At 43.8% G+C, this 72,089-nt stretch overlaps 2 protein-coding genes across 2 annotated transcripts; one reads left to right on the top strand and one right to left on the bottom strand.

The window, feature by feature from the left end:
• Positions 1 to 37,107: 37,107 nt before the first annotated feature.
• Positions 37,108 to 41,244, bottom strand: LOC138370766 (mucin-19-like). Its single transcript, XM_069335366.1, has 3 exons — positions 41,186 to 41,244; positions 39,153 to 40,996; positions 37,108 to 39,032 (listed from the first exon to the last, which is right to left on the bottom strand). Exons 1-3 carry the CDS (start codon positions 41,242 to 41,244, stop codon positions 37,108 to 37,110), a joined length of 3,828 nt encoding a protein of 1,275 aa, XP_069191467.1.
• Positions 41,245 to 41,399: 155 nt separating this feature from the next.
• On the top strand, positions 41,400 to 46,563 carry LOC138370765 (uncharacterized). Its single transcript, XM_069335365.1, has 3 exons — positions 41,400 to 41,421; positions 43,436 to 44,196; positions 45,553 to 46,563. The coding sequence occupies exons 1-3, from the start codon at positions 41,400 to 41,402 to the stop codon at positions 46,561 to 46,563; spliced, it is 1,794 nt and encodes a 597-aa protein (XP_069191466.1).
• The last annotated feature ends 25,526 nt before the right edge of the window (positions 46,564 to 72,089 follow it).

The raw sequence follows: 72,089 nt of genomic DNA, 5'->3' as shown, positions 1-72,089 counted from the left end.
GTTGGTTGACCGCCCACCCAACAGGTTGGTTGACCGCCCACCCAACAGGTTGGTTGGCCGCCCACCCAACAGGTTGGTTGACCGCCCACCCAACAGGTTGGTTGACCACCCACCCAACAGGTTGGTTGACCGCCCACCCAACAGGCTGGTTGACCGCCCACCCAACAGGTTGGTTGACCGCCCACCTAACATGGGCAGCCAACCACTTTAGCAACTTGAAAACCTTGTAAATGCAAAACTAGAGAAACACAATGCTATTCAACAATAATAATAAGATTAATAAAACAATAAAAATAATAATAATAATAATTAATATCAACATGCCATAATAACAGATCAGTATAGGCGATCCTCTCACCAACTGGGAACCTAAAGTGACCCTTAATTGAAAATTATTGCAAGCCTCTTCTGCTTTCTAATGGGAAAAATGTCTTTTCTAGTTCCTTAATTTAAACTGAGCGGGAGGGAGGGAGAGTTGGAGGGAAGGAGAGAGAGAGAGGGAGAGAGAGAGAGAGAGAGAGAGAGAGAGAGAGAGAGAGAGAGAGAGAGAGAGAGAGAGAGAGAGAGAGAGAGAGAGAGAGAGAGAGAGAGAGAGAGAGAGAGAGAGAGAGAGAGAGAGAGAGAGAGAGAGAGAGAGAGAGAGAGAGAGAGAGAGAGAGAGAGAGAGAGAGGGAGAGAGAGAGAGAGAGAGAGAGAGAGAGAGAGAGAGGGAGAGAGAGAGATGGATAAGGAAGGAAAGGCAAAGAGGAATAAACAAGAGGGTCTAGAGGTATATGAATACAAGAGGAAAGGAAGCTAAACAACCCGCCCCTGTCAATTGCACATCGCATTTTGACGTATAATTTACCTGAGAGCAAAAACTGCTGTCAAAAGATGGCAGCGGCTCAGGAAATTGAGGTGATGTCCCGTTTTCTGATCGCGTGTCCTCGGGTTGGTTAGGTTCGGGTACTTTTAGTACATCTGTTTAGTGACGTTGTGAGCGATCAGGCGGACGGGCTGAATAAAGAGGACAGAAAGGGTGGAGAACTGGTAATTATTGGGAAAGAGAAAGAGAGAAGGAATAGATAAAGAAAAACTGGAAAAGAGACGAAGGAAAAGATAAAGAAAGACAAAAAGGGGGGGGGACTGAAGAGAGATGAGGAAGCATTCAACGTTAACCTATATATATATATATATATATATATATATATATATATATATATATATATATATATATATATATATATATATATATATATATATATATATATATATATTTTCTTAGCATCAGGGCTTAATTGAAATAGGAGTTCTCCAAAACTCATTTTCGTACTTTTAAGGTGAAGAAAAGAAGTGATTTACTATAGAGTGTATTACACTTATTTGTATAATTTGCACGACGTTTCGAACCTCCATGGTTCACCTGACCTAATCACCTGACCTAATGCGGGTATAAAATCAACTAGTATTGTAAGATCTGTTCACTTGAGAATGAACCATGGAGGTTCGAAACGTCGTGCAAATTGTACAAATAAGTGTAATACACTCTATAGTAAATCACTTCTTTTCTTCACCTTAAAAGTACGAAAATGAGTTTTGGAGAACTCCTATTTCAATTAAGCCCTGATGCTAAGAAAATAGTTAGAGGGATAGAAGCCCTAAACCAGAAAATAATAAATACAGAATATGCGGTCATATTCAATGAAACATGTTTGAAAGAAAACCTGCTTGCAGTATACACCAATATATATATATATATATATATATATATATATATATATATATATATATATATATATATATATATATATGTCTATATAGTTTGTATTGCAGGCCTATATAGTCTGTACTAAGACCTATACAGTGTGCACAAATCTACTAATTATTATTTTAATGTACATGGATTTCGAGCGGGAAGATCGTGCCTCTCACAGCTACTTGATCACTACGACAAAGTCACTGAGGCATTAGAAGAATAACAGAATGCTGATGTGATATACACGGACTTCGCAAAGGCTTTCGATAAATGTGACCATGGCGTGATAGAACACAAAAGGAGGTCAATGGGAATAACCGGTAAAGTAGGACGCTGGATACTCAGATTTCTGTCAAACAGGACTCAGTGAGTAACAGTCAATCATAAAAAATCGAGTCCAAGCGCAGTTGAAAGCTCTGTACCTCAGGGTATAGTCCTTGCACCGCTGCTTTTCCTTATTCTCATATCAGATATAGACAAAAATACAAGTCATAGCTTCGTATCATCCTTTGCAGATGACACAAAAATCAGCATGAAAATTACCTCGGCTGAAGACATTGAAAAACTTCAAGCAGATATTAATAAAGTTTTCGACTAGGCAACAGAAAATAACACGATGTTTAACAGTGATAAATTTCAGGTATTCAGGTACGGTAAAAATGAGGACCTTAAACATAATACAGGGTACAAAACACAATCAAATGTGCCCATAGTAAGTAAGCAACATATAAAGGATTTGGGAATAATGATGTCTGACGACTTAACATTTAGGGAGCATAACCAAGCAAATATTGAGTCAGCCAGAAAAATGATTGTATAGATTACGAGAACTTTAAAATCCAGGGATCCCATCACAATAGTTGTACTATACATATCACTTGTACTGTCTCGTCTTGAGTACTGCTCAGTACTCACTTCCCCCTTCAGAGCAGAAATAGATTGCTGAAATAGAGGGAATACAGAGAACATATACGGCATACATAGACGCAATAAAGTACCTAAATTATTGGGATCGTCTCAAAGCCCTCCAAATGTACTCACTGGAAAGAAGACGATAGAAGTAAAATAATATACACGTGGAAGATACTGGAGGGCCAAGTACCGAATCTACACAGTAAAATAACAACATACTGGAGTGAACGATAGGGAAGAAAATGCAGAATTGAAACAGTGAAGAGCAGGGGTGCCATAGGCACAATCAGAGAACAATGTATAAACATCAGAGGTCCGCGGTTGTTCAACGTCCTACCAGCGAGCATAAGAAATATTGCTGGAACAACCGTAGACATCTTCTCTTGAGGTTATCTTGAGATGATTTCGGGGCTTTTTTTAGTGTCCCCGCGGCCCGGTCCTCGACCAGACCTCCACCCCCAGGAAGCAGCCCGTGACAGCTGACTAACACCCAGGTACCTATTTACTGCTAGGTAACAGGTGCATCAGGGTGAAAGAAACTCTGCCCATCGTTTCTCGCCAGCGCCCGGGATCGAACCCGGGACCACAGGATCACGCGTCCAGTGTTCTGTCCGCTCAGCCACCGGCTCCCTCTAGGTGTACATAATTATCATTATCTTCAAGAGAAAACTAGATCATTTTCTCCAAGGAGTGCCGGACCAACCGGGCTGTGGTGGGTATGTGGGCCTGCGGGCCGCTCCAAGCAACAGCCTGGTGGACCAAACTCTCACAAGTCAAGCCTGGCCTCGGGCCGGACTTGGGGAGTAGAAGAACTCCCAGAACCCCATCAACCAGGTATCAACCAGGTATCAACCAGGTATCAACCAGGTATCAACCAGGTATCAACCAGGTATCAACCAGGTATCAACCAGGTATCAACCAGGTATCAACCAGGTATCAACCAGGTATCAACCAGGTATCAACCAGGTATCAACCAGGTATCAACCAGGTATCAACCAGGTATCAAGCAACCAGGCATTATTATCATTGAAATTGAAATTAAATGTTTGTCGCAAAATACTTTTCTTAAAGTGTATTATTTATCACGTCAGTGTATCTGTTCAACGGACCCTTAGTTGTTATCACGTCAGTGTATCTGTTCAACGGACCCTTAGTTGTTATCACGTCAGTGTATCTGTTCAACGGACCCTTAGTTGTTATCACGTCAGTGTATCTGTTCAACGGACCCTTAGTTGTTATCACGTCAGTGTATCTGTTCAACGGACCCTTAGTTGTTATCACGTCAGTGTATCTGTTCAACGGACCCTTAGTTGTTATCACGTCAGTGTATCTGTTCAACGGACCCTTAGTTGTTATCACGTCAGTGTATCTGTTCAACGGACCCTTAGTTGTTATCACGTCAGTGTATCTGTTCAACGGACCCTTAGTTGTTATCACGTCAGTGTATCTGTTCAACGGAACCTTAGTTGTTATCACGTCAGTGTATCTGTTCAACGGACCCTTAGTTGTTATCACGTCAGTGTATCTGTTCAACGGAACCTTAGTTGTTATCACGTCAGTGTATCTGTTCAACGGAACCTTAGTTGTTATCACGTCAGTGTATCTGTTCAACGGACCCTTAGTTGTTATCACGTCAGTGTATCTGTTCAACGGAACCTTAGTTGTTATCACGTCAGTGTATCTGTTCAACGGAACCTTAGTTGTTATCACGTCAGTGTATCTGTTCAACGGAACCTTAGTTGTTATCACGTCAGTGTATCTGTTCAACGGAACCTTAGTTGTTATCACGTCAGTGTATCTGTTCAACGGAACCTTAGTTGTTATCACGTCAGTGTATCTGTTCAACGGAACCTTAGTTGTTATCACGTCAGTGTATCTGTTCAACGGACCCTTAGTTGTTATCACGTCAGTGTATCTGTTCAACGGACCCTTAGTTGTTATCACGTCAGTGTATCAGTTCAACGGACCCTTAGTTGTTATCACGTCAGTGTATCTGTTCAACGGACCCTTAGTTGTTATCACGTCAGTGTATCTGTTCAACGGACCCTTAGTTGTTATCACGTCAGTGTATCTGTTCAACGGACCCTTAGTTGTTATCACGTCAGTGTATCAGTTCAACGGACCCTTAGTTGTTATCACGTCAGTGTATCTGTTCAACGGAACCTTAGTTGTTATCACGTCAGTGTATCTGTTCAACGGAACCTTAGTTGTTATCACGTCAGTGTATCTGTTCAACGGACCCTTAGTTGTTATCACGTCAGTGTATCTGTTCAACGGAACCTTAGTTGTTATCACGTCAGTGTATCTGTTCAACGGAACCTTAGTTGTTATCACGTCAGTGTATCTGTTCAACGGACCCTTAGTTGTTATCACGTCAGTGTATCAGTTCAACGGAACCTTAGTTGTTATCACGTCAGTGTATCTGTTCAACGGACCCTTAGTTGTTATCACGTCAGTGTATCTGTTCAACGGAACCTTAGTTGTTATCACGTCAGTGTATCTGTTCAACGGACCCTTAGTTGTTATCACGTCAGTGTATCTGTTCAACGGAACCTTAGTTGTTATCACGTCAGTGTATCTGTTCAACGGACCCTTAGTTGTTATCACGTCAGTGTATCTGTTCAACGGAACCTTAGTTGTTATCACGTCAGTGTATCTGTTCAACGGAACCTTAGTTGTTATCACGTCAGTGTATCTGTTCAACGGAACCTTAGTTGTTATCACGTCAGTGTATCTGTTCAACGGACCCTTAGTTGTTATCACGTCAGTGTATCTGTTCAACGGACCCTTAGTTGTTATCACGTCAGTGTATCTGTTCAACGGACCCTTAGTTGTTATCACGTCAGTGTATCTGTTCAACGGACCCTTAGTTGTTATCACGTCAGTGTATCTGTTCAACGGAACCTTAGTTGTTATCACGTCAGTGTATCTGTTCAACGGAACCTTAGTTGTTATCACGTCAGTGTATCTGTTCAACGGACCCTTAGTTGTTATCACGTCAGTGTATCTGTTCAACGGAACCTTAGTTGTTATCACGTCAGTGTATCTGTTCAACGGAACCTTAGTTGTTATCACGTCAGTGTATCTGTTCAACGGAACCTTAGTTGTTATCACGTCAGTGTATCTGGTCAACGGAACCTTAGTTGTTATCACGTCAGTGTATCTGTTCAACGGACCCTTAGTTGTTATCACGTCAGTGTATCTGTTCAACGGAACCTTAGTTGTTATCACGTCAGTGTATCTGTTCAACGGAACCTTAGTTGTTATCACGTCAGTGTATCTGTTCAACGGACCCTTAGTTGTTATCACGTCAGTGTATCTGTTCAACGGACCCTTAGTTGTTATCACGTCAGTGTATCTGTTCAACGGACCCTTAGTTGTTATCACGTCAGTGTATCTGTTCAACGGAACCTTAGTTGTTATCACGTCAGTGTATCTGTTCAACGGACTCTTAGTTGTTATCACGTCAGTGTATCTGTTCAACGGACCCTTAGTTGTTATCACGTCAGTGTATCTGTTCAACGGAACCTTAGTTGTTATCACGTCAGTGTATCTGTTCAACGGAACCTTAGTTGTTATCACGTCAGTGTATCTGTTCAACGGAACCTTAGTTGTTATCACGTCAGTGTATCAGTTCAACGGACCCTTAGTTGTTATCACGTCAGTGTATCTGTTCAACGGAACCTTAGTTGTTATCACGTCAGTGTATCTGTTCAACGGAACCTTAGTTGTTATCACGTCAGTGTATCTGTTCAACGCAACCTTAGTTGTTATCACGTCAGTGTATCTGTTCAACGGAACCTTAGTTGTTATCACGTCAGTGTATCTGTTCAACGGAACCTTAGTTGTTATCACGTCAGTGTATCTGTTCAACGGAACCTTAGTTGTTATCACGTCAGTGTATCAGTTCAACGGAACCTTAGTTGTTATCACGTCAGTGTATCAGTTCAACGGAACCTTAGTTGTTATCACGTCAGTGTATCTGTTCAACGGACCCTTAGTTGTTATCACGTCAGTGTATCTGTTCAACGGACCCTTAGTTGTTATCACGTCAGTGTATCTGTTCTACGGAACCTTAGTTGTTATCACGTCAGTGTATCTGTTCAACGGACCCTTAGTTGTTATCACGTCAGTGTATCTGTTCTACGGAACCTTAGTTGTTATCACGTCAGTGTATCTGTTTATGAACCAAATAATCATCATTACAGAGCTGTTATTCATCATTCATCACATTCACTTTTCTTATATTTTTTTTTTTAATTTTCACTCATCTTTGTCCAGGTTTACTTAATTATCATTAATTTGCAGAATTAAGTTCTTCTAAACTTTTCTTATATTTTTATATAATTTGGTAACTGCCTGTTATTCTGAATTGTGTTATAATGATTATTGAAAATAATAATATATTCATTGAATCCTCCCAATTCCAGAACAAACCAAGGACGTCGTATTGTGGCCGTAGATCTTACAGCAGCCTAAAGTGATAAAAAAATGCTCTCAACTGAACATAACTTAAATGTAGTCTACCTGCCATAATGAAATCTACCTGTGAAGAATATCCATCTTTCTTTCTTTCTATATATATATATATTATTCAGTTATATATATATATATATATATATATATTATTCAGTTATATATATATATATATATATATATATATATATAACTGAAAACTCACACCCCAGAAGTGACTCGAACCCATACTCCCAGAAGCAACGCAACTGGTATGTACAAGACGCCTTAATCCACTTGACCATCACGACCGGACATAATGAGGTGATAGCCGAGGCTATTTGAACCACCCCACCGCCGGCACTCGGATAGTAATCTTGGGCATAGCATTTTACCAAATCACCTCATTCTTTGGGGCACACGTGAGGAACACAAATGCGAACAAGCCTGAATGGTCCCCAGGACAATATGCAACTGAAAACTCACACCCCAGAAGTGACTCGACCATTCAGGCTTGTTCGCATATATATATATATATATATATATATATATATATATATATATATATATATATATATATATATATATTTATATATATATATATATATATATATATATATATATATATATATATAGATCGATCCCTCATCATATATATATATATATATATATATATATATTGTGACGATAATCTCCTTCAAGAGATTGAGCCTGCTCTTCCCTCCAAAATTACGTCTTCACAACTATATAAAAGACTATGGAAGAAATGTCCAACAACGACAACAAACACCAGCAAGGCTTGCCAGGGTGAGCAGAAACGTATGCAACCAGCCACCTGTTCGAACTCCAACCACCAAACTACCCGTTGATCGCTACGGCTCCGCTGATTGGTCGCCGGTCTGGCTGCACCTGCACTCGCCCCCAATACTACCTGATGTCTGGGGTCACCCCAACATCAGTCCTCAGAATGTTCCGTGCTTTCGTAGCCAGCACTCCTCCCAGCTAGACGTTAGCGTGTACTGAGAGAGGTGGTGGCTTTAAGCCAATATTCCAGCACCTCCCACTTACCTTTTGTGTTGCACTTCTTGTTATTTTGACTTAACGTAACTTTTCATTGTGTCATTTAAGTATTCTTATTATTTTGATTCATTGATTTTATTATAAGAATTTGTTTGTGCATTATTTTCATGTTTTGATTTATTTAACGTAATTAAAATTTCATTGTTAAAGTTTACTTGTGTTTTGTGTGTCTTCTCCTTACCTTACCACAGACGAAGTTCCAGTTTTTTCTATTTTTTTTTATAACTATGTGACGAGGCCATACCCCTAGCCTTAAACAGCCGAACACCAACGCGTTACCGTCACAAGTTATATGGGGGCCTGTCCGGGATCTTGACTCAGGTACTGGTGCTAAGTGGTAATTTATGGTAAGCGTATTTAACTTTGTTAACGTAGCTTTACTATTTTTTCATTCAATTTCATTTTTTATAAGGTGCGGTGTATTGTGCATTACGAGAGTAACATATAGTGAAGGTGAGACAACTTTGGATTACGTGGTGACTGTAGGCCTCAGTCATACTCTTAATTGGTCATCTCTCCCTCCTTGTTATTACTCGTATTTACCATCTATGTCCCTTGAATATTTCTCATTCTGACAGATCATCATATTGGTACCCTGGTACTGTGGTCTGCCCCGGGTCAAGAGTACCCAATCTTCTGCAATCTGACTGTAGGAGGACAAAGAGGGCCATAGTTCCTCTAGCTCGAACTTTAGTTGCTGAATTGGGACCTCAGCAGCAGTTCTCGTCACCAGTTGACACCTCGCACCCCTACACGTCAGTCAGAGATGATGATACATACAACGGTAGGGAATTAGCTTATTTTTTCAGAGCACAAAAGTTCGCTAATTCTGTAAGTATCATATTAAATTCAGTAGGAAAAACTTGCTTTATGTCCTATAGAGACTTGGCAAGGTATGCCTACATCCTTGGACTACCAATTTTACTTTTGAAGCATTTAACTGTTTCATTTGTTTTCGAAACTTTGTTTCATTTGTTAGTAGGATTTTCTTGCCCTTATTCTCTTACATGAGTACCGGGTACAAGATTTCCTGCGCCCTTGATTTAATTTAATCATTTAATATCTTTCACTTAACGTTAATTGTTAAAGATCACACAGGATAGGTACCAGTTGCCACGTTGTCCTGTTTCTGACATTTCATTATTGAACATTCGTGTACCTTTATTTGCTAATTTCACCATGTTTCGTCTCCAAACTTTCCGTGCAAATCCAGCAGGTGAAATAGGAACTTTAAGTCGTGCCAAGAGGACTGAACTACAAACTCTTGCACATGAGTATCAACTAGAAGTTCCCTATCAAGCCAACAAAAATGACCTACACAACCTGTTGCTGGATTACTATTTAGAGCAAGGTAAGATAGACTCTGAAACTCATGAAACTTACTATATTGCAGATAAAACTGACTTGGCAACGATGAAACTTAAACTAGAGCTGGCTAAGATTGAACGTGAGCAGCAAAAGGAAGCCCGCGAACAGCAAAGGGAAGCCCTCGAACAACAAGAACGAGCTGCTGCCATACGAAGAGAAGAACAAGAACGCGAAGCTGCTTTGAGGAGAGAAGAACACGAACGAGGACTCGCCCTCCAAGAACGTGAGGTTGCACTACTCCAGGAGCGGGAACGAGTACAGCTTGAAACCAAACGACGCGAGTTGGAGATGCAACGCGAACATGACAAGCAACAAGCGACTCTGGCTCTAGAGTGTCGTCAACGTGAAATCGCCTTGGAAACTTCACACTTCACTCAACGCCAACAAGCTACTGCCAATCTTCCCGTCAGTTTTAATATATCACATGCAAGTAAGTTAATGCCATCCTTTGTAGAAGCAGAAGTTGATGTGTTCTTTACCACCTTTGAAACCCTTGCTAATCAACTCAGTTGGCCTGTCGACCAATGGGCCACACTTCTCAGAGTCCATCTTACAGGTAGAGCTGCAGTCACACTCAGTACTTTGGCGTCTGAGAATGACTACTACACTCTGAAACAAGCAGTGTTGGACGCCTACCTCCTCTCTACTGAAAGTTATAGAAGGAAATTCCGTGACCACCTGAAGGCAAGTACCACTACCTTCCTCGAGTTTGCTAACACGAAACGGAGGTATTTCATGAAATGGCTGGAAGCAGCACATGTCTCTACTTTTGCAGAACTCGTCAACCTGATGCTTGTTGAAGAATTCTTGAGACGTGTGCCGCCTCCTGTCCGCCTCTACTTAGCAGATAAAGAAGAAACCGACTACCTGAAGTGTGCTAAGTCGGCTGACACTTACAGCCTCATCCACCGGCTGACACCTGAACCATCCTCCAGTAAGAAGTCGTGGTACAGTTACGAGAAGGTGAGCCCCGATCAAGCTGGTTCACAACTGTACTGCAAGTATTGTAGACTCTATGGACATACCATAGACAAGTGTGGTAAGTCTCAATACAAGGGAACCACTGACCAACAACGACCCAAACCAACTCCTCCTAAGTCCGGTAAGCCTGTGATGAATGTTGGTGTTGATGTTAATGATCTTTCTCTTTTCAGTAACCACCTGTATACTGGAACTGTCTCTGCCAACGGTTCAAATCCGGAGGGACGTTTCAAATTGAAGATCTTGAGGGACACAGCGGCTCTACAATCGATCATCTTGAAGTCGGCTGTGCCCAACATAGTCTACACCGGGGAAACGGTCTTCATCACTGACCTCACTGCTACTACTCCATACCCTCTCGCCAGAGTCCACCTGGATTGTCCCTACGTGAACGGGGAAGTCCAAGTCGCCGTCAGGGAAAAGCCTTTTCCCATGCCTGGAGTGCAACTTCTCCTAGGCAACGACTTGGCAGAAGACCTGCAACCGACCAACCTGATCGTCATGGACAAACCCCAGGTGTGTAACTCTGTGCCAATAAATCCTATTCTAGAGTATGTTCCAGCAGAGGTTCAAGAGAGTGATGAAGTTTCTCCTCCGGTTCTCGTGACCACCCGTGCACAAGCCGCACGTCCACAGCCAGCTGACTCTACTGCCACCGCTGTCCCTCAAGACCCTCAGAAACTACCCCCGCATCTGACCAAGTTGGAGTTCCGTAAGTTGCAGAGGGAAGATCTTACTTTAACACCATTGTTTTTCCAGGCTGAGACTCAACCCGACAGTATTCCTGGGTTCTTCCTAGAGAACGACTTGCTCTACCGCAGATATAGACCCAGTAAACTGAAGGAGGACGACGATTGGGCCAACATCGAACAACTTGTGATTCCCACCAGCCTGCGGCCCACTATTCTACACCTGGCCCACGGAGCATTCTCCCACTACGGCTTCAACAAGACTTACCATGGGATTCGTCAAGACTACTACTGGCCAGGTATGGTAAACAACGTCAAACAGTACGTAAAACAGTGTCATACATGTCAGATGGCAGGCAAACCGAACGTCTCCATTCCCAGAGCACCACTGATTCCCATACAGGTGCCTGCGGAACCTTTCCACAGACTCATAATAGACTGTGTCGGTCCTTTACCTCGGACCAGTTCAGGTAACGCCTACATCCTAACCATCCTGTGTCCTACCACCAGATTTCCCATAGCAGTTCCAGTGAAGAACATCACGGCTGCTACGGTTATCAAACATCTATTGAAGATCTTCACTCAATACGGATTTCCCAGGGAGATTCAAAGTGACTGTGGCACCAACTTCACCAGTGATCTCTTCAAAAGGACACTGGAGGAGTTCAACATCAAACAGGTATTGTCCAGCCCCTATCATCCTGCTTCACAGGGTTCTCTTGAACGTAGTCATCAGACCATCAAAGCACTCTTGAAAAAGTTTTGTAGTGAAACCTCAAAGGATTGGGATAAGCAGATTGACCTAATAATGTGTATTTTCAGAAGTCTCCCCAATGAGTCCCTAGGAGTATCTCCTTATGAGATGCTCTACGGCCGTAAGTGCCGTACTCCCCTTAAGGCTTTCAAAGACTCTCTCAGAGATGCCACCTTCAGTGAGCATCAGAATGTGCCCCAGTTTCTTCAAAACCTTCAACACATTCTAGAGAGAGTCCACCGCTTTGCTCATGATAATCTATTGAAAGCCCAGGTGAGAATGAAGACTCATTACGACCAGACCAGCAAAGTAAGAAAATTCAAGCCGGGAGACTTCGTCCTTGCTTATTTCCCTATCCCAGGTTCACCTTTACAAAACAGATTTTCAGGACCCTACTGCGTCAAAGAGTGCAGGAATAATAATAATTATGTGATAGAGACTCCTGATAGGCGGCGGAAGACCCAGCTGTGCCACGTCAACCTCCTGAAGCAATATAATGGTACTCCTCCCACTGTCTTGACTAATTATTCCACATTCACAGAACCCTACATCCACAGTGAGACCTTCCCAGCTTCTCCTCCCGAAAGCACTGACAAGGAGTCGGCGCTTTCTAATTCCAAAATCCTTAATGATCTTCCCAAATGCTTTCAGGATAATACTCGTGCTCCTATGCCCTCTTCTAATTCCACTCTCACCTCGTCAGATAAGCCCTACATCCTCCATGTCGACGCCAATGGTACCGACGATGGTGGTGTCGTGATGCAGCAACGAGGCGAGAAGAATACACCTGTCAGCGACTACTGCTACAAGGAACGACGGAACAATTGGCAAGGAGCTACTCTTCCTCATCCTGAAGCTTCAGCACTTCACTCCACACCTGAAAAGTGCTCGGTCCACCATCAATACGGACCACACCACCCTACACCTCCTGCAGCACGCCCACTTCTCATCTCAACGTCTTCTACTATGGGCTTGCTACCTGCAGAAATTCAACCTGGAGACACGCTATACCAAGAGTCTGACAACATCTTAGCCCATGATCTCTCCAGAGTTTATGAAGTAGAAGCGACTCCATCCATTACTCCACCACATAACGACGTACTTCTTCCAGAACCGCAGGCTTCGGGGGAGAGTTGTGACGATAATCTCCTTCAAGAGATTGAGCCTGCTCTTCCCTCCAAAATTACGTCTTCACAACTATATAAAAGACTATGGAAGAAATGTCCAACAACGACAACAAACACCAGCAAGGCTTGCCAGGGTGAGCAGAAACGTATGCAACCAGCCACCTGTTCGAACTCCAACCACCAAACTACCCGTTGATCGCTACGGCTCCGCTGATTGGTCGCCGGTCTGGCTGCACCTGCACTCGCCCCCAATACTACCTGATGTCTGGGGTCACCCCAACATCAGTCCTCAGAATGTTCCGTGCTTTCGTAGCCAGCACTCCTCCCAGCTAGACGTTAGCGTGTACTGAGAGAGGTGGTGGCTTTAAGCCAATATTCCAGCACCTCCCACTTACCTTTTGTGTTGCACTTCTTGTTATTTTGACTTAACGTAACTTTTCATTGTGTCATTTAAGTATTCTTATTATTTTGATTCATTGATTTTATTATAAGAATTTGTTTGTGCATTATTTTCATGTTTTGATTTATTTAACGTAATTAAAATTTCATTGTTAAAGTTTACTTGTGTTTTGTGTGTCTTCTCCTTACCTTACCACAGACGAAGTTCCAGTTTTTTCTATTTTTTTTTATAACTATGTGACGAGGCCATACCCCTAGCCTTAAACAGCCGAACACCAACGCGTTACCGTCACAATATATATATATATATATATATATATATATATATATATATATATATATATATATATATATATATATATCGATCCCTCATCATATATATATATATATACATATATATATATATATATATATATATATATATATATATATATATATATATATATATATATATATATATATATATATACACACACACTCAAGTACCATGCACACTATCACCAAGAGAGCTAACGAGAATCTTGTTCTTCAAGATTCCAGGATTACAATCGTCATTACAATCGTCATTACAATCGTCTACAGAACAAACTGCAGCAGCCTGAAAGGTTAATAGAAATAATACACACAATCACAGTCAGGTTAATTAAACAACTTGTTGACTTCTACATAAGCAGAACTTGCTGCGCTACAACTAGCTACCAGTTAAAAAAAAAATTAACTAGGGGGAATTGTTTTCTGTGTTTCAAAGTCTACTCCTCAAGCACTTGCAAACTTCTCCTGGAATATCGACAGCAAGAACCTCATAATGTCAGTAATAAATAACATGCTCGGTGAACAGAACAAAGGGTTTAGAATATCTTTTCTATGGTTACCATCTCACATAAATATAAACCACCATAATGACAGACATTACAACATAATTAGTGTAACAAGGATGGAGATGAATTTGACCTAGGTATCCCACATCTCTTACGTCAAGACTATATAGTTCCAAACACTCAGGTACAATAGGAGAGAAATTACTGACTCTCATAGGCCTGAAAGCACCAGTATAAAAATTTATGATTTGTTCAGATTGGAAACCTATGTATATTGGCAGCACAAAACGTCTACCAGACTGTGCGACAGTGTGGTTGCCAGGATCAGGTTGGGTTACCGTTACCTGTGGCAGGTGGCTACAGGTGACGGACCTCCCAATCCTGAGCACCCCAGATGCAAACTCTGTGAGCAGGAACTGGGGCATGTGCTTGCTCACTACATCACCGAATGCCCAGTTATCAGACCATTCAGACCCGTTGGCATGAGGTACCTGGCGCTTTGCAATTGCTTTATTAACGCTCGTGTTCTTGATGATATCCTCATAATGCACCCAGAGTTTGCCAGTGCAGGCTACTGAACATATGGCCCTGTATGACTAACCATCCTGTGTGATGGGGACTTTTTAGCCTCACGTAAGCTAGTTCTTGACACACACACTGTATAACCCTATGTCTTGGCAGCTGCACAAATGTGTACGTACTTATATATGTTAATAAAAACACAAACATTTGGCATTTTTAAATGTTGGTTCACATGACGTCGGTATGTTGATGATGTTAAAAATAAAATAATCTATAATGATAACGTTGACCAGACCACACACTAGAAGTTGAAGGGACGATGACGTTTCGGTCCGTCCTGGACCATTCTCAAGTCAATTGTGAGAATGGTCCAGGACGAACCGAAACGTCGTCGTCCCTTCTACTTCTAGTGTGTGGTCTGGTCAACATACTTCAGCCACGTTATTGTGACTCATCGCCTGTATAATGATAACGTAAAAAATCAGGTGTGACGACACATACTACCAACAGTTTCAGACTTCTAAAGCTACTACATACCTTAACCTTTGCACCATATATGTCAGGTGTGATCGGCCAGCACCAGTGAGTGACACTATTGCTGGTGGATCATTATAACACTACACCAGCCCGGGTGACACCACCAAAACAGAAAAGGTAATATGTTGGTGAGATCTCTCAGGAAGGCTAATATGTCCACCATAAATTTATAACTCAATGTCAGTCATCACATGGGCGGTGGTGTTGGTCCCATCCATAATGCTGTCAAGGGATCACTTCTCTACACCAATTACTGATCATTTTACCATCCTCGGGAAAATAATCAATCTCTCTGAAAATTGACACGTGCACTTCAGACACGATTTCTACATGGTGTAACATTTTTATATTAAAGTTAATGCATTATGTAAGGATCTTATGACTGGAGTAACACCTTACCATGACGTGGAGTCCAGAAGACACAGAGCAGGGAGTAAAAGACCGAGATGGTTCTGTGTCTCCCACCTTAAGGCCAAACACCTGGTTCTGTGACTCCCACCTTAAGGCCAAACACCTGGTTCTGTGACTCCCACCTTAAGGCCAAACACCTGGTTCTGTGACTCCCACCTTAAGGCCAAACACCTGGTTCTGTGACTCCCACCTTAAGGCCAAACACCTGGTTCTGTGACTCCCACCTTAAGGCCAAACACCTGGTTCTGTGACTCCCACCTTAAGGCCACACACCTGGTTCTGTGACTCCCACCTTAAGGCCACACACCTGGTTCTGTGACTCCCACCTTAAGGCCACACATGACACACACTTCTTCCTTTACATGATCGATACAACACAAAGCAGCCAAAGCTTAACAATGTTCTAAGCGACGCTGTGGGTACAGAGAACCACAGCCAGCAGCTGTGTAACAAGCACTCGGAACAGCTTTTTGAAAGGCATCAATAAGCCAACATCCTCAGCCCAAATGGGGACCAGAGTTAATGATATTTCGAAGCTTAATACTCCACAACTGACCCACCACTCACTCAGACAAGGCCGACATGTTGCTGAATAATGTTGCCAGTATATAGAACCTTCCACTCAATATTCAACGCCCACCAGTATTAATTGCAATTTCAAGATAAATTGATTTCTATTGAAATGGGTCCAAATGATAAAATAATCTTGGTATCCCTATACAAATACAAAATAGATTCACGAAAGCTAAGTCTGTCTATCTGTCTGTCTGTCTGTCTGTCTGTCTGTCTGTCTGTCTGTCTGTCTGTCTCTCTCTCTCTCTCTCTCTCTCTCTCTCTCTCTCTCTCTCTCTCTCTCTCTCTATCTATCTCTCTCTCTCTCTCTCTCTCTCTCTCTCTCTCTCTTACGCCTTCTACCTTGCTCGTTAACCTTCACTTTTCCCTTTCTCTTCCTCTCCCTAATTCTTTGCATCCCCCTCCCTCCATCCCCTCCCGCGTCCCTCCCCCGCTCCCCTCCCACGGTCCATCCCCCGCTCCCCTCCCACGGTCCCTCCCATCCCCGCTCGCGCCCTCCCGTCGTCCCTTGGAAGTTTAACTGGGTGAGAAATCTGGAAAATTTGTTTACACCTTCAGGTGTCAATACAATTTGCAGTTTGGGACGCCGCGTACTGCTTAGCGGCCCGAGGGCGTGGGTAGGAACTCCCGCACGCCAGCCACGGTGCAAGACACACGCCCCCCCATACCCGACACACGCCCACATACCCATACACACGCTCACATACCCGCCCATGCGAATATAAACATCCACAGGCCCGTACACACGCCCCCATGCCCTGTACATGGGCTTGGGAGGCGTGTGTACGTACCACGCCTTGCACGAGCTCGCAGGTCAGCCAGTGTAATTCTACCTGCACGCCCGCACACCTCGGCACCCCACGTACCCCATGAGCACGCCCACAAACCCACGCCCGCCCGAACCCTCACCCCATCCGTCCGCCCACGTGGCGCCCATGATTGATGCGTCAGGCTTTTAAGATTTGCAGATTTTATTAGGTTTGAATTTTCTTCTTCCCTACAGCTTTAATTTGTTTTATTGTTTGTTTTTTATTGTTTTAATATGCTATTTCCTGCTTCTATTAAACATTTGTGTTGCTATGAAGTTTATGTATTTATACCTGATCGAGGATTGGGGTAAGACGCTTAATTGGGACTAGTTTCATACAATTTTTCCCAGTAAATGCTGTTGGGGATGTGCTAAAAAATGAGCAGATCGGGACAGCATAAATGAATAGAGTGCAACATAACCCAGTGGCAAAGTGACCCCCCACAAAAAAATCTCACTGTACTAGTAAGATTACACTAAATAATTTTTATTATATATCTAACCATATTGGACACGTACCCAACAGCAATTTCAGTTGAAAATTGAGTGAGGCTTGCCCCAGCGACTGGCATCCAAACTGGGATAACAGAAATTATATATATATATATATATATATATATATATATATATATATATATATATATATATATATATATATATATATATATATATATATATATATATCTTCTCAATGTTTCTTACGTTTTTCTTCACTGTCGAGGGTAATTGAAAAATTAACTCTCCAAAATTCATTTTTTACATTTTTATTTTTGGTCATGACTTTTAGGCGTCAGACCAAAAATAAAATTGTAAAAATGAATTTTGGAGAGATAATTTTTCAATTACCCTCGACAGTGAAGAAAAACATAAGAAATATTGAGAAGATTGCAGACGAGGAGTCACAATAACGTGGCTGAAATATGTTGACCAAACCACAGACTAGAAAGTGAAGCGACGCGACGACGTTTCGGTCCGTCCTGGACCATTCTCACAAGCGACTTGAGAATGGTCCAGGACGGACCGAAACGTCATCGTCCCTTCACTTTCTAGTGTGTGGTCTGGTCAACATTGAGAAGATTCGTGTTAGAATTATTAATCTTACCCTTTCGGTCATATTCAACAACATATGTTTACAAGAAAGACTGCTACCAATATATATATATATATATATATATATATATATATATATATATATATATATATATATATATATATATATATATATGTCGTACCTAGTAGCCAGAACTCACTTCTCAGCCTACTATGCATGGCCCGATTTGCCTAATAAGCCAAGTTTTCATGAATTAATGTTTTTTCGACTACCTAACCTACCTAACCTAACCTAACCTAACTTTTTCGGCTACCTTACCTAACCTAACCTATAAAGATAGGTTAGGTTAGGTTAGGTAGGGTTGGTTAGGTTTGGTCATATATCTACGTTAATTTTAACTCCAATACAAATAAATTGACGTCATACATAATGAAATGGGAAGCTTTATCATTTCATAAGAAAAAAATTAGAGAAAATATATTAATTCATGAAAACTAGGCTTATTAGGCAAATCGGGCCTTGCATAGTAGGCTGAAAAGTACGTTCTGGCTACTAGGTACGACATATATATATATATATATATAACTGAAAACTCACACCCCAGAAGTGACTCGAACCCATACTCCCAGAAGCAACGCAACTGGTATGTACAAGACGCCTTAATCCACTTGACCATCACGACCGGACATAATGAGGTGATAGATATTGTATTGCTTCTGGGAGTATGGGTTCGAGTCACTTCTGGGGTGTGAGTTTTCAGTTGCATATTGTCCTGGGGACCATTCAGGCTTGTTCGCATTTGTGTTCCTCACGTGTGCCCCAAAGAATGAGGTGATTTGGTAAAATGCTATGCCCAAGATTACTATCCGAGTGCCGGCGGTGGGGTGGTTCAAATAGCCTCGGCTATCACCTCATTATGTCCGGTCGTGATGGTCAAGTGGATTAAGGCGTCTTGTACATACCAGTTGCGTTGCTTCTGGGAGTATGGGTTCGAGTCACTTCTGGGGTGTGAGTTTTCAGTTGCATATTGTCCTGGGGACCATTCAGGCTTGTTCGCATATATATATATATATATATATATATATATATATATATATATATATATATATATATATATATATATATATATATATATATATATATATATATGCGGAAAATCCACATATATATTATGTGTATCCACATATTTGTGCTTATGGCCGTGCGACAAAGACCAGATAGTTTTTCTTAATGAACTCAATTCTTTGGTACCTTCAATAAAATTCACTTGTATAATGGTACTCTTCCGTTTTTGGACATTATGATTCATAGAGTCACTAGAAAGTTCAAATTTAATGTGTATAGGAAACCTACCAACGTGGGGTCGTATGTTCATTTTTATTCGAATCATCATAGTTAAGTTAAACAGGCAGTATTTTCAGGAATGTTTCTACGAGCTTTGAGGGTATGCAGCCCTGAGTTTTTTGATGAAGAGATTGCTAAAATATATGAAATTGGGAAGAGTTTACAATATCCTAAGAGGTTTTTGGATTTCTCGTTTGAACAAGCCAAGCGTACGTTTTATAATCACGTCCCCAAGGCGAAACCAGAAATTATTAACTCATTGGTGGTACCTTATGCGAGTGGACATGAAAAATTGTCTCTGATTTTTAAGAAACTTAATATAAATTTGGTGTTCACTTATAGTACGAACAAATCCAATTTAATAAAAAACTCCCCTGATACAGCAGGTTGTGTGTATTCGATTCCCTGCAATGATTGTGATTCTGTGTACCTTGGACAAACAGGAAAGTCCTTACAATTGCGGCTGTCACAACATGCTTATAGTATTAGAACTGCCCAAACGTCTAATGCATTGTATCTACATACGAGTTTATGCGATCACAATATTAACTGGAATGGGGCAAAAAGCATTACCAATTGTGGTGATTTCGTGGAACGGAATTTAATTGAGTCTGCTATAATCAGTCAGTGTCCAAATCTTCTTAATGTTAGTACTGGAATGTACAAACTTGATCCATTTTTAAGTTATAATATTGCACAACAGTTTAAGAAAAAACTCTAGAGAGGCTTACAATGTCTCATTGTAATTTTATATTCATATATTGCGTGTTCATGAGGCTTTTCTTTAATCTTTAATCCTTATTCTCTGACCGCTTAATCCTCTTTGACCATTCTAAGCTAAGTTATACCTGTTTCTGGTTAATTCTTTCCCTAGAGATGGGTTGGTCAGGTGTCGGCCTATATATCCTCCCCTTCTCCCTTCTCCTTTAGTCAGTCTGGTGTTGACAAAGGCTTTAACAAGCCGAAACGTTCACCTCATTTCATATTTCTCTGTGGATTTTCCGCATAAAATGATCAGTGTTTTGTGATCGTCAATTGCATATATATATATATATATATATATATATATATATATATATATATATATATATATATATATATATATATATATTATTAAATATGACCGAAAAAGTAAGATTAATAATTCTAACACGAATTTTCTCAATCTTTCGTACATTACGCTTCACTGTTGGAGGTAAATCAAAAATCACTTCTCCAAAATTCAGAAATAGAAATAAAAATGTTGGAGAATTTTGGAGAAGTGATTTTTTATTTACCTCCAACAGTGAAGCGTAATGTACGAAAGATTGAGAAAATTCGTGTTAGAATTATTAATCTTACTTTTTCGGTCATATTTAATAATATATATATATATATATATATATATATATATATATAAATATATATTAGTATATTTTGGTAGCAGTCTTTCCTGTAGACATATATTATTAAATATGACCGAAAAAGTAAGATTAATAATTCTAACACGAATTTTCTCAATCTTTCGTACATTACGCTTCACTGTTGGAGGTAAATCAAAAATCACTTCTCCAAAATTCATTTTTATTTCTAGTCTGACGCGACACGGGCGCGTTTCGTAAAACTTATTACATTTTCAAAGACTTCACAAATACACAACTGATTAGAACGTATCTCTGATTTTATATCTACATTTGAGTGACGTGGGAAGGGTGATGTGGCATTAACACAAGACAGAACAGGAGGGGATATTAATAGGGTATTAAAAGTATCAACACAAGACAGAACAGAAACAATGGGTATTGAATAGAAGTGTTTGTAGAAAGCCTATTGGTCCATATTTCTTGATGCTTCTATATTGGAGCGGAGTCTTGAGGTGGGTAGAATATAGTTGTGCAATAATTGGCTGTTGATTGCTGGTGTTGACTTCTTGATGTGTAGTGCCTCGCAAACGTCAAGCCGCCTGCTATCGCTGTATCTATCGATGATTTCTGTGTTGTTTACTAGGATTTCTCTGGCGATGGTTTGGTTATGGGAAGAGATTATATGTTCCTTAATGGAGCCCTGTTGCTTATGCATCGTTAAACGCCTAGAAAGAGATGTTGTTGTCTTGCCTATATACTGGGTTTTTTGGAGCTTACAGTCCCCAAGTGGGCATTTGAAGGCATAGACGACATTAGTCTCTTTTAAAGCGTTCTGTTTTGTGTCTGGAGAGTTTCTCATGAGTAGGCTGGCCGTTTTTCTGGTTTTATAGTAAATCGTCAGTTGTATCCTCTGATTTTTGTCTGTAGGGATAACGTTTCTATTAACAATATCTTTCAGGACCCTTTCCTCCGTTTTATGAGCTGTGGAAAAGAAGTTCCTGTAAAATAGTCTAATAGGGGGTATAGGTGTTGTGTTAGTTGTCTCTTCAGAGGTTGCATGGCTTTTCACTTTCCTTCTTATGATGTCTTCGATGAAACCATTGGAGAAGCCGTTATTGACTAGGACCTGCCTTACCCTACAGAGTTCTTCGTCGACTTGCTTCCATTCTGAGCTGTGGCTGAGAGCACGGTCGACGTATGCGTTAACAACACTCCTCTTGTACCTGTCAGGGCAGTCGCTGTTGGCATTTAGGCACATTCCTATGTTTGTTTCCTTAGTGTAGACTGCAGTGTGGAAACCTCCGCCCTTTTCCATGACTGTTACATCTAGAAAAGGCAGCTTCCCATCCTTTTCCGTCTCGTAAGTGAAACGCAGCACGGAACTCTGCTCAAATGCCTCCTTCAGCTTCTGCAGATGTCTGACATCAGGTACCTGTGTAAAAATGTCGTCAACATACCTGCAGTATATGGCCGGTTTCAAGTTCATGTCGACTAAGACTTTTTGCTCGATGGTACCCATGTAGAAGTTTGCAAACAGGACACCTAGGGGAGAACCCATGGCGACCCCATCTACTTGCTTATACATGTGCCCATCCGGGCTCAAGAAGGGTGCCTCTTTAGTACAAGCTTGGAGTAGTTTCCAAGCAAAGCAAAGGTCAACAAACTGATCGAAACTGTAAACGCCAAGAAATCCGGACTCCACCTGCCAAAGATCATTGGGGAATATAAACCTGGATATGCGTATGGAAATGTCAAGACGCACAAGCCTGGAAACCCACTTCGGCCAATCATTAGCCAGATACCCACACCCACGTACAGACTGGCAAAGCGACTCAACGGCCTGCTGACTCCTTATGTTCCTTGCGCCTTCAGCCTGAAGTCTCCAAAGGAATTTGTGGACTTACTGCGGGGCACACGGGCCACAGGGATAAGAGCCTCGTTGGACGTAGAATCGCTGTTTACCAACGTACCTGTGGACGAGACAATCGGAATGATAGCCGACAGAGTGTATCGTGATCCAGCCTGTACTCCTCTTGACATGCCAGAAAGTATTCTGAGGAAACTACTCCAAGCTTGTACTAAAGAGGCACCCTTCTTGAGCCCGGATGGGCACATGTATAAGCAAGTAGATGGGGTCGCCATGGGTTCTCCCCTAGGTGTCCTGTTTGCAAACTTCTACATGGGTACCATCGAGCAAAAAGTCTTAGTCGACATGAACTTGAAACCGGCCATATACTGCAGGTATGTTGACGACATTTTTACACAGGTACCTGATGTCAGACATCTGCAGAAGCTGAAGGAGGCAGAGTTCCGTGCTGCGTTTCACTTACGAGACGGAAAAGGATGGGAAGCTGCCTTTTCTAGATGTAACAGTCATGGAAAAGGGCGGAGGTTTCCACACTGCAGTCTACACTAAGGAAACAAACATAGGAATGTGCCTAAATGCCAACAGCGACTGCCCTGACAGGTACAAGAGGAGTGTTGTTAACGCATACGTCGACCGTGCTCTCAGCCACAGCTCAGAATGGAAGCAAGTCGACGAAGAACTCTGTAAGGTAAGGCAGGTCCTAGTCAATAACGGCTTCTCCAATGGTTTCATCGAAGACATCATAAGAAGGAAAGTGAAAAGCCATGCAACCTCTGAAGAGACAACTAACACAACACCTATACCCCCTATTAGACTATTTTACAGGAACTTCTTTTCCACAGCTCATAAAACGGAGGAAAGGGTCCTGAAAGATATTGTTAATAGAAACGTTATCCCTACAGACAAAAATCAGAGGATACAACTGACGATTTACTATAAAACCAGAAAAACGGCCAGCCTACTCATGAGAAACTCTCCAGACACAAAACAGAACGCTTTAAAAGAGACTAATGTCGTCTATGCCTTCAAATGCCCACTTGGGGACTGTAAGCTCCAAAAAACCCAGTATATAGGCAAGACAACAACATCTCTTTCTAGGCGTTTAACGATGCATAAGCAACAGGGCTCCATTAAGGAACATATAATCTCTTCCCATAACCAAACCATCGCCAGAGAAATCCTAGTAAACAACACAGAAATCATCGATAGATACAGCGATAGCAGGCGGCTTGACGTTTGCGAGGCACTACACATCAAGAAGTCAACACCAGCAATCAACAGCCAATTATTGCACAACTATATTCTACCCACCTCAAGACTCCGCTCCAATATAGAAGCATCAAGAAATATGGACCAATAGGCTTTCTACAAACACTTCTATTCAATACCCATTGTTTCTGTTCTGTCTTGTGTTGATACTTTTAATACCCTATTAATATCCCCTCCTGTTCTGTCTTGTGTTAATGCCACATCACCCTTCCCACCTCACTCAAATGTAGATATAAAATCAGAGATACGTTCTAATCAGTTGTGTATTTGTGAAGTCTTTGAAAATGTAATAAGTTTTACGAAACGCGCCCGTGTCGCGTCAGACTAGAAATAAAAATGAATTTTGGAGAAGTGATTTTTGATTTACCTCCAACAGTGAAGCGTAATGTACGAAAGATTGAGAAAATTTGTGTTAGAATTATTAATCTTACTTTTTCGGTCATATTTAATAATAAATATATATATATATATATATATATATATATATATATATATATATATATATATATATATATATATATATATGTATATATATATATATATATATATATATATATATATATATATATATATATATGTATATATATATATATATATATATATATATATATATATATATAAATTATAGTCAACACTTGTCATTTTTAATGTAATAGTCCTAGTTGAGGTGTGATATAGACCTTTAACGTCCTCTGTAACTATTTTTTTTTGCGCTACCGCTCACAGGATGAGTATGGGGAGCGGGGGACAATCAAACACACTGGGTTGTAAATTGCTTCGCTTCTCCAGCAAAGATGTGGTGTCTCGCAGTTAATTTCTGGAGGGTCCCAGTGAGATTCTTAAGATCTTACAAGGGGGACCCCCTCAACACCCCCACTCACCACTCACCACCACACCTCTCGTCTGTCTTCGTAAAAGGATGTGTGTATATATGTATTCTGAAGTTAAGAGACAGTGGAAACAAGTGACTGCAAAAGAGAATTGATTTGTTTTAAGACTTTGAAGATATTAAATATTACAGACGCTTCAGCCTGTGTACATAGCGTGTGGTGTATGTACTTGACTTACACATATGATTGTCAGTCAATCATTTATATTACATAGGTCTAAAATAGAACATACATATGACGTTGAATATACGCAACACATAAGAAAACATATGTTGTTTGCAACACATATTTGTGATGAATTCGATTCATCATAAATATTTGTGATGAATCATTACTGTTCAGCTTTCATGAATCGTTCAATCATTATATTTTTGTAAATCATACATGTGATGGAATTGAAACATACATGTGCTGTATGCGAGACACACAAATGAAATATGCGAACCTAATTCACTGAAAGTTTGTCAGAGCATGTTGGTCAGACTCATCCCTCATCCACTGACTCATCCAAGCTGAAGTACTTCCCTGGAAACACAAACCGTATCTGTCTCTATTTTCCACTTGTTACAACTTGCAATAAAGTTGTTACATCTTGGCTTAACGTGTTTATGACGTATTAGAACGTTGTTACAACTTGTTATATTGGTTGTTATAACTGGTTAGGTGTTAAAATTTGTTCGAACGTTGTACCAACGTCGTAGTTTCGGTGTGTGTTTGGCGGGTTATCATATCAGTGGATAAATATATCATATTTATCCACTGACTCATCCATGCTGAAATACGTTATATTCACCCACCGACTCATCCATGCTGAAGAAGAGGCTACACAAACTGACTGAAAGCCATATTCAGGGTAAAATTTCAGCTTTGAATACATGAAAGCTTCGCTAAATACAACATAGATGAAGGAAGGGAGGGAAGGAGGGATAGGGGTAGGTAGGGGAGGGAGGGAGGGAGAAAGAGGGGGGGGGGAGGGATGGTAGAACAATCACGTGGCTTCACATTGAAACAATCATAACAGAAAATATCTAATCGACGACTAAATGTATATACACACATTAGAAGTATGTGTAGAATAATAAACCCCACATTGTTTGAATTAGGGAAACACTATTTGTCAAATATTGATACTGTTCTTAAAAGATTTCCCAATTTTGCACCCGCAAGATAACGTAAGCTTTTAAGGGTTGATAGATGTTAATCTTCTTGTTTGAGGAGCTGTTCACTTGAGACAGTTAAGCAAGTCCCAGCTGTGTCTGGGTACAAGTGACAGGATGAACAACCCAGCGGGTTTTCTTCCTATTGGGGAGTGTTGTACATGCTGCTATGGCGGTGTGTCCACTCACAAGATGAGTGGCGCTGCCCAATAAACTCGCCCCCTCGGGGCAAAATTTAAATTTAAAAATGTATTTACACACTAATAAGCATGCAAATTAAGTCAAGTAAATGGGTGTAATAGGTGAAAACGGTATATTGAAATACGAGATATGGTTCTGTGAATCAATACTGTCTACTCATCACACACAGAGATCACACTAACGTGATCACGATGAACAATTTGATGTTCATCATTGATGAACAATTTTAACCCTGTCGTAGCTCAGTCGATTAAGGCAGTGTCTGGGATGCTCCCAGACGCAGGTTCGAATCCTCGTCACTGCCCTTGTGGATTTGTTCAATACTGTCCACTCTTGCTTATGAAGCACACATTCTGCTTTCGGTAATGTGGTGGGAGGTAGAGCCGGGTGGGTGGCCGGGCGGAGGAGTGGCCAGCCGGCTGGAGGGGTGCCGGGCCGGCCGGCTGGAGGAGTGGCGGGCCGGCCGGCTGGAGGGGTGACCGGCCAGAGGGAGGGGGGCGGTCGGGCAGACAGAGGTGTGGAGGCAGCCGACCACACGCCGTGGGGACAGGAGACCCCGTGACATTTGTTCCAAGTTTCCAGCTTCTCACCTTAAATTCGAGCGTCAAGAACGCTCTTAAAGTTGGCGCTGGGGGAAGGAGGGGGACTATTTTGGACCACGGTATAAAAGTTCTTTTTTTCCCTCATAATAGTTCTTTCAGGGCATGGTGAATGTTGCGGCTCGGTCTCTCTGTTTGCCACGCCGTAAAAAAATGGGAATGTGTTGCCTCAGAAACGCACGAACCCAAGCAACCTACCTAACCTATTAAGGTTAGTTAGGTTGCTACGTATGCATACAAAACGCCTAATTTAGGGTGTTTTAATTCTTGGCTAATACGTCACAATTTTACCCAACTGTTGAATTAATACAGACGTAGATATGACCTAAATTTGGACATTTAAAGAGTGACTATACTACACCAATCCGAATAATTATCCTAAACTGTACTAAACTTCTCAGAACAAGAATGAGAAATGAGAAATAATTCGAAGACGATAAGTCACAAAAACCTTTCTGAAGAAATGGTGACCAAACCACAGTTCAAAAGACGGAGAGACGACGACGTTTCGGTCCTTCTTAGACAATTATCAAGACTCGATAATGATCCAAGACGGAGAGAAACGTCGTCGTTTCCCACATCTTCTAATGTGTGGTTCGGTCATCAAGGAAATCATTTCCGACCATAATAATAGTTATGAGAGTACAACGCGAGCCAATAATAATTTGATTTGTGGAATAAACTCATAATATTACCGAAGTGAAGTCGGCGAATCGCTCAGATCATCATAGTTTTATTTTGGTTATAAGAGGCGAGTTTTTCCTTGGAGAAGTGGGTTTATTTACCTTACATATTCATTGCTAATATTATAGTAGGAAATTATTTGTAATTTCGTCATTATTTACGCAATTCTAAGAAGTTCTGCGTAATTCTGCAGACCCTTATGGCGTAACTCCAGGAGCAACATAGTCAACACTGGCATGTCTGTCTGTCTCTGTTTCTTTCTGTCTGTCTAGCTGTCTCTTTCTGTCTGTGTCTTTCTCTCTCGCTGGGCGGTATTATAGCAAGTACAGCGAAAACCCGTGTTTAGCTATCCTTATGGCGCAGAGGTAACACACTCGCCCCACGCTTCGCTACCGATTTGGCCTGGGTTCGTAGCCTGGCTGAGGAGGATTGAAGACGCTAATCTTTAACTGTACGCCTCTGTTCGCCCAGCAGAGAATGGATACCTGGTTGTTAAACGATTTGGTGTGTCATATTTCAGGGAAAACTGATATTAAGGACCTGCCCAATATGCTATGCGAGCTATTGGTTATACAAGAATGTAAGAGCTCTTGTATATATAAATAAAAAAGTCCGAACAAAAACTGCTCCACAGCCACATCAGGAGAAAAACAGCAGTGAAAAAACAGGTGCTGGAACTGAGAACGGGTGAGGACAAGTACATAGAGAATGACAAAGAAGTGTATGAAGAACCCAAAAAGAGATTCCAGGAGGTCTTTATAATAGAACGAGGAGAAGTAACTAAACTAGGAGAGGTGGCAGTAAAACAGCCAGCTCTGGAAGATTTCGAAATTAACAGAAATGAGGTTAGGCGGAATCTGTTGGATCTGGACGTGAGAAAGGCTGTTGGACCAGACGGAATCTCACCATGGGTGCAGAAAGAGTGTGCAGAAGCACTTTGCTTGCCACTCTCCATAGTGTATAGTAGGTCAATGGAGATAGGAGACTTACCAGAAATATCGAAGACATAATGTAGTCCCAAAATACAAAAAGGGCAACAGGCAAGAGGCACTGAACTACAGGTCAATTTCCCTAACTTGTATACCATGCAAGGTGATGGAGAAGATCGTAAGAAAAAACCTAGTAGCACATCTGGAGAGAATGGACTTCATGACACACCACCAACATGGGTTCAGGGATGACAAATCTTGCCTCAAAACATTAATAGAGTTCTACGATCATGTGACAAAGATTCAGCAAGACAGAGAAGGGTCGGCAGACTGCATTTTCTTGGACTGTCAGAAAGCCTTTCACACAGTACCCTATAAGAGGCTGGTGCATAAGTTGGAGAAACAGGCAGGAATTGTCGGAAGGGTGCTCCAGTGGATAAGGGAGTACCTAAACAACAGGAAGCAGAGAGTTACTGTGAGGGGTAAGGCCTCAGACTGGCGTGATGTCACCAGCGAAGTCCCGCAGGGTTCTGTACTCGGACCTATCTCGTTTCTGATATATGTAAATGATCCCTCTTCCAGAGGGTATACTCATTCCTCTCAATGTTTGCAGATCATGTTAAAATTATGAGAAGGATTAAGACAGAGGAGGACAGCATGAGGCTATAGGATGACCAGAACAGATTGCAGGAATGATTCAACAAATAGTTATTAGAGTTTAACTCAAGCAAGTGTAAAGTTCTGATACTAAAGATAGGTGTAGGGAGCAGGTGGTTTGATACAATGTACCATCTGGGAAATGAAATCCTTAAAAATTTGGAGAGAGAAAGATCTAGAGGTGGATATTACGCCAGACCTGTCCCCTGAAGTCCACATCAAGAGGATATCATCAGCTGCATATTTTAGGTTGGCCAACATAAAAAATACCTTTAGGAACTTGTAATAGGAATCTTCAGAACTTTGTATACCACATATGTGAGACTAATCCTAGAGTATGAATCTCCAGCATGGAATCCGTATGAGATCAAACACTAGACTAAAATTGGAGAAGGTTCAGATGTATGCCACCAGACTAGTACCAGAGTTGAGGGGTATGAGCTACGAGGAGAGATTACGGGAACTAAACCTCACGTCGCTGGAAGAGAGAAGAGTCAGGAGAAGACGTGATCACCACATACAAGATTTTTAGAGGAATTTCTAAAGTAGAGAAAGACTTTATTTAACTCATAGAGTACTCGCACAAGGTGACACTGGTGGAAACTGAGTTCTGAAATGAGCCATAGAGACATTTGAAAAAAACTTTTTCAGTGTCAGATTAGATAGTAAATGGAATGCACTAGGAAGTGATGTGGTGGAGGCTGACTCCATACACAGTTTCAAATGTAGATATGATAGAGCCCAGTAGGCTCAGGAACCTGTACACCAGTTGATTGATGGTTGTGAGGCGGGACCAAAGAGCCGAAGCTCAAAACCCCGCAAGCACATCTAGGTGAATACACACACACACACACACACACACACACACACACACACACACACACACACACACACACACAGACACCACACACACACACACACACACACACACACACACACAGACACCACACACACACACACACACACACAGACACCACACACACACACACACACCCACACACCCCCACACACACACACACACACGGCGCGAGTGCCGACACTCACCTTGACACCATTAAGGTAGGCCAGCACACATGACTCACACAATGACTGATGGGATACTAGACCAGACTGCAGCAGCTGGCTGCCACGGTGAGGGGGAACCTGTCTGTGACTCACCTCGGAATTCCACCAGGTACAACACCTAGGTTCTCAGGAACAGCAGGTGCATTCAGCTGAGAGAGAGAGAGAGAGAGAGAGAGAGAGAGAGAGAGAGAGAGAGAGAGAGAGAGAGAGAGAGAGAGAGAGAGAGAGAGAGAGGGGGGGGGGGGGGGGTTGGCGACGCTGCGGGTCAGGGCTCAGGTAGGCTGGTATGGAATAAGGTAGTTACAATGATAGTTCGAGCCCCTCCACCATCAGATGGAGGCGCCTGACAGCTGGGTGGAAAGCGCTTCGGATTCGTAGTCCTGAGATGCCGGGTTCGATTCCCGGTGGAGGCGGAGACAAATGGGCGAAATGTTTCTTTGCACCCTGATGCCCCTGTTACCTAGCAGTAAATAGGTACCTGGGAGTTAGACAGCTGCTACGGGCTGCTTCCCGTGGGGGGGGGGGGGGGGAAGGGGTTGTAACAAAAAGAAGGCCTAGTCGAGGACCGGGCCGCGGGAACGCTAAGCCCCGAAATCATCTCATGATAACCTCAAGATAAGATAACCATCAATTTTCAAATCAGTTTAACATTAAAAAATAGGCAATGAATCTTGACGTTCACATAAATAAACTACGAACCCTAAATGAGTCACCCGAATTAAGTGGTAAATAGATAACGTCCCGAAGTATAAGATAAATAGATAACGTCCCGAAGTATAAGGTAAATAGATAACGTCCCGAAGTATAAGATAAATAGATAACGTCCCGAAGTATAAGATAAATAGATAACGTCCCGAAGTATAAGATAAATAGATAACGTCCCGAAGTATAAGGTAAATAGATAACGTCCCGAAGTATAAGGTAAATAGATAACGTCCCGAAGTATAAGGTAAATAGATAACGTCACGAAGTATAAGGTAAATAGATAACGTCACGAAGTATAAGGTAAATAGATAACGTCCCGAAGTATAAGGTAAATAGATAACGTCCCGAAGTATAAGGTAAATAGATAACGTCACGAAGTATAAGGTAAATAGATAACGTCACGAAGTATAAGGTAAATAGATAACGTCCCGAAGTATAAGGTAAATAGATAACGTCACGAAGTATAAGGTAAATAGATAACGTCACGAAGTATAAGGTAAATAGATAACGTCCCGAAGTATAAGGTAAAGAGATGAGTATCCCCGGAGTCAGGAGATGAGTCGCTAGGAGTATAAGGAAGACCAAGAGGCAAATCATGGGCTTCAATGTTGACAAGTTCTTATTAAACCTCCGTTTGGGAGATAAAACGCTGCCTCTTGGAAGATCACAGACAACACAAGGTTCAGTATTATGTCTCGATATGTCTTTTAAGGCATTTGGTGCCGTCTGCAGCTGCCCGTCTGGGAGGGACAGTGTCTGGAGCCGTCTGTCTCGGTGGGACAGTGTCTGGAGCCGTCTGTTTCGGTGGGACAGTGTCTGGAGCCGTCTGTTTCGGTGGGACAGTGTCTGGAGCCGTCTGTTTCGGTGGGACAGTGTCTGGAGCCGTCTGTTTCGGTGGGACAGTGTCTGGAGCCGTCTGTTTCGGTGGGACAGTGTCTGGAGCCGTCTGTTTCGGTGGGACAGTGTCTGGAGGCGTCTGTCTCGGCGGGACAGTGTCTGGAGGTGTCCGTCTGGGTGGGACAGTGTCTGGAGGTGTCCGTCTGGGTGGGACAGTGTCTGGAGGTGTCCGTCTGGGTGGGACAGTGTCTGGAGCTGTCTGTCTCGGTGGGACAGTGTCTGGAGGTGTCCGTCTGGGTGGGACAGTGTCTGGAGCTGTCTGTCTCGGTGGGACAGTGTCTGGAGGTGTCCGTCTGGGTGGGACAGTGTCTGGAGGTGTCCGTCTGGGTGGGACAGTGTCTGGAGCTGTCTGTCTCGGTGGGACAGTGTCTGGAGGTGTCCGTCTGGGTGGGACAGCGTCTGGAGGTGTCCGTCTGGGTGGGACAATGTCTGGAGGCGTCTGTCTCGGTGGGACAGTGTCTGGAGGCGTCCGTCTGGGTGGGACAGTGTCTGGAGGTGTCCGTCTGGGTGGGACAGTGTCTGGAGGTGTCCGTCTGGGTGGGACAGTGTCTGGAGGCGTCTGTCTCGGTGGGACAGTGTCTGGAGCCGTCTGTCTCGGTGGGACAGTGTCTGGAGCCGTCTGTCTCGGTGGGACAGTGTCTGGAGGCGTCTGTCTCGGTGGGACAGTGTCTGGAGGTGTCCGTCTGGGTGGGACAGTGTCTGGAGGTGTCCGTCTGGGTGGGACAGTGTCTGGAGGTGTCCGTCTGGGAGGGACAGTGTCTGGAGGTGTCCGTCTGGGTGGGACAGTGTCTGGAGGTGTCCGTCTGGGTGGGACAGTGTCTGGAGGCGTCTGTCTCGGTGGGACAGTGTCTGGAGGTGTCCGTCTGGGTGGGACAGTGTCTGGAGGTGTCCGTCTGGGTGGGACAGTGTCTGGAGGTGTCCGTCTGGGTGGGACAGTGTCTGGAGGTGTCCGTCTGGGAGGGACAGTGTCTGGAGGTGTCCGTCTGGGTGGGACAGTGTCTGAAGGCGTCTGTCTCGGTGGGACAGTGTCTGGAGGTGTCCGTCTGGGTGGGACAGTGTCTGGAGGCGTCTGCCTCGGTGGGACAGTGTCTGGAGGTGTCCGTCTGGGTGGGACAGTGTCTGGAGGTGTCCGTCTGGGTGGGACAGTGTCTGGAGGTGTCCGTCTGGGTGGGACAGTGTCTGGAGGTGTCCGTCTGGGAGGGACAGTGTCTGGAGGTGTCCGTCTGGGTGGGACAGTGTCTGGAGGCGTCTGTCTCGGTGGGACAGTGTCTGGAGGTGTCCGTCTGGGTGGGACAGTGTCTGGAGGTGTCCGTCTGGGTGGGACAGTGTCTGGAGGTGTCTGTCTCGGTGGGACAGTGTCTGGAGCCGTCTGTCTCGGTGGGACTGTCTGGAGGCGTCCGTCTCGTTAGGTTGGATTATATTACCAGGTGGTTCAATATTAACAGATGGTACAAAATTAACAGGTGGTACAGTAGGAACAGGTGGTTCAGTACTGTTGCGGCCTCCTTGAGCCAGTAACCGGTTCTTTCTGCTCAATGAACCACAGAGCCTTTTCTTCTATGATCTTACCCAAGTCAATGGTAAGTTATCAAGAAAAGGTGGTAACAAGTAATTGTATCAGGAATAAAAGGGGATAAACTTGAAGAAATAACACCTTCACCAATATATTATCTATCGAAGTGTAACTAGACTTATGTGCACAGTGTCTCTTTCACCCGGGACACTTAATATATCTGCAGTGTTCTTCAAATCCCGGTGAGTCCATTATCTTGAAGGTGAGTCCATTATCTTGAAGAATACGTCGTCCACGTTCAATGGTCCATTCACCGGCGCGTTCACTTTCCTCAACATGGGCCAGTCCACACTCCATATCGTCACGTTGTCCAAATATTCCCACATCTGCTCTCCAGCAACACACTGGCAGGGGTCTCCAGCAACACACTGGCAGGGGTCTCCAGCAACACACTGGCAGGGGTCTCCAGCAACACACTGGCAGGGGTCTCCAGCAACACACTGGCAGGGGTCTCCAGCAACACACTGGCAGGGGTCTCTAGCAACACACTGGCAGGGGTCTCCAGCAACACACTGGCAGGGGTCTCCAGCAACACGATGACAGGGGTCTCCAGCAACACACTGGCAGGGGTCTCCAGCAACACACTGGCAGGGGTCTCCAGCAACACACTGGCATGGGTCTCCAGCAACACACTGGCAGGGGTCTCCAGCAACACACTGGCAGGGGTCTCCAGCAACACACTGGCAGGGGTCTCCAGCAACACACTGACAGAGGTCTCCAGCAACACACTGGCAGGGGTCTCCAGCAACACACTGGCAGAGGTCTCCAGCAACACACTGGCAGAGGTCTCCAGCAACACACTGGCAGGGGTCTCCAGCAACACACTGGCAGGGGTCTCCAGCAACACACTGGCAGGGGTCTCCAGCAACACACTGGCAGGGGTCTCCAGCAACACACTGGCAGGGGTCTCCAGCAACACACTGGCAGGGGTCTCCAGCAACACACTGGCAGGGGTCTCCAGCAACACACTGGCAGGGGTCTCCAGCAACACACTGGCAGCGGTCTCCAGCAACACACTGGCAGGGGTCTCCAGCAACACACTGACAGGGGTCTCCAGCAACACGTTAACAAAGGTCTCCAGCAACACGTTAACAAAGGTCTCCAGCAACACACTGACAGACGTCTCCAGCAACACACTGGCAGAGGCCTCAGCAACACACTGGACAACATCTTTTCTCAATCTTTGGCGGCTTTGTTTACAATTATTAAACAGTTAATGATCTCCGAAGCACCAGGAGGGTGTTTATAACAATAACAACAGCTGATGGGCAAGTTTTCATGCTTGTAAACTGTTTAATAAATGTAACCAAAGCCGTCAAAGATTGAGGAAAGATGTACACGTTCGTAAGTACTTGTGTAACTGTTTCGTGAATCTGGTCCCTGGACTGCTTAAGGTGAACTGACTACGGATGAACATGAGATGGCAGCCTTTCACCGGGTAAAGGTGAAAATATGATTAAATGCACACTCTAGATAGCGTTGATATCGTTACTCCTCTCACCAGAGGTCGTCATCATCCACCTCACCTCCTAACTGAGGTTTGAAACAGGAGCCTTTCACAGACGTGCCACACCTCTGCCAACAGATGGCGTTGTCTTCGTCTCATTTAATGCCTTGAGTTGGAGTGCAGGTCCATAGATGGCGCTGATATTGCCACTCCTCACTCCAGCAACAGTGTTGATATCGCAACAAGTATCAACAGGTGTTACAAAAGAAACTTTTTTTTCTGTTAATTTTGCCTCGAAGGGTGAGTTTATTGGGCAGCGCCACTCATCTTGTGAGTGGACACACCGCCATAGCAGCATGTACAACACTCCCCAATAGGAAGAAAACCCGCTGGGTTGTTCATCCTGTCACTTGTACCCAGACACAGCTGGGACTTGCTTAACTGTCTCAAGTGAACAGCTCATCAAACAAGAAGAATAACATTCGTCAACCTTTAAAATCTTACGTTATCTTGCGAGTGCAAAATGGGGAAATCTTTCAAGAACAGTATCAATATTTGACAAATAGGAACAGGTGTTCATTATAAACAGGTGGTACAGTATGAACAGGTGGTACAATAGGAACAGGTGTATACAATAGGAACAGGTGGTACAATAGGAACAGGTGGTACAATAGCAACAGGTGGTACAATAGCAACAGGTGGTACAATAGGAACAGGTGGTACAATAGCAACAGGTGGTACAATAGGAACAGGTGGTACAATAGGAACAGGTGATACAATAGGAACAGGTGATACAATAGGAACAGGTGATACAATAGGAACAGGTGATACAATAGGAACAGGTGGTACAATAGGAACAGGTGGTACAATAGGAACAGGTGATACAATAGGAACAGGTGGTACAATAGGAACAGGTGGTACAATAGGAACAGGTGGTACAATAGGAACAGGTGGTACAATAGGAACAGGTGGTACAATATAAACAGATGGTACGGTATGAACAGGTGGTACAATAGGAACAGGTGGTACAATAGGAACAGGTGGTACAATAGGAACAGGTGGTACAATAGGAACAGGTGGTACAATATAAACAGATGGTATATTTGTCCATATCTGGTGAGGAACTCTATATGGGGAGTGAGACGGGGGAGGAGGGAGATAGAGGAAAGGGGGGGGTTATAACATGGGGGTTTTTCTCCGAGGAGGGGGGGAGAAGAGGGGGGTTGAGGGAGGGAGAGATAAAGGGGGGTGGGGGTGAGACGCCTGAGTTGTAGGGTGGGAGGTGGTATGTGTGGGGGTGAATGTATCCTGTGTGGCCCACTGATGATGAGGTGGAGGTGGTTGGGGGGGTTTCTGTCTGGGCTGTGTGTGGGGGATCTGGCTGTGTGGTAATGCTCTCTCTCTCTCTCTCTCTCTCTCTCTCTCTCTCTCTCTCTCTCTCTCTCTCTCTCTCTCTCTCTCTCTCTCACTTATCTACCTATACAATCGTTGAACCGCTCTTCTCAAGAATGTTAGTGGGCATCCATCTCCACTCTAGGGGCCTCGTAGCCTGGTGGATAGCGCGCAGGACTCGTAATTCTGTGGCGCGGGTTCGATTCCCGCACGAGGCAGAAACAAATGGGCAAAGTTTCTTTCACCCTGAATGCCCCTGTTACCTAGCAGTAAATAGGTACCTGGGAGTTAGTCAGCTGTCACGGGCTGCTTCCTGGGGGTGGAGGCCTGGTCGAGGACCGGGCCGCGGGGACACTAAAGCCCCGAAATCATCTCAAGATAACCTCAAGATAACTCTTCAGGAATCTGACTTCCACACCTGTACGGAGTATAATCTCTCAAGGATTAACAGAAGATTTGTAAATCCTATATGGAAGGATTGACGAGGCGATATGTATGATTAGCTTCTGAAATCATTGTATGGTGATTGCTGTCATCAGTTAGTCGACGCTGGGCGCTGGTTGGTGTAACACCAGTGGTAACACCAGTAGTAACACCAGTAGTAACACCAGTAGTAACACCAGTGGTAACACCAGTGGTAACACCAGTGGTAACACCAGTGGTAACACCAGTAGTAACACCAGTAGTAACACCAGTAGTAACACCAGTAGTAACACTAGTGGTAACACCAAGGGCTAAACCAGTGGTAACACCAGGGGTAACACCAGGGGTAACACCAGTGGTAACACCAGGGGTAACACCAGTACTAACACCAGTAGTAACACCAGTAGTAACACTAGTGGTAACACTATTTGTAACACCAGTAATATCACCAGTGGCTAATACCAGTAGTATCACCAATGGTAACACCAGTAGTATCACCAGTGGTAACACCAGTGGTAACACCAGTGGTAACACCAGTAGTATCACCAGTGGTAACACCAGTAGTAACACCAGTGGTAACACCAGTAGTAACACCAGTGGTAACACCAGTGATAACACCAGTAGTAACACCAGTAGTAACACCAGTAGTAACACCAGTGGTAACACCAGTCGTAACACCAGCGGTAACACCAGTGGTAACACCAGTGGTAACACCAGTGGTAACACCAGCGGTAACACCAGCGGTAACACCAGTGGTAACACCAGTAGTAACACCAGCAGTAACACCAGTGGTAACACCAGTGGTAACACCAGTGGTAACACCAGTGGTAACACCAGCAGTAACACCAGTGGTAACACCAGCAGTAACACCAGTGGTAACACCAGTGGTAACACCAGTGGTAACACCAGTCGTAACACCAGTAGTAACACCAGTAGTAACACCAGTGGTAACACCAGTGGTAACACCAGTAGTAACACCAGTGGAAACACCAGTAGTAACACCAGTAGAAACACCAGTAGTAACACCAGTGGTAACACCAGTCGTAACACCAGTAGTAACACCAGTAGTAACACCAGTGGTAACACCAGTAGTAACACCAGTGGAAACACCAGTAGTAACACCAGTAGTAACACCAGTAGTAACACCAGTGGTAACACCAGTAGTAACACCAGTAGTAACACCAGTAGTAACACTAGTGGTAACACCAGGGGCTAAACCAGTGGTAACACCAGGGGTAACACCAGTGGTAACACCAGGGGTAACACCAGTACTAACACCAGTAGTAACACCAGTGGTAACACTATTTGTAACACCAGTAATATCACCAGTGGTAACACCAGTAGTATCACCAGTGGTAACACCAGTAGTATCACCAATGGTAACACCAGTAGTATCACCAGTGGTAACACCAGTAGTAACACCAGTGGTAACACCAGTGGTAACACCAGTGGTAACACCAGTAGTAACACCAGTAGTATCACCAGTGGTAACACCAGTAGTAACACCAGTGGTAACACCAGTAGTAACACCAGTGGTAACACCAGTGATAACACCAGTAGTAACACCAGTAGTAACACCAGTAGTAACACCAGTGGTAACACCAGTAGTAACACCAGTCGTAACACCAGCGGTAACACCAGTGGTAACACCAGTGGTAACACCAGTAGTAACACCAGTGGTAACACCAGCGGTAACACCAGCGGTAACACCAGTGGTAACACCAGTAGTAACACCAGTGGTAACACCAGCAGTAACACCAGTGGTAACACCAGTGGTAACACCAGTGGTAACACCAGCAGTAACACCAGTGGTAACACCAGCAGTAACACCAGTGGAAACACCAGTGGTAACACCAGTAGTAACACCAGTGGTAACACCAGTGGTAACACCAGTAGTAACACCAGTAGTAACACCAGTGGTAACACCAGCGGTAACACCAGTGGTAACACCAGTAGTAACACCAGTGGAAACACCAGTAGTAACACCAGTAGTAACACCAGTAGTAACACCAGTGGTAACACCAGTCGTAACACCAGTAGTAACACCAGTAGTAACACCAGTGGTAACACCAGTAGTAACACCAGTGGAAACACCAGTAGTAACACCAGTAGTAACACCAGTAGTAACACCAGTGGTAACACCAGTAGTAACACCAGTAGTAACACCAGTAGTAACACCAGCGGTAACACCAGTCGTAACACCAGTAGTAACACCAGTAGTAACACCAGTGGTAACACCAGTGGTAACACCAGTAGTATCACCAGTGGTAACACCAGTAGTATCACCAGTGGTAACACCAGTGGAAACACCAGTAGTAACACCAGTGGTAATACCAGTAGTAACACCAGTAGTAACACCAGTGATAACACCTGTAGTAACACCAGTGATAACACCAGTAGTAACACCAGTGGTAACACCAGTAGTAACACCAGTAGTAACACCAGTAGTAACACCAGTGATAACACCAGTAGTAACACCAGTAGTATCACCAGTAGTAACACCAGTAGAAACACCAGTAACACCAGTAGTTTCACCAGTAGTAACACCAGTAGTAACACCAGTAGTAACACCAGTGATAACACCAGTAGTAACACCAGTAGTATCACCAGTAGTAACACCAGTGGTAACACCAGTGATAACACCAGTAGTAACACCAGTAGTAACACCAGTAGTAACACCAGTGGTAACACCAGTAGTAACACCAGTCGTAACACCAGCGGTAACACCAGTGGTAACACCAGTGGTAACACCAGTTGTAACACCAGTGGTAACACCAGCGGTAACACCAGCGGTAACACCAGTGGTAACACCAGTAGTAACACCAGTGGTAACACCAGCAGTAACACCAGTGGTAACACCAGTGGTAACACCAGTGGTAACACCAGCAGTAACACCAGTGGTAACACCAGCAGTAACACCAGTGGTAACACCAGTGGTAACACCAGTAGTAACACCAGTGGTAACACCAGTCGGAACACCAGTAGTAACACCAGTAGTAACACCAGTGGTAACACCAGCGGTAACACCAGTGGTAACACCAGTAGTAACACCAGTGGAAACACCAGTAGTAACACCAGTAGTAACACCAGTGGTAACACACGCCGTAACACCAGTAGTAACACCAGTAGTAACACCAGTGGTAACACCAGTAGTAACACCAGTGGAAACACCAGTAGTAACACCAGTAGTAACACCAGTAGTAACACCAGTGGTAACACCAGTAGTAACACCAGTAGTAACACCAGTAGTAACACCAGCGGTAACACCAGTAGTAACACCAGTGGAAACACCAGTAGTAACACCAGTAGTAACACCAGTGGTAACACACGCCGTAACACCAGTAGTAACACCAGTAGTAACACCAGTGGTAACACCAGTAGTAACACCAGTGGAAACACCAGTAGTAACACCAGTAGTAACACCAGTGGTAACACCAGTGGTAACACCAGTAGTATCACCAGTGGTAACACCAGTAGTATCACCAGTGGTAACACCAGTGGAAACACTAGTAGTAACACCAGTGGTAATACCAGTAGTAACACCAGTGATAACACCTGTAGTAACACCAGTGATAACACCAGTAGTAACACCAGTAGTAACACCAGTAGTAACACCAGTAGTAACACCAGTGATAACACCAGTAGTAACACCAGTAGTATCACCAGTAGTAACACCAGTAGAAACACCAGTAACACCAGTAGTATCACCAGTAGTAACACCAGTAGTAATACCAGCGGTAACACCAGTAGTAACACCAGTACTAACACCAGTGATAACACCAGTAGTAACACCAGTTATAACACCAGTACTAACACCAGTGATAACACCAGTAGTAACACCAGTGATAACACCAGTAGTAACACCAGTAGTATCACCAGTAGACACACCAGTGGTAACACCAGTGGTAACACCAGTACTAACACCAGTGATAACACCAGTAGTAACACCAGTTGTAACACCAGTGATAACACCAGTAGTAACACCAGTAGTATCACCAGTAGTAACATCAGTAGAAACACCAGTAACACCAGTAGTATCACCAGTAGTAACACCAGTGGTAACACCAGTAGTAACACCAGTAGTAACCCCAGTAGTAACACCAGTAATAACACCAGTTGTAACACCAGTGATAACACCAGTAGTAACACCAGTGATAACACCAGTGGTAACACCAGTACTAACACCAGTGATAACACCAGTAGTAACACCAGTGGTAACACCAGTGATAACACCAGTAGTAACACCAGTGATAACACCAGTAGTAACACCAGTAGTAACACCAGTACTAACACCAGTGATAACACCAGTAGTAACACCAGTAGTAACACCAGTACTAACACCAGTGATAACACCAGTAGTAACACCAGTGATAACACCAGTGGTAACACCAGTACTAACACCAGTGATAACACCAGTAGTAACACCAGTGATAACACCAGTAGTAACACCATTTCTAACACCAAGAATTGTAGTGTTGGCCAATATAATATCCCAGCTCGTAATTCTTAAACCTTTATTTTACCTATTGTATTTCAGTGTCGCTGACACTGAATTGTATTTTGTGTTATGTTTTAATTTCATGGTCCGTGAACAGGTGTTGCGTGTATTGTAGGTGTTGAAGTTTTCTTTTGTTTTAGCAAATTATCTTTTCTTTTAACTTTTGCTTTAATCCTGTTTCCCATAATGACATTGAGGATACATGTAGCTTTCTGTTTGTTTGTTTGTTTGTTCGTGTTATGTCAGCAGACTTTCAGTTGGGTAGAACCGCAGTGTGTTAATTAATGTAATACTATCAGTAGAGCTCTTAGAGCTGAGAGACATTGCCTCTAGAAGAGCTATAGAGCTGAGAGACATTACCTCCAGGAGAGCTGAGAGATATTACCACCAGGAGAGCTATAGAGCTGAGAGACATTACCTCCAGGAGAGCTGAGAGACATTGCCTCTAGAAGACCTATAGAGCTGAGAGACATTACCTCCAGGAGAGCTGAGAGATATTACCACCAGGAGAGCTATAGAGCTGAGACACATTACCACGAGAAGAGCTATAGAGCTGAGAGACATTACCACCAGAAGAGCTATAGAGCTGAGAGACATTACCACCAGGAGAGCTATAGAGCTGAGAGACATTACCTCCAGGAGAGCTGAGAGATATTACCACCAGGAGAGCTATAGAGCTGAGACACATTACCACCAGGAGAGCTATAGAGCTGAGACACATTACCACCAGGAGAGCTATAGAGCTGAGACACATTACCACCAGGAGAGCTATAGAGCTGAGAGACATTACCTTCAGGAGAGCTAAGAGACATTACCTCCAGGAGAGCTGAGAGATATTACCACCAGGAGAGCTATAGAGCTGAGACACATTACCACCAGGAGAGCTATAGAGCTGAGACACATTAGAACCAGGAGAGCTATAGAGCTGAGACACATTACCACCAGGAGAGCTATAGAGCTGAGACACATTACCACCAGGAGAGCTATAGAGCTGAGACACATTACCACCAGGAGAGCTATAGAGCTGAGACACATTACCACCAGGAGAGCTATAGAGCTGAGACACATTACCACCAGGAGAGCTATAGAGCTGAGAGACATTACTACCAGAAGAGCAATAGAGCTGAGACACATTACCACGAGAAGAGCTATAGAGCTGAGACACATTACCACCAGGAGAGCTATAGAGCTGAGACACATTACCACCAGGAGAGCTATAGAGCTGAGACACATTACCACCAGGAGAGCTATAGAGCTGAGAGACATTACCTTCAGGAGAGCTAAGAGACATTACCTCCAGGAGAGCTGAGAGATATTACCACCAGGAGAGCTATAGAGCTGAGACACATTACCACCAGGAGAGCTATAGAGCTGAGACACATTACCACCAGGAGAGCTATAGAGCTGAGACACATTACCACCAGGAGAGCTATAGAGCTGAGACACATTACCACCAGGAGAGCTATAGAGCTGAGACACATTACCACCAGGAGAGCTATAGAGCTGAGACACATTACCACCAGGAGAGCTATAGAGCTGAGACACATTACCACCAGGAGAGCTATAGAGCTGAGAGACATTACTACCAGAAGAGCAATAGAGCTGAGACACATTACCACGAGAAGAGCTATAGAGCTGAGACACATTACCACCAGGAGAGCTATAGAGCTGAGACACATTACCACCAGGAGAGCTATAGAGCTGAGACACATTACCACCAGGAGAGCTATAGAGCTGAGAGACATTACCTTCAGGAGAGCTAAGAGACATTACCTCCAGGAGAGCTGAGAGATATTACCACCAGGAGAGCTATAGAGCTGAGACACATTACCACCAGGAGAGCTATAGAGCTGAGACACATTACCACCAGGAGAGCTATAGAGCTGAGACACATTACCACCAGGAGAGCTATAGAGCTGAGACACATTACCACCAGGAGAGCTATAGAGCTGAGACACATTACCACCAGGAGAGCTATAGAGCTGAGACACATTACCACCAGGAGAGCTATAGAGCTGAGAGACATTATCTTCAGGAGAGCTAAGAGACATTACCTCCAGGAGAGCTGAGAGATATTACCACCAGGAGAGCTATAGAGCTGAGACACATTACCACCAGGAGAGCTATAGAGCTGAGACACATTACCACCAGGAGAGCTATAGAGCTGAGACACATTACCACCAGGAGAGCTATAGAGCTGAGACACATTACCACCAGGAGAGCTATAGAGCTGAGAGACATTACCTTCAGGAGAGCTAAGAGACATTACCTCCAGGAGAGCTGAGAGATATTACCACCAGGAGAGCTATAGAGCTGAGACACATTACCACCAGGAGAGCTATAGAGCTGAGACACATTACCACCAGGAGAGCTATAGAGCTGAGACACATTACCACCAGGAGAGCTATAGAGCTGAGACACATTACCACCAGGAGAGCTATAGAGCTGAGACACATTACCACCAGGAGAGCTATAGAGCTGAGACACATTACCACCAGGAGAGCTATAGAGCTGAGACACATTACCACCAGGAGAGCTATAGAGCTGAGAGACATTACTACCAGAAGAGCAATAGAGCTGAGACGCATTACCACGAGAAGAGCTATAGAGCTGAGACACATTACCACCAGGAGAGCTATAGAGCTGAGACACATTACCACCAGGAGAGCTATAGAGCTGAGAGACATTTCCACCAGAAGAGCTAAAGAGCTGAGAGACATTACCACCAGAAGAGCTATAGAGCTGAGACACATTACCACCAGGAGAGCTATAGAGCTGAGAGACATTACCACTAGAAGAGCTAAAGAGCTGAGAGACATTACCACTAGAAGAGCTATAGAGCTGAGAGACATTACCACTAGAAGAGCTATAGAGCTGAGAGACATTACCACTAGAAGAGCTAAAGAGCTGAGAGACATTACCACTAGAAGAGCTAAAGAGCTGAGAGACATTACCACTAGAAGAGCTAAAGAGCTGAGAGACATTACCACTAGAAGAGCTATAGAGCTGAGAGACATTACCACTAGAAGAGCTAAAGTGCTGAGAGACATTACCACTAGAAGAGCTATAGAGCTGAGAGACATTACCACTAGAAGAGCTATAGAGCTGAGAGACATTACCACTAGAAGAGCTATAGAGCTGAGCTACATTAAAACATTACCACCAGAAGAGCTATAGAGCTGAGACACATTACCACCAGGAGAGCTATATAGAGCTCAGACACATTACCACCAGAAGAGCTATATAGAGCTCAGACACATTACCACCAGAAGAGCTATAGAGCTGAGACACATTACCACCAGGAGAGCTATAGAGCTGAGAGACATTTCCACCAGAAGAGCTAAAGAGCTGAGAGACATTACCACCAGAAGAGCTATAGAGCTGAGAGACATTGCCACCAGGAGAGCTATTGAGCTGAGAGACATTACCACTAGAAGAGCTATAGAGCTGAGAGACACTACCACTAGAAGAGCTAAAGAGCTGAGAGACATTACCACTAGAAGAGCTAAAGAGCTGAGAGACATTACCACCAGAAGAGCTATAGAGCTGAGACACATTACCACCAGGAGAGCTATAGAGCTGAGAGACATTACCACTAGAAGAGCTAAAGAGCTGAGACATTACCACTAGAAGAGCTATAGAGCTGAGAGACATTACCACCAGAAGAGCTATAGAGCTGAGAGACATTACCACTAGAAGAGCTATAGAGCTGAGAGACATTACCACTAGAAGAGCTAAAGAGCTGAGAGACATTACCACTAGAAGAGCTAAAGAGCTGAGAGACATTACCACTAGAAGAGCTAAAGAGCTGAGAGACATTACCACTAGAAGAGCTATAGAGCTGAGAGACATTACCACTAGAAGAGCTATAGAGCTGAGACACATTACCACCAGGAGAGCTATAGAGCTGAGAGACATTTCCACCAGAAGAGCTAAAGAGCTGAGAGACATTACCACCAGAAGAGCTATAGAGCTGAGACACATTACCACCAGGAGAGCTATAGAGCTGAGAGACATTACCACTAGAAGAGCTAAAGAGCTGAGACATTACCACTAGAAGAGCTATAGAGCTGAGAGACATTACCACCAGAAGAGCTATAGAGCTGAGAGACATTACCACCAGGAGAGCTATAGAGCTGAGAGACATTACCACCAGAAGAGCAATAGAGCTGAGAGACATTACCACTAGAGCTAAAGAGCTGAGAGACATTACCACTAGAAGAGCTATAGAGCTGAGAGACATTACCACTAGAAGAGCTATAGAGCTGAGAGACATTACCACTAGAAGAGCTATAGAGCTGAGAGACATTACAACCAGGAGAGCTATAGAGCTGAGAGACATTTCCACCAGAAGAGCTATAGAGCTGAGCCACATTAAAACATTACCACCAGAAGAGCTATAGAGCTGAGACACATTACCACCAGGAGAGCTATATAGAGCTCAGACACATTACCACCAGAAGAGCAATAGAGCTGAGAGACATTACCACCAGGAGAGCTATAGAGCTGAGAGACATTACCACCAGGAGAGCTATAGAGCTGAGAGACATTACCACTAGAAGAGCTATAGAGCTGAGAGACATTACCACCAGGAGAGCTATAGAGCTGAGAGACATTATCACCAGGAGAGCTATAGAGCTGAGAGACATTATCACCAGGAGAGCTATAGAGCTGAGGGACATTACCACCAGGAGAGCTATAGAGCTGAGAGACATTACCACCAGGAGAGCTATAGAGCTGAGAGACATTATCACCAGAAGAGCTATAGAGCTGAGAGACATTACCACCAGGAGAGCTATAGAGCTGAGAGACATTACCACCAGGAGAGCTATAGAGCTGAGAGACATTACCACCAGGAGAGCTATAGAGCTGAGACACATTACCACCAGGAGAGCTATAGAGCTGAGACACATTACCACCAGGAGAGCTATAGAGCTGAGACACATTACCACCAGGAGAGCTATAGAGCTGAGATACATTACTACCAGAAGAGCTATAGAGCTGAGACACATTACCCCCAGAAGAGCTATAGAGCTGAGACACATTACCACCAGGAGAGCTATAGAGCTGAGAGACATTACTACCAGAAGAGCTATAGAGCTGAGAGACATTACCACCAGAAGAGCTATAGAGCTGAGACACATTACCCCCAGGAGAGCTATAGAGCTGAGACACATTACCCCCAGGAGAGCTATAGAGCTGAGACACATTACCCCCAGGAGAGCTATAGAGCTGAGAGACATTACCACCAGGAGAGCTATAGAGCTGAGAGACATTACCACCAGGAGAGCTATAGAGCTGAGAGACATTATCACCAGGAGAGCAATAGAGCTGAGAGACATTATCACCAGAAAAGCTATAGAGCTGGGCCACATTAAAACATTACCACCAGAAGAGCTATAGAGCTGAGAGACATTATCACCAGGAGAGCTATAGAACTGAGAGACATGACTTACCAGAACAGGAGTAAATAATTTTCACGTCACTGGGGGACACAGGGAAGTAGCGAGACGGAGACGACATTTGAGATACGAATAGCACGAATGAGGAGACAGTCACACTAATGAAAAGGGATACAGTCACACTAATGAGAGGGGTACAGACACACGAATGAGAGAACACAAACATATGAATGTGGGAAACTGTTCCACGAATGTGAAAACAGACTCATGAGGGGAACAAACACGAGTAAGGGGGAACAAACAGACGAATGAGGGGGAACATACACATGAATGAGGGAATACAGAGACACGAATACACGAAATAAGATGACTCAAACACGCGAAATAAGAGGACGCAAACAACGAAATAAGATGATTTAAACACACGAAATAAGAGAACACAAACAATAAGGGGGAAACAAACACACTAAGGAACTACAAAGATACACTGAATTAAAATGAATCTGAGAATCCTTGAAGACATGAAACAGACTGACAGTGATATGCTCCAGAAATCACTCTCTGTGGAGCATTGATGACAGAGATTGTACTTGCTGAGCATAACGAGAGGACTAGAATGGACGCCGGACGCGGTTGTGCCGTAAAGCTGTGAGTAAATACTGTTTTCCACAGTGCAAAGCCAGTACTATAATAATAATAATAATAATTGATTTGCAAGAAGGTACAATGGGTTGGTGAGATTACATAAGATTGGTATTTATCATGTTCATGCAAAGCCACCATAACACGCATAGCGTTTCGGCAGGAACTGGATGCAGAAGCAGGAATGTGGATCACGCTATAGGATAGAATAGTTGAGGTTTCCGCCATCCACAGGTTTAACAGTTGATCTGACGAGCTGATTGTCACACACACACACACAGAGGGGGGGACGGGACGTCATTTCTGCTGATGGCTGACAGATAGAATGGCAGGGGCTGAAGAGTTGAAGCTCGGTCCTCCACGCTCTGTTCGGTGATTGCTGTTTGGTAAGTGACCATAAAAACACACACACACGCACACGCATACACACCAACCTGTCCTCTTTTTAAAAATAACATCACTTTTCGCTCGTATGTGCGCTATGGCCAAAAATGGACGTTATTTGAAATGAAATCGACTCACGAAAGTGTTGTACTGTCCCGTTTTCTGTTTGGGTCATCCATCTTGGTCTGCTAAGTTAGGACAGGACACTTTCAGTTAACGTTTTTCATGACGTTTTGAAGCTCTAGGAGAATTTCCTGCCTTCCTAACCTACCAGAGGACCCTTAACTTACTGTTTTTTGAGAAAAAATCCAAATTGCATTACCTTTTTTTTCATTTTCAAATTATGTCCATTATCGGCCATACGGGCAAACGGATAAATTCAGACGTAATTTGTGAGAGGAGTGTGCTCACGCACGCACGCACGCACGCACGCACACGCGCGCACTCACACATACACACACATACAAGACACAAACCTGAGGGGCCTGACGGCTGAGTGGACAGCGCTCGGAATTCGTAGTCCTAATGGTACGAGTTCGATCCCCGGCGGAGGCGGAAGCAAATGGGGCAAAGTTTCTTTCACCCTGATGAAAGAAACTGTTCACCTATCAGTAAATAGGTACCTGGGAGTTAGACAGCTGTTACGGGCTGCTTTCTGAGTGTGTGTGTGTGTGGTGGGTGGGGGTGAATCAGTTGATTGATTGACAGTTGAGAGGCAGGCCCAAAGAGCCAGAGCTCAGAGCTCAACCCCCGCAAGCACAACTAGGTGAGTACGCGCGTGCACACACACACACACACACACACACACACACACACACACACACACACACACACACACACACACACACACACAAAGTTGGACCAAAGAGCCAAAGCTCAACCCCCGCAAGCACAATTAGGTGAGTACACACACACAAGGGAGTACCTAAGCAATAGGAAGCAGAGAGTTACGGTGAAGGGTGAGACCTCCGATTGGCGTGAAGTCACCAGTGGAGTCCCACAGGGCTCTGTACTCGGTCCTATCTTGTTTCTGATATATGTAAATGATCTCCCGGAGGGTATAGATTCATTTCTCTCAATGTTTCCTGACGATGCCAAAATTATGAGAAGGATTAGGACAGAAGAGGACTGTTTGAAGCTTCAAGAAGACCTAGGCAAGCTGAAGGAATGGTCGAACAAATGGTTGTTAGAGTTTAACCCAACCAAATGTAATGTAATGAAAATAGGTGTAGGGAGCAGGAGGCCAGATACAAGGTATCATCCGGGAGAGGAAATTCTTCAGGAGTCAGAGAAAGAAAAAGACTTGGGGGTTGATATCACGCCAGACCTGTCTCCTGCAGCACATATCAAGAGGATAACATCAGCGGCATATGCCAGGCTGGCCAACATAAGAACGGCATTCAGAAACTTGTGTAAAGAATCATTCAGAACTTTGTATACCACATATGTCTGGCCAATCCTGGAGTATGCAGCCCCAACATGGAATTCATATCTAGTCAAGGATAAGTCTAAACTGGAAAAGGTTCAAAGGTTTGCCACCAGACTAGTACCCGAGCTGAGAGGTATGAGCTACGAGGAGAGACTACGGGAATTAAACCTCACTTCGCTGGAAGACAGAAGAGTTAGGGGGGACATGATCACCACATTCTAGATTCTGAAGGGAATTGATAGGGTAGATAGAGACAGGCTATTTAACACAAGGGGCACACGCACAAGGGGACACAGGTGGAAACTGAGTGCCCAAATGAGCCAAAGAGATATTAAAAAGAACTTTTTTAGTGTCAGAGTGGTTGACAAATGGAATGCATTAGGAAGTGATGTGGTGGAGGCTGACTCCATACACAGTTTCAAGTGTAGATATGATAGAGCCCGATAGGCTCAGGAATCTGTACACCTGTTGATTGACGGTTGAGAGGCGGGACCAAAGAGCCAGAGCTCAACCCCCGCAAGCACAACTAGGTGAGTACAACTAGGTGAGTACACACACACACACACACACACACACACACACACACACACACAGAACCAAAGGCAGGACTACAGTGCCAGAGCTCAACCCCCACAAGCACAACTAGGTGGGTACACACACCACTTGTCACGCATGGCTGCACCTTGTACTTTAACCTTTGGCAATCAGCAGTCTTGAAAGCACAAAGTGTGTGGAGTGTGTGGGCCACGGTCACACACACACACACACACACACACACACACACACACACACACACACACACACACACACACACACACACACACACAGGACCAGAAGCCACTATAATGCCTATCAGTGTGGCGGGAGGACGAGTCGTTATGCAGTTACTGCAAGCCACACTCATGTGGTGTGCCTGCTGTGTTGCTAGAGTTTCACACGAACAGCTACGAAAAGAGGGATGAGTAGAATAGATGTGGACCGGCCAAAGGATATAAACCCATCCATGTGGAAAAGATTTATGGCATTAGAGGAAAGCATGAATGAGGAGCGAGGGAAGGCCATTAGTAAAAAAGAACTTCGGGACAGCATGGATGAGCTATTGAGAGGCATTACAAAAATGCTGGAAGAGCTGGGGGAGGAGAAAAGGACAAGGGGGGATGGGAAGAAATACAGGCACTTAAAGTTCACTTCACTGAGATGGTAGACAACACAGAGGAGGTAACTCAAGAACTGAAGGTACAGCTTGACAGGAGTGACAAACTCTGTGTTGCAACTCTGAACCAAGTAGAAGAACTAAAGGAAATAAATTGGAAAATGGAAGCAAGTGTAAATATGTTACACCACAGAATAAAAACGGTGGAAGGTAAGACAACGAAGGAAGTGAGTAACAGAGGAAAGAATTAGTAACAGAGGAAAGAACAAATAGACAATGTAACTGAGATTTGGGGAGTAAGACCAGATAAAACCTTAGTTACAGCAGCAAAGGGATCGGAGGGAAAGAAGATAATTAAAGAAAGTGTTAAAGACTGTAAAACTACCCAAGTTTTGAAATGTACAAAGCAGGAGTTGAAAAGGGAGAGATCAGTAGTAATATGCAACCTACCAGAGCCTGAAGGGGGACACATGGGAAAAAAGGAGAGATAGAGAACGGAATGAAATAACAGAAATTCTACACAAAATTCAGGCTGGAGATGCAAAAGGAGAACAGGAACATTTCTGCAGGCTAGGTAAGTTTCAGAGAGGAAGAAACCGACCATTTAAAGTTATTTTTATGAACAGCAGCTCAGTTAAGTACACACTGGTAGAGAAGGGATATTTACAATGAGAAAAAGTACCGTGCAGTGTTTATTAGACAGGACATGTCTAAGGAAAAAAGGGAGGCAGCAAAGAGAATAAGAGAAGAAAAGCAAATGAGAAATGCAAGGAAACCAGAAAATAGCACAAACAGGATATGGGACGATGCAAATCTGACAACAAAGAGTAGAACCCAGGTGAATAGTAGGCCAGACTAACTTACCATAAAACTGAGAATGCTGCAGAGATAGACATCAGGATTACCCAGCCTAATGAGACATATACACAAACGAATACGCAAGAGTAACTGGCCCACGATACACCTGTTCCTCTAACAAATATGGAAACACAGCCACATAAATAACTACTCCTCTGGGAAAACAAAAGCAGCCCAATTGTTATGAGTTTCATAAAAGTCATATACACAAATGCAGACAGAAATGGTAATAAAGGAATAGGGTTACAGTGGCAGAGGTACAACCACACATGATCACGATAATGGAGACAAAACTGACAAGCGTTATAGGAAATGCAATCTTCCTAAGAGGGTATCAAGTTATGAAGAGAGATACACAGAGGGGGAGATGTTGTAGCTCTGTTGTTACAGCTACACTGGATTTTTGAAGAGCTAAAAGTAGCAGAGGGAGCTGACCAACAAGAGTATATACTAGGTATAGCAACATTGGGAGGCATGAAGATAGTGGTAGCAGTGATTTATAATCCCTACCAAGCAGGGAAGGTCTAGGAAAGAATACGACAGATGCAATGAGAATTGTCTAAAGGTGATGGAAAAACAGCCACAGTAGTAAGAGAAACAAAAGCTACAATTATAATACTGGGGGATTTCAACCACATGGAAATAGACTGGATAAATAAGGATCCCAACAGGGTGTCATGAGACATGGAGAGCTTAACAGGTAGAAATGGCAGACAAACACTTCTTAAAGCAACATGTCACAGAACCAACAAGAGTGAGAGCTGACGACCAACCAGCAACACTAGACTTGGTGTTTTCTAAAAATGAAACAGATATTGAAAAATTAGGGCATGAGATGCCTCTAGGAGTTAGCAACCACTGCATTGTTATGATGGAATACATAGTTGGGCTGATGGGAACTTGTTACACACAAAAAACAGTTGAAGAAGAAGAGAGATTACAGACGTGGAGACTAAACAGGATGAGGAACTTTCTGCGGGAAATCCATTGAGAAAGAGAAATGAAGAGAAGACAGCACACGAGATGATGGAATTCATTGCTGGGAAATATGCCGAAGCAACGGAACAGTTCATACCACTCAAGAAGGAGGTGGAAGAAAAAAGTAAACCCTGGTTCAATAAACAGTACAGGGAAGCTAAAGAAAGCACAAAAAAGCCTCGAAAAAGTACAGAGAAATGGGAACAGAATAATAGAGAGGCACTAAAGTGAACAAGGAATGAATACAAGGAGGCCTGGTCGAGGACCGGGCCGCGGGGATGCTAAGCCCCGAAATCATCTCAAGATAGAAGATCTCAAGAAGATAACCCAAATTAGGAGAAAAGCCGAGAGGCAATTTGAAAATGACATTGCTGCAAAAGCTAAGGAACAACCAAAGCTGTTTCAGAGCCATATGAGGAGAAAAACGATAGCGACAATATACTCAGATTGAGGAAAGAAGCATGAGAAAAAATTCTCTTGCAGAGAATGATATGGAGGTATGCGAGGAATTCAAAACAAAATTTAGGTCTTTACATTAGAACCAACGTGGAGTCCACAGCTGCAAGATAAAAGGCCAGAAGAAATACTGGACGGCGTTGTTGTTACGGCGGAAGAGGTGAAAAAATCCTCTGGGGACTCGATGTGACAAAATCAGTGTGGCCAAACCTAATTTCACCATGAATGCGGAGGGAGGCTTCAGAATCACTTTGCCGTTCGTGTCGTGTCATGCACCCGTAGCAAGGCTCGTGAAACAGAATTTTGCCTCAAATCAATGAGCCACCTGGCCTCAAATTATTCAGTGGTAATATGTCTAAGGGAGAGTGAAAGTCTTAAGTAAAATCCACCAGTTTACGAGGGCGAACTTATCTACATGACTCCGCTTCAAAAATACACAAATCTCTCTATACATACTCACAACCCAATAACAATGAAGTCAATTAACACAAAGCACAAGTCATGGCAGCTAGATGTCACTAAGCAAAAGTCCCAACTGGATTGGCAAATGGCAAAGTCGAAAATCTCTTCTCAAACAGTCAGAATCCACAATGACTGGAAATATGACAAAGTCAAGAAACTCTCTACGGAAGTTAACGTCCAGAATGACTTGACAATTGTCTAAGTCAATCACTCGTCTTCAAATGTTACAGTTACGATGATTGAAATATCTGGCAGTCAGGAATCTAGTCTCAAAAGTTAAAGTCCACAAACCATGAAATTTGACTAAGTCCCGAATCTCCTCTCCAGAGGTAATGTCCACACAGGCAGCAAAACATGGCAAAGTCCCCAAACGGCTCAACTAATAATATAAGTCACCTTACCAGAATAGTTACAATTTAAGTACCTAACCCTTGCACAGAAGCCCTCCAGAATTTCCTTACTGAAGGTCAGCATTGTTCCAGATGGATAAATAAAACTGGGAATGATCTCAAAATGCATCAGGTTTATAATTTGTACCAAGAGAAACAACAACGGCACTTTCCTGCACCGAGGGAGATTACACCTTTTCCAATTTTAATCCCTCCCTTCCACCCAAGAAACAAATTAGAGATCAGCCCAAGCTTCGTCTTGAGGCAAAGCTCAACGCCTTAAGCCATATTGATGCTCTGTCCACAGACCATTCTCTCTCTCAAACCATATACACTGATGGTTCCCTACACCGCACCACGGGTGCAGCTGGAAATGCAGTTGTCCTGACAATGGGCGATGGCTTATATTTTGAGTGGGGAGTCCGTATAAACAACTGGGCCTCTACCCTTCAGACCGAACTATTTGCCTTGCTCCTTGCACTGAAATGTGTACACGTCTCCAAACTTGATACATTAATTGTAAGTGACTCCTTATCATCCTTAAATGCTCTCAACTCTTTAAGACATAACTGTAACATGCTCGTGTCCGAAGCTAGACACAATTTCAACAAAATTATTAATGATGGTAACAGAGTCCAGTTCACGTAGATTCCATCTCATGTTGGCCTCCGAATGCATGATATAGCTGATAAGTATGCCAAAGAATCTGCCTTTAAAGGAGACGTTGAGTGTAACCTTGGATTGTCAATGAGCAATCTGAGAGCAGCAGTACATCAAGAACTTCAACAAAATCTTGTATATCTGAGGTAAAGTGAAATTGACACCACTAGTTCCATCTATCATCATACTATCATGCAAGAGGAGCCACACATCTATGGTTCATCCAATAAAATCAGCAGACTTCTAGATGTTACTACTGCTCGGCTTAGACTCGGTTACAAGTATCTCTGGGAATTCTCATTATCTGCGGATGTAGACCTGACCAAATGTAAACTGTGTCAACAAAATTATTCGCACACCCTCTGTCTCTATGTCATGGAGTGCGAAAAGATACGTAAATTCAGAGACAATTCTATAATCAATGTTCCAGCGATGTGTAAATATTTCATTCAAAATGATCTACTACCAGAAATTTTAGTCAAATATCCCCAGTTTGCAAACTGTAGGTAGTAATAAGTGATTGTAACCTATCCACCGCTGCCCACTGGATGGGGGGGGGGGGTGCAGGACAAACATATCAATTGTGACACTAACTCTCCACATGTCAGTTGCTTAACTTAGAAATTGTACTTGTGGTCGGTCTCGAACCCATTTATGATGTGACGACTTGTACTGAATTTTAAAACTAGCTCATCAAGATTGTAACTTGCTTAGCTAAATGAATTGTGGGGTTCAGTCCCTGAGCCCATTATGTGCCTCTGTAACCCTTTCCACTACCGCTCACAAGATGGAAATGGGATGCATAATAAATGAACTATTGAACTGAACTAGTGAGCATAATAAATGAACTATTGAACTGAACTAGTGAGCATAATAAATGAACTATTGAACTGAACTAGTGAGCATAATAAATGAACTATTGAACTGAACTAGTGAGCATAATAAATGAACTATTGAACTGAACTAGTGAGCATAATAAATGAACTAACTAGTGAAAACAGTTTGATACTCTAATCCACACAAGTTATCCTCCTTCTTATATACTGGTAAGAAGTAAATAGGTATATATAGAACAATATCCAGAGAGCACACAAACACAATACATGTGACCTCCTACCACTCAGACAGACCAGTGAAGTAACTGCTGGCTGACACCACCAGACAACTCACAGTACCAACACTGCACACAATACACAACTCAACACAGAATACAGAAACAAACAGAAAAATACTCTTGCATATATATATACACCTTGGGACATACGCAGATGTTCAACTACACAAAATTAGCATCATACAAATATGTATATACACAAACAAGAAGCTTACCAACCGCACTAGTTGGCTGCACTCACACTCACACACACACACACACACACACACACACACACACACACACACACACACACACACACACACACACACAGATGCAGATGACGCAAAATTAATGAGAAGAGTTGTGACAGACGAGGATTGTAGGATCCTCCAAGAGGACTTAAACAGGCTGCAGAGATGGTCAGGGAAATGGCTACTGGAGTTTAACACCAGTAAATGTAAAGTTATGGAAATGGGATCAGGTGACAGGAGACCAAAGGGACAGTACACAATGAAGGGGAACAGCCTACCTGTAACGATTCGAGAAAGAGACCTGGGAGTGGATGTGACACCTAATCTAACTCCTGAGGCACATATAAATAGGATAACGACAGCAGCGTACTCTACACTGGCGAAAATTAGAACTTCATTCAGAAACCTAAATGAGGAAGCTTTTAGGGCGCTTTACACTGCCTACGTGAGACCCGTCTTAGAGTATGCCGCGCCATCATGGAGCCCCCACCTGAAGAAACACATAAAGAAACTGGAGAAGGTTCAGAGGTTTGCGACGAGGCTTGTCCCAGAGTTACGAGGGATGGGATATGAAGAGCGGCTGAAGGAACTGAACCTAACGACACTAGAGAAAAGAAGGGAGAGAGGAGATATGATAGGGACATATAAAATACTCAGGGGAATTGACAAAGTGGAAATAGATGAAATGTTCACACGTAATAATAACAGAACGAGGGGACATGGGTGGAAACTGGAAACTCAGATGAGTCACAGAGATGTTAGGAAGTTTTCTTTTAGCGTGAGAGTAGTAGAAAAATGGAATGCACTTGGGGAACAGGTTGTGGAAGCAAATACTATTCATACTTTTAAAACTAGGTATGATAGGGAAATGGGACAGGAGTCATTGCTGTAAACAACCGATAGCTAGAAAGGCGGGATCCAAGAGTCAATGCTCGATCCTGCAAGCACATATAGGTGAGTACATATAGGTGAGTACACACACACACACACACACACACACACAGACACACTCACACACTCACACACTCACACACTCACACACACACACACACACACACACACACACACACACACACACACACACACACACACAGGCAAGGGAAGGGGGGGAGGGGTAGTTACAGTAACAGCGGCCGGGGGACGAAACTAGCAGTTACACACTCACACACAACACACACACACACAGAGGCAAGGGAAGGGGGGGAGGGGTAGTTACAGTAACAGCGGCCGGGGGACGAAACTAGCAGTTACACACTCACACACAACACATCAAGAAATATAATAATAATAATGTAGCAAAATACCGAACAATAAACTAGAACACACATATATTTAATGATATTTCAAATACTACAGAATGAATTACATTGTAATAGAGGTACCTTGACTCTTAAAGGGATGACGTGAGCGTATCCAGTCTGAACTGGTTAGGCTGAGGTCATAACAGCCCGTTGTCTAAAATTTTTAATAAAACCCTTGAGAGAGGAAGTCTCCCAGACGTCTGGAAAAATGCAATTGTAATTCCAATACTTAAAAATCGGGATAGAGAGGAGGCACAATGACCAGAGTCATTGACAAGTGTTCCTTGTAAAATGCTGGAGTGTTGTGAAGTTCCTAATCAGGTTGAGAATGGTGGAACTTCTGAAAGAATCAACAACAAAAACAGCATTGATTTACAAATGGAAAATCGTCTCTGACAAACCTGATCGAGTTTTATGACAAGGTTAATAAAATAAGACAGGAATAGGAAGGCTGGGTTGACTATTTTTCTAGAACCTCAAAAAGCATTTGACACTGTTCCCCATGAATGACATAGACATGCATCATGTCAAAGAAAGACACGAATAAGTACAAGATGGAGAACCAGGCTGGGATAACTGGGAAAACACTGGACTGGGTAAGGGAGTGTCTGAAGGACTCACTGACTGAGAATCAAACAGTCACAGTCATAGAGGAGGTTTCAAGCTGGAGTAATGTTTACACGTGGGGTCCTACAAGGCTCTATTCTGGGACCACTGCTGTTCCTAATTTATGTGACTGAACAGCCCGAGAGAGAGTGAGCTAAGACATGTCATCTCAGTGAGTGAGTTTACCGATGATGCAATACTGATGTGGAACGTGAAAACAGATGAGGACTGCAGAAAGTTACAGGATGACCTTGACAAACTCCAGGGGTGGTCAGACAAATGGCTGCTGGAGTTCAATCCCAACAAGTGTAAGGTAATGAGGATGGGAAAGGGAGAGAGGAGACCAGAAGGCACCTAAGGAATCAGGAAGAGAGAACGATCTGAGTGAATATAATTCTGAAACTCAAACCGGAGGCACACACAAACAGGATAACATCGGCAGCATATGGGACACCGGCAAATATAAGAACATCGTTTAGGAATCTGAAACAGGACTCTTTCAAAACAACCTACACATCACTTGTTCGACCAATATTGAAACCCTCATCTTGTGAAACATAAAGCCAAAATTGAAAAAGAACAGAGATTTGCAACAAGATTGGTGCCAGAGCCAAGAGGGCTAAGCTACTAAACCTCACAACCCTAAAGGATAAAAGGAACAGAGGGGATATGGTCACAACTTACAGGATACTGAGGGAATATATAAGGTGAAGTAGGATAGCCTCTACATATTGCGAAAAATCAGGAGAAGAGGTGGAAGCCCAAATGAGCCGAATTGAACTGAAATTGAAATAAGTTTATTAAGGTATAAATACACACAAAGGTGTGAGGTAACTCAAGCTATTCTCACCCCGTTTTGGTGAGACGTTCAGCTCAAATGAGCCGAAGGGACCTAAGAAAGTGCTCGTACCCCTGTATGGGTAGTTAATAAGTAGAATATTCTACCTGAGGAAGTTGTGGAAGCCACCTCCATCCACATCTTTAAGGGCCGATTCGAAAAAAAAAAATTCAAACGGGCAGTGTCTTTCACTCAAATGCACCTGTTCACCAAGCATTAAATAGGTACCTGGGAGTTAGACAGCTGCGGCGGGCTGCTTTCTGGGGATATACTCACCCAGTTGTGCTTGCGAGGGTTGAGCTCTAGCTCTTTGGTTTGCCTCTCAACTGTCAATCAACTAATGTACAGGTTCCTAAGCCTACTGGGCTTCATCATATCTACACTTTAAACTGTGTATGGAGTCAGCCTCCACCACATCACTGCCTAATGCATTCCATTTGTCTACTGCTCTGACACTGAAAAAATTCTTTCTAATATCTCTGTGGCTCATTTTGGCACTCAGTTTCCACCTGTGTCCCCTAGTACGTGTGCCCCTTGTGGTAAATAGTCTGTCTTTATCAACCTTATCAATTCCTCTGAGAATCTTGTCTGTGGTGATCATGTTCCCCCTAACTCTTATGTTTCCCAGTGACGTGAGGTTTAATTCCCGTAGTCTCTCCTCGTAGTTCATACCCCTCATTCGGGTACAAGTCTGGTGGCAAACCTTTGAACCTTTACCAGCTTAGTCTTACGCTTGACTAGATATGGACTCCATGCTGGAGCCGCATACTCCAGGATTGGTTCTGGAGAATGCGTGGAGTATATGGAGTAAATGTGGTATACAAAGTTCTGAATGATTTCTTACACAAGTTTCTAAAGGCCGTTCTTATGTTGGCCAACCTGGCATATGCCGCTGATGTTAGTATTGCTGAGCCTACTGGGCTCTATCATATTTACATTTGAAACTGTGCATGGAGTCAGCCTCCACCACATCACTGCCTAATGCGTTCCATCCGTTAACTACTCTGACAGAAAAAAAGTTCTTTCTAACGTCCCTGTGGCTCATTTGGGTACTCAGTTTCCACCTGTGTCCCTTTGTTCACGTACGACCCTTGTTAAACAGTTTATCTTTATCTACCCTGTCAATTCCTCCGAGAATTTTGTAGGTAGTGGTCATGTCTCTCCGAGCTCTCCTCCCAGAACTAAGAGGCATGGGTTGCGAGGAAAGACTGCGTGAAACGTACCTCACGTCCCTGGAAGACAGGAGAGCTCGGAGAGACATAACCACTACCTACAAAATTCTCAGAGGAATTGACAAGGTAGATAAAGATATACTGTTTAACAAGGGTCGTACGTGAACAAAGGGACACAGGTGGAAACTGAATATCCAAATGAGCCACAGGGACGTTAGAAAGAACTTTTTCAGTGCCAGAGTAGTTAACAGATGGAATTCATTAGGCAGTGATGTGGTGGAGGCTGACTCCATACACAGTTTCAAATGTAGATATGATGGAGCCCAGTAGGCTCAGGAACCTGTACATCAGTTGATTGACTGTTGAGAGGCGGGACCAAAGAGCCAGAACTCAACCCTCGCAAGCACAAATAGGTAAGTATAAATAGGTGAGTACACACACACACAGGGAGAACAAGGAACCGCATGGAGGTGAGAATACATGGAGGGCTAAGCTATTGGAGGTGGCGACAAGAAACATTTTAAGCCAGCATGTCAGGGAACCCACTAGGATGAGAGGAAACTATGAACCAGCGAAACTCGACCTAGTCTTCACTCTGAACGACTCCGACATAAGGGAAATCGGTTTCGAGGCCCCAGTAGGAATGAGTGTACTGTACCACAGTGCACTGACGTTTGAGTATCTGGCTGAAGAAGGGTTAATGAACTCGACGAGGTGTACTGAAAACAAAAGGCTGGCATTCCGAAAGGGAAACTATAAGGAGATAAGAAAATTCCTAACAGATGTAACATAGGAAACAGAGCTCAGGGGAAAGACGACCCAAGACATGATGGACTACATCACGCAGAAGTGTAAGGACGCAGCAGACAAGTTTGTCCCAGTCCAAAAGGAAAACAATGAAATGAAGATGAGAAACCCATGGTTTAATCAGAGATGTAGGCTAGCCAAGCAGAAAAGTAAAAGGGCGTGGAGAAACTATAGAAATAACAGGACACTTGAGAGCAGAGAAAGATACCAGAATGCCAGGAATGAATATGTCAGGTTGAAAAGAAGGGCAAAATGAAAACGACATAGCAAGCAAGGTAAAGACTCAACCTAAATTGCTGCACAGTCACATCAGGAGAAAAACAACAGCAAAGGAACAGGTAATGAAGTTGAGAATAGGGACAGATTCACCACAAATGACAAGGAAGTGTGCAAGGAACTGAATAAGAAATTCCAAGACGTCTTCACATTAGAGCAAGGATAAGTTCCAGAGATAAGAGAAGGAAAAGTAAACTAGGACCCACTACAAGAGTTTGAGATTACCAGTGGGTATGTAGGGAAACTGTTGCTAGATTTGGATGTATATGTATTCCATCTGGGCCCAGATGGAATCTCCCCTTGGATACTGAAGGAAGGAGCAGAAGCACTGTGCATGGCACTCTGTATAGTGTATAACAAATCACTGGCAACTAGGGGAACTGCCTAGAATTTGGAAAGCGGCTAATGTAGTCCCGATATACAAGAAGGGGGATAGACAGGAGGCACTGAGCTACAGGCCAGTGTCCCTAACCTGCATACCATGCAAGCTGATGTAGAAGATTGTGCGAAGAAAGGCTAGTGGAACATCTGGAGCGAAAGAACTTTGTAGCAAAGCATCAACACGGGTTCTGGGATGGCAAGTCCTGCCTCACAGGATTAATTGAATTATATGACCATGCTACAAAAATCAGGCAAGAAAGAGAGGGGTGGGTAGACTGCATATTTTTGGATTGCCAGAAAGCCTTTGACACAGTACCACACAAGAGGCTAGCGAAAAAGCTGTAGATGCAGGCAGGATTGAAAGGGAAGGTACTCCATTGGATAAGGGAGTACCTAAGCAACAGAAGACAACAAGTCACTGTGAGGGGTGAGGTCTCAGATTGGCGAGACGTCACCAGTGGAGTCCCGCAGGGTTCTGTCCTTAGACCTATACTGTTTTTTATATATATGAATGATCTTCCAGAGGGTATAGACTCGTTCCTCTCACTGTTTGCTGATGATACAAAAATTATGAGGAGAATTAAAACAGGAAGATAGTAGAAGGTTACAAGATGACCTAGACAGACTGAATGAATGAGCTGACAAATGATTATTAAAATTCAAGCCGAGTAAATGCACGGCAATGACACTAGGCAGTGGAAACAGGAGGCCAAACACAGGATGCAGAATAGGAGATGAAGTACTTCATGAAACGGACAGAGGGAAAGATCTAGGAGTTGACATCACACCAAACCTGTCTCCTGAAGCCCACATAAAGAGAATTACATGTGCGGCATATGCGAGGCTGGATAACATCAGAACAACCTTCAGGAACCTGAGTAAGGAATCATTCAGAACCTTGTATACCACAAATGAAAGACCAATCCAGGAGTATGCGGCCCTAACATGGAGCCCGTACCTTCTCAAGCACAAGCCCAAGCTGGAAAAAGTACAGAGGTATGCCACTAGGCTAGTCCTAGAACTAAGAGACATGAGTTACGAGGAAAGGCTGCGGGAACTGCACCTCACGACACTGGAAGACAGAAGAGTTAGGGGCGACATGATCACCACCTTCAAAATTCTCAGGAATTGAGAGGGTTGATAAGGATAAACTGTTTAACACGGGTGGTACGCGAACAAGAGGACACAGGTGGAAACTGAGTACCCAAATGAGCCACAGGAACGTTAGAAAGAACTTTTTCAGTGTCAGAGTAGTTAATAAGTGGAATGCATTAGGAAGTGATGTGGTGGAGGCTGACTCCATACACAGTTTCAAATGTAGATATGATAGAGCCCAGTAGGCTCAGGAATCTGTACACCTGTTGATTGACGGTTGAGAGGCGGGACCAAAGAGCCAGAGCTCAACCCCCGCAAGCACAACTAGGTGAGTACAACTAGGTGAGTACACACACACACACACACACACACACACACACACACACACACACACACACACACACACACACACACACCAGTCTTGCCACCACTCCCTGTTCCTTCCTCAGTATTTGCTCCCACCATTTAGGCTTCTATAAATGGCAGAATATATATTCTCTCACTACACCATCCTTACCCCGCAAAAGGAGCGATCAACCTAACCCAGGATTATATCTGAACACGGAAGATAATGAAACTAAGGAAGACCCAACGATTAAAGATGATTATTACAGCATAATGATTGAATTTTATGGCCTCCTCCTTGAAATTGTTGTGTGGGAGCTGGAGAGGCAGCACCGTCGGCCCTGGCTTGGGTTACACGCCTCCGTTCACCAACCGAACGCGCGTCTGACTCTCTATTTGTGTGGTGGGCTGTTCGTGTGTGTGTACTCACCGATTTGTGCTTGCAGTATCGAGCATTGACTCTTGGAACCCGCCTTTCCAGCCATCGGTTGTTTACAGCAATGACTCCTGTCCCATTTCCCTATCATATCTAGTTTTAAAATTATGAATAGAGCTTGCTTCCACAACCTGGTCCTTAAGTGCATTCCATTTTTCCACTACTCTCACGCTAAAAGAAAACTTCCTAACATCTCTGTGACTCATCAGAGTTTCCAACTTCCACCCATGTCCCCTCGTTCTGTTATTATTCCATGTGAACATTTCGTCTATGTCCACTCTGTCAATTCTCCTGAGAATTTTATACATTACTATCATATCCCCCCTCTCCCTTCATTTCTCTAGTGTCGTAAGGTTCAGTTCCTTCAGACGCTCTTCATATCCCATCCCTCGTAACTCTGGGACAAGCCTCGTCACAAACTTCTGAACCTTTTCCAGTTACCTATGTGTTTCTTCAGGTGGGGGCTCCATGATGGCACGGCATACTCTAAGACTAGTCTCACGTAGGCAGTGTAAAGCACCCTAAAAGCCTCCTCACATAGGTTTCTGAATGATGTTCTAACTTTCGCCAGTGTAGAGTATGCTGCTGTCGTTATCTTATTTATATGTGCCTCAGGAGTTTGATTAGGAGTTACGTCCACTCCCAGGTCTCTTTCTCGAATCGTCACAGGTAGGCAGTTCCCCTTCATTGTGCACTGTCCCTTTGGTCTCCTGTCACCTGATCCCATATCCATAATTTTACATTTACTGGTGTTGAACTCCAGTAGCCATTTCTCTGACCATCTCTGCAACCTGTCCAGGTCCTCTTGGAGGATCCTACAATCCTCATCTGTCACAACTCTTATCATTAATTTTGTGTCATCCGCGAACATTGACATGTAGGATTTCACTCCTGTAAACATATCATTTACGTAAATTAGAAAGAGGATTGGTCCCAGCACCGATCCTTGAGGTACTCCACTTGTTACTGTTCGCCAGTCCGACTTCTCGCCCCTTACCATTACCCTCTGGCTCCTTCCTGTTAGGTAGTTCTTCACCCATACTAGGGCCTTTCCGCTTACTCCTGCCTGCTTCTCAAGTTTGAGAAGCAGTTTCATGAGCGGTACTGTGTCAAAGGCCTTTTGGCAATCTACAAATCTGCAATCTGTCCAGCCTTCTCTGTTCTGCCTTATCCTTTTTATTTTATCATAGAATTCCAAAAGGTTTGTTAGGTATGATTTCTCTGTCTAGAACCCATGTTGGTGTGTGTTTACAAACCTAATGCTCTCCAGGTGTGCAACAAGTCTTAGCCTAATTATTCTTTCAAGCATTTTGCAGGGGATGCTTGTCAGTGATATGGGTTTGTAGTTAAATGCCTCCTCCCTATCTCCTTTCTTGAAATTCGCTACGACATTTGTCTTCTTCCAGCAACTGGGCAATTCTCCCGTCATAAGTGACTCATTAAAGATCATTGCCAGAGGCACGCTGAGGGCCTGCGCTGCCTCTTTTAGTATCCACGGTGATACTTTGTTTGGTCCAACCGCTTTAGTTGCATCCAGTGTTGTCAACTGTTTCATTACCTCCTCTGCTGTCACCTCTGTGTCTAATAGTCTTCCATCTAGGGTAATCTCTTCTAAGAATGGGAGCTGCTCAGGCTCTGTTGTGAACACTCCATGGAAATTGGCATTCAGTACCTCTCAAATTTCCTTGTCACTCTCTGAATATGCTCCTTTTGTTTTCCTGCCTTATCACTTGATCATTTACCGATATCTTATTCTTATATGGCTGTGTAGTAATTTAGGTTGCTTTTTCTCTTTGATTGCTATATTGTTCTCATAATTTCTTTCCAATACTCGTCTAATGTTAATGTAATCGTTCCTAGCTCTGTTACATCTAATTCTGTTGTCCTCTGTCATTTGTCTTCTGTACTTCCTCCACACCCTCCTGCTTCTCATTCTTGCTTCCTGACACTGTCTATTAAACCATGGGTTATTGTATTCCCTCCTGTTTTTTTCCTTTACTGTTGGAATAAATTTCTCTTCAGCCTCCTTACATTTCCATATGACTAGGTCCATCATATCTTGCCTGGACCTCTTGTCCTTTAGTCACAATTTTGAGTTCCGTCATGTAGTCAAAGACTAGGACACAATGGTCACTGGCTCCTAGCGGTATTTCATGTTCCAAGTTCTCGATGTCTTCTGTATTCTGAGTAAAAATCAGGTCTAAAGGCTCGGTGTATCCCCCCTCTTTCCCTTGTCTTCCTTCACATGCTGTGTTAGGAAATTTCTGTCAATAACGACTACTAACTTCGCTCCCCACGTTTCCTCCCTGCCATGGGGATTCCTTGTTTTCCAATTTATCTCTCCGTGATTTAGGTCCCCCATGACCAGCAGTTTTGCTCTCATTCTATGCGCTATTGTTGCTGCCCTCTGCAGTTCATCTATTAATGCTTTTTTGCTGTCATCATACTCCTGCCTGGGCCTTCTACTGTTTGGTGGGGGATTGTAGAGACTCAAGATCACAATCTTCTTCCCATCCGCTGTCAGAGTTCCATATATGGAGCTTGAGCTTTCATTGGCACCTGTATTTTCCAGGTTATCAAACTTCCATTTCCGCTTTATTAGGAGTACAATTCCCCCTCCCTGTCTCTGTGTCCTTTCTTTTCTTACCACCTGGTACTCCCTCTGGAAAGATTGCATCCGAGATCATGCCATTTATTTTAGTTTCCACTATTGCAACAATGTCTGGGTCTGCCTCACTAACTCTTTCTTTTATCTCTTCTGCTTTATTGGATACCCCAATTAATCATTGGTGTACCAAACCTTGAGACTATTCTTGGAAACTCTGGTGTCAGAGTTCACCCTTTTCCCGGGGGTCTGTGGGGTGTCTTGTGGGCGAATGGGGGCTGTGGGGGGTGTCTGGGGGGAGGGTGCCTGGTAGGCAAATGGGGGCTGGGAATCTAGGGGGTAGGAAGGGCAAAGTGGGTCTGAAATTTAGGGAGTCTGAATGACATAGGGGGGGGGGTTGAAGTAGAGTGAGGCTGAGAGTCAGATAGAGGTTGAGAGGTTGGAAGGAAGAAGGATACTGGGGGCAGAGGGCTGAGGGGAGAATGGAGCATGGGTGCTGGGAGTAGAAGAGAGGGTGTATTGGTCAGGGGGGGGGTGAATCAGGGATAGGCGGGGGGTTTGGGGTAGAAGAGAGGAAAAGGGAGATGGGGGAAGGTGTTAGGGGGGGTCACAAGGTGAGGGGGTTATATGGGAGATAGGGGTGCAGAGGAGGGGTGAGGGTTGGGTGGAGTTTGGGAGTGAGGGGAAGAGGTGTACAGTGGGAGCTGGCATGGAACAGGTGGAACTGAAAACAATGGGGGAGAAGGGGCAGGGGATTTGGTGGGAGTAGAAGGGGAGGAGGGGTGGGAAGGTGAGTTTGGGGAGGGAATGGCTTGGCCGGATAGGGTCATTAATGGGTGTGATGTAGTCGGTTGAGCTGAGTGCAATTGTGGAAGGGGCATGGGAATTGTCGGGGGTGAAGCAGGGGGAAGGTGTAGGAGGGCAGAGTTGGGGAGGGTGTGACTTGGGAGGTGAGGTGAGGAGACCCCCGCAAGGTTTACTTGATATGGCTATGGTGTCGTGCTGGCCACTTCGCCTTGTGGGCTATTTGTTCATCTTTCATCATATACCTCTCAATAAACACACTGAAATGGGCATCGCTGCCTCTGAGTAAATGCTTGTTCTTCATTATGTACTTCACTGCTTCTTCATTAGAGAATTGCACCAGAATTGAATTGTATTGTTGGTACAATTGTAAGGACCAACCCGGCGGCTGAGTTCCATCTCGCTTCCTGCCATCTTGGCCCCAATACATCTCAATATTTCATGTAATTTATATTTTTCCATCTCTATTCTTTCTTGCCTTGATGGTGCCTTAGATTTGAATAATCCTTGGAGTATAATTGATCGTCTTCTCAGCGATTCACTGCCATGCTGGTAGCCCTTCCCCCTGGACCTGGATACCCTCCATCCTTCCTGCACTCACTAATCCATCCCCTACTAATCCACTGTCCCTAGCCATGCTGTTAATCCTTCCCAATACATTAGTGAGCCGAGCACATTCCCTCTCCCATTCTTCCCTGCCCTTCCTAATCTCTTCCTGAATATAGAGCATAAGCTCTTGTTTCTGTCTCTCAACCTCGTCCTGTATTTGCTGAGATATCTCACTCTTAATCCCTTGGATTAGATCCTCCATCCAAACGCTCCTTCTCTCTACAAATTTCCCTATTAATTTGCCTACAAATCTATCCTCTTCTTCTTCCCGGCTGGTGGTTGATCGTGAGGCCCTCCCTGATTTTGTCATTGCCTTAAACACGTAGCCAACAGGCGCTCCAAAAATACCTTGCATGATCTACTACACAATAGGCAAGCAAGTGCTCCAGTGATGCGGTGCGTCTGATAACACTGCGGCCGTGTGAGGTCCCGGTCAGTCACAAGATTAAAGCTGGTGAGGTCACGTCCCCCCGCAGGTCTGCTCCACTATTCTACAATAACACAATGTGTTCACTCTAATTATTAATATTGCTACTGCTACTCTCTTTCTTCACTTTTCTGTGGTTTGTGTCAGCTTACTAGTAAGTCAATCACTCATATACACTTTTTTCACTTCCACGTAACCTGATTATCCCTCCCAAATTCACTGGTGTCCCAAGAGCTTCCCTGATCCACTTCTACCCACCACGACTGTCTGACCACTACAGTGTGTGTGTACTCACATAATTGTACTCACCTCACCTAATTGTGCTTGCGGGGATTCAGCTCTGGCTCTTTGGTCCTGCCTCTCAACCGTCAATCAACTGGTGAACAGATTCCTGAGCCTATTGGGTTCTATCATATCTACATTTGAAACTGTGTATGGAGTCAGCCTAAACCACATCGCTTTCTAGTGCATTCCATTTACTAACTACTCTGACACTTAAAAAGTTCTTTCTAATGTCTCTGTGGCTCATTTGGGTACTCAGCTTCCACCTGTGTCCCCTTGTGCGTGTGTTAAATAATCCACCCTTGTCCACCTTGTCAATTCCCCTTTTGTGTGTGTGTGTGTGTGTGTACTCACCTCTTTGTACTCACCTATTTGTGTCTGCAAGATCGAGCATTGACTCTTGGATCCCGCTTTCGAGCCATCGGTTGTTTACAGCAATGACTCTTGTCCTATTTCCCTATCATACCTAGTTTTAAAATTATGAATAGAATTTGCTTCCAAAACCTGCTCCATAAATGCATTCCATTTTTTCACTACTCTCATGTTAAAAGAAAACTTCCTAACATCTCTGTGACTCATCTGAGTTTCCAGCTTCCAACCATGTCCCCCTCGTTCTGTTACTATTCCGTGTGAACATTTCGTCTATGTGCACTCTGTCAATCCCCCTGAGTATTTTATACATTCCTATCATATACCCCCTCTCCCTTCTTTTTTCTTCAGGCGCTCTTCACACCACATCCCTCATAACTCTGGGACGAGTCTCGTTGCAAACTTCTGAACCTTTTCCAGTTTCCTTATATGCTTCTTCAGATGGGGACTCCATGATGAGGCGGCATACTCTAAGACTGGCCTCACGTAGGCAGTGTAAAGCACCCTAAATGCCTCCTTACTTAGGTTTCTGAATAATGTTCTAACTTTTGCCAGTGTAGAGTATGCTGCTGTCGTTATCATATATATATATATATATATATATATATATATATGTGCCTCAGGAGATAGATTAGATGTTTCGTCCACGACCAGGTCTCTTTCTCGCATCGTCACAGGTAGGCAGTTCCCCTTCATTGTGTGCTGTCCCTTTGGTCTCTTATCACCTAGTACCATTTCCATAACTTTACATTTGCTCGTGTTGAACTCCAGTAGCCTTTTTTCTGACCATCTCTGCAACCTGTTCAAGTCCTCTTGGAGGATCCTACAATCCTTATCTGTCACAACTCTTCTCATCAACTTTGCGTCATCCGTGAACATTGACATGTAGGACTCTACTCCTGTAAACATGTCGTTAACATATATTAGAAACAGAATTGGTCCCAGCACCGATCCTTGAGGTATTCCACTCGTTATTGTTTGCCCGTCCGACTTCTCGCCCCTTACCGTAACTCTTTGGCTCCTTCCTGTTAAGTAGTTCCTTATCCATGCTAGGGCCTTTCCTCCCACCCTGCCAGCCTCTCGAGTTTGAACAGCAGTCTCATGTGCGGTACTGTATCAAAGACCTTTTGGCAGTCCAGAAATATGCAGTCTGCCCAACCTTCTCTGTTCTGTCTTATCCTCGTTATTTTATCATAGAATTCCAAAAGGTTTGCTAGGCACGATTTCCCTTTACAGAATCCATGTTGATGTTTGTTCACAAACCTAACGTTCTCCAGGTGTGCAACCATTTGTAGCCTAATTACTTTTTCAAGTATTAATTATTATTGTGGCGCTTGACAGCTGGGTGGATAGCGCTTCGGATTCGTTGTCCTGAGGTTTCGGGCTCGAACCCCGGTGGAGGCAGAGACAAATGGGCAAAATGTTTCTTTCACCCCTGATGCTCCTGTTACCTAGCAGTAAATAGGTACCTGGGAGTTAGACAGCTGCTACAGGCTGCTTCCTGGGGGAGGAGGCCTGGTCGAGGACCGGGCCACGGGGACACTAAGCCCAGAAATCATCTCAAGATACCTTCAAGATAGAAGTATTTTACAGGGATGCTTGTCAGTGATACAGGTCTATAGTTAAGTGCTTCCTCCCTATCACCTTTCTTGAAAATCGGTACATTTGCCCTCTTCCAGCAATTGGGCAATTCTCCCGACATAAGTGTTTCATTAAAGATCCTTGCCAGAGGCACGCCGAGGGCCTGCGCTGCCTCTTTTAGTATCCACGGTGATACTTTGTCTGGTCCAACCGCCTTAGTTGCATCCAGTGTTGTCAACTGTTTCATTACCTCCTCTGCCGTCACCTCTATATCTGATAGTCTTTCATCTATGGTAATCTCTTCTAACAATGGGAGCTGCTCAGGCTCGGTTGTGAACACTCCATGGAAACTGGCATTCAGTGCCTCGCAGATTTCCTCGACAGCATCGTATTCTACACTGGTGAAAATTAGAACTTCATTCAGAAACCTAAGTGAGGAGGCTTTTAATGCGCTTTACACTGCCTACGTGAGACCAGTCTTAAGAGTATGCCGCGCCATCATGGAGTTTCCACCTGAAGAAACACATAAGGAAACTGGAAAAGGTTCAGAAGATTGAAACGAGGCTGGTCCCAGAGTTACGAGGGATGGGATATGAAGAGCGCCTGAAGGAACTGAACCTTATGACACTAGAAAAAAGAAGGGATAGAGAAGATATGATAGGGACATATAAAATACTCGGGGGAATTGACAAAGTGGAAATAGATGAAATGTTCACACGTAACAGTAACAGAATGAGGGGACATGGGTGGAAACTGGAAACTCAGATGAGTCACAGAGATGTTAGAAAGTTTTCTTTTAGCGTGAGAGTAGTGGAAGAATGGAATGCACTTGGGGAACAGGTTGTGGAAGCAAACTCTATTCATAATTTTAAAACTAGGTATGATAGGGAAATGGGACAGGAGTCATTGCTGTAAACAACCGATGGCTAGAAAGGCGGGATCCAAGAGCCAATACTCGATCCTGCAAGCACAAATAAGTGAGTACACACAAAAACACACACACACACACACACACACACACACACACACACACACACACACACACACACACACACACACACACACACACACACCTGATTTTCACCCAGAACGTAGAAGACATCGAGAATTTGGAGCATGAAATACCTCTAGGGGCCAGCGGCCATTGTGTCCTAGTCTTTGACTACATGTTGGAATTCCTACTTGTGACCCATGGGACAAGACGTCTGGGAAAGGAGAGTTGACTACAGGAAAGGGAACTACAGGAGGATAAGGGACTATCTTGGAGAAGTGCAGTGGGAGGAAGAAATTAGAGGAAAAACAGTCCAAGATAAGATGGACCTGGTCATACGGAAATGCCAGGAGGCCGAAGAGAGAGTTATACCAACAGTAAAGGGAAAAAATTAGAGGAAATATAATAACCCATGGTTTAATAGACAGTGTCAGGAAGCAAAAATGGCCAGCAGGCGGAAGTAGAGGAAGAACAGAAGACAAAGGACAGAGGACAACAGGATCAGATGCAACAGAGCTAGGAACGATTACATTAACATAAGACGAACATTGGAAAACGATATGGAACAATATCGTATGAGAACGATATTGCGATCAAAGCGAAAAAGATCCCTAAATTACTACACAGCCATATAAGAAGAAAAATGTCGGTGAACGACCAAGTGACAAGACTAAGGAAAACAGAGTGGGCATATGCTGAAAGTGACAAGGAAATCTGTCAGGCACTGAATGCCAGTTTCCATGGAGTGTTCACAACCGAACTTGAGCAGCTCCCATTGTTAGAAGAGATTACTCTAGCTGGAAGACTATCAGATATAGAGGTCATATGAACAGGAAGGAGCCAAAGAGTTACGGTAAGGGGCGAGAGGTCGGACTGGCGAACAGTAACGAGTACCTCAAGGATCGGTGCTGGGACCAATTATATTTCTAATAAATGTTAACAACATGTTTACAGGAGTAGAGTCCTACATGTCGATGTTCGCGGATGACGCAAAGTTGATGAGAAGAGTTGTGACAGATGAGGATTGCAGGATCCTCCAAGAGGACTTAAACAGGTTGCAGAGATGGTCAGAGAAAGGCTACTGGAGTTCAACACGAGCAAATGTAAAGTTATGGAAATGGGACTAAGTGATAGGAGACCAAAGGAACAGTAGACAATGAAGGGGAACTGCCTACCTGTAATGAAGCGAGAAAGAGAAAGATCTCCTGAAGCAAATATAAATAGGATAACGACAGCAGCGTACTCTACACTGGATAAAGTTTGAACATCATTCAGAAACCTAAGTAAGGAGGCATTTAGGGTGCTTTACACTGCCTACGTGAGGCCAGTCTTAGAGTATGCCGCCTTATCATGGAGTCCCCATCTGAAGAAGCATATAAAAAACTGGAAAAGGTTCAGAGGTGCAACGAGACTCGTCCCAGATTGACGAGGGATGGGGTATGAGGAGCGCCTGAAGGAACTGTGCCTTACGACACTAGAAAAAAGAAGGGAGAGGGGGGATATGATTGGAACGTATAAAATAGTCAGGGGGATTGACAGAGTGGACAGAGGAAATGTTCACACGGAATAGTAACAGAACGAGGGGACATGGTTGGAAGCTGGAAACTCAGATGAGTCACAGAGATGTTAGGAAGTTTTCTTTCAGCGTGAAAGTAGTGGAAAAATGGAATGCACTTAAGGAACAGGTTGTAGAAGCAAACACTATTTATAATATAAAAATTAGGTATGATAGGGAAATAGGACCAGAGTCATTGCTGTATACATCCGATGCTCGAAAGGCGGGATCCAAGAGTCAATGCTCGATCCTGCAGACACAAATAGGTGAGTATACAGTAGGATAGTAG

This window comes from Procambarus clarkii, chromosome 33 (assembly GCF_040958095.1).
Source record: "Procambarus clarkii isolate CNS0578487 chromosome 33, FALCON_Pclarkii_2.0, whole genome shotgun sequence".
Lineage (NCBI taxonomy): Eukaryota > Metazoa > Arthropoda > Malacostraca > Decapoda > Cambaridae > Procambarus > Procambarus clarkii.
Note: the sequence above shows the minus strand (reverse complement) of the source record. Positions and strands in the feature narration are given on the sequence as shown.

Coding starts and splice junctions, on each gene's coding strand:
- LOC138370766 (XM_069335366.1), bottom strand. CDS start 41,244: ATGAAATTAAAACATAACACAAAATACAATTCAGTGTCAGCGACACTG. Junction 40,997..41,185: donor GCGACACTGAAATACAATAG/GTAAAATAAAGG, acceptor CACTGGTGTTAG/TACTGGTGTTACTACTGGTG. Junction 39,033..39,152: donor TTCTACTGGTGTTACTACTG/GTGATACTACTG, acceptor GTGTTACTACAG/GTGTTATCACTGGTGTTACT.
- LOC138370765 (XM_069335365.1), top strand. CDS start 41,400: ATGTCAGCAGACTTTCAGTTGG. Junction 41,422..43,435: donor GTCAGCAGACTTTCAGTTGG/GTAGAACCGCAG, acceptor CATTACCTCCAG/GAGAGCTGAGAGATATTACC. Junction 44,197..45,552: donor TTACCACTAGAAGAGCTAAA/GTGCTGAGAGAC, acceptor CATTACCACCAG/AAGAGCTATAGAGCTGAGAC.